The sequence below is a fragment of the Arachis ipaensis genome, chromosome B1 (genome assembly GCF_059453495.1).
Source record: "Arachis ipaensis isolate K30076 ecotype BB chromosome B1, ASM5945349v1, whole genome shotgun sequence".
NCBI classification, from domain to species: Eukaryota; Viridiplantae; Streptophyta; class Magnoliopsida; order Fabales; family Fabaceae; genus Arachis; species Arachis ipaensis.
The window spans coordinates 10,037,507-10,101,897 of record NC_142436.1 but is presented as its reverse complement, the minus strand read 5'-3'; the positions used below and the strand labels follow the sequence as shown (position 1 = coordinate 10,101,897).

Sequence of the window (64,391 nt, the reverse complement as noted above, 5' to 3'; positions counted from 1 at the left end):
CACACGAAGGCACTAAACAAGTCAAAGAAACGAGGATTGATATGCTGCGAAAAGAGATGTTTAGCATGAAGGATGGAGAAAGCATTGATGAAGCATTTGAGAGATTCTCAATCATAATCAACAACCTTGATGCTATGGGTACAAACTATGCAGAACAAACCTTGGTGAGAAAACTCCTTAGAAGCCTCACAAAAGAGTGGGAAAATACTGCCACTGTCCTAACCGAGAGTAACAACATAAGTCCCATAACCTATGATGAGCTGAGAGGAAAACTCCTTGCCTATGAAGCCACACACACAAACACAGACTCAAAGAAAAAGGGAATAGCCCTCAAGTCACAAATAGAACCGAAAGAGAGTGAGTCTAGTGATGGTATTTCAGATGACGAACTTTTGTTTTTTGCTAGGAGATTTAGAAGGATGCTGAAGAACAAAGGCAAACACAAGGGTTCAAGTTCAAAGGAGCACAAGATAGACTTGAGCAAAGTGACGTGCCATCATTGCAAGGAGGCTGGACACTTCAAGTCAAACTGTCCAAAGCTCAAAAAGGAGGACAAAGGCAAGAAGGAAAGGAAGAGAGTACTCATGGCAGCTTGGGAGGATCTTGAGAATGACTCAAATGAAGAAGAAGAATCTGAAGGAGATGACAAAGACTGTTTCATGGCTGGAAACAACAATCTTGATGAGGTAAATTATTATGATTTGACCATTGAGGACTTGCATGTTATTATTGATGATCTCACCTTAAACACCTCAAAACTGCTTGATAAATACAATGGATGCAGATCTGAAAGAGATGTGTTAAGAGCTGAAAATGAATTTTTAAAAGAAAAAGTGAAGGAAACTGAATGTGCTTTGGACATCATTGAAGAAAACAGATTTCTAAAATCTGAACTTGAAAAATTAAAAGGAAAGCACATTGTGGATCCTTCACATGAGTTAATTGCTGAAAACAAAAGATTAAATGATATGATTAAAATGTTGAATGGTGACTTAGCAAAATTTGCTCAAGGTTCTAGCAACTTGGACAAATTACTTGCAAGTCAAAGACCATTGTTTGAAAAATCTGGTTTAGGCTACATAGCCAAGGAAGATGTTGTTTCTAACACATCCTCTATAAAATTTGTGGCTTCTTCATCAAATACCAAATCCATATCAAACAAATCAGGTATCGGATATGTTTCAAAATGTGAAGAAAAATCTGATGAAGAATACACAAATGTAGCTGAGCCTTCACCAAGAACTGGTCCAAGTTCAAACCGGCCAGGTTTGGGTTATATTTCGAAAAATGAGGCTGCTTTCAAGAAACCAACTTTTCACAACAAAACCTCATTCTCGAAAGGCAAAAATATTCAAAAAAATTCTGGTGAAAATGCTTTTGCAAAGAGGAATAACTTTACTAAAAATCAGTTTGTCAAAAGAAATGCATCTCCTCCAAGAACCAGAAAATTTCAAAAATTTAATCATTTCAAGCAATATAACTCACATCAGTTTCAGCAACACACACCAGAAAATCATTGTGCAAATTGCAAGAAATTTGGTCACTCATATGCACAATGCTTCATTGAAAAGAGAGTTGTAGGAAACAAAGTCTACAATGTTATTTGTGATTTCAATGCACTTGGGCAACCAAGATGGATTAACTTCAAAGGATCCAAATTAATTTGGATACCTAAGGCTACTTGAAACTCATCATGCAGATTTGCCTAGCATCCAAGAACAAAAAGGACATGTGGTACATGGATAGTGGATGTTCAAGGCACATGACTGGAAGGTCAACCTACTTCATCAAACTAAATAAGTATGATGGAGGTTTTGTGACCTTTGGAGATGATGGTAAAGGTAAAATCATTGCTGTTGGAAAAGTAGGTAATGAGCAATCTACTTTCATTGATGATGTACTTTTGGTTTGTGGTTTAAAGCACAATCTTTTAAGTATAAGTCAGCTGTGTGATTTGGGATATTTAGTTGTTTTCAAAAGGCTTGAATGCTGTGTTGTCAATGAAAAGACAAATGAAGTGATGTTTGTTGCCAAGCGTTTCAATAATATGTATGGACTTACTCTTGATGAACTAAAGAATCAAAATGTAGCTTGTCTTCACTCTAAAGAATCTGAAAAGTGGTTATGGCACAAGAGATTGGGCCATGCAAGTATGTTTCAAATAAACAAACTTGTAAAGAAAGAATTAGTAAGAGGTCTTCCTTTGATAAAGTTTGACAAAGATATCACCTGTGATGCTTGCCAAATGGGAAAACAAACAAAAAGTTCTTTTAAACCAAAGGAAGACATCTCCACTAAAAGACCACTTGAGTTGCTACACATTGATTTATTTGGTCCAACAAGAACTCAAAGCCTAGGTGGTAAACATTATGGTTTAGTAATTGTGGATGACTACACTAGGTTTGGTTGGGTTTTATTTCTTGCACACAAAAATGAAGCCTTTTCGGCCTTTGAACCTTTTTGCAAGAAAATTCAAAATGAAAAGGATTTGAAAATCTCATCTATAAGGAGCGATCATGGAACTGAATTTGAAAATAATTTGTTTGAATCCTTTTGTGAGGAATTTGGAATATCTCACAACTTCTCTTGTCCAAGAACACCACAACAAAATGGTGTTGTGGAAAGAAGAAATAGAAGCATACAAGAGATGACAAGAGCTATGCTTTGTGAGAGCAATGTTCCAAAATTCCTTTGGGCTGAAGCAGTTAACACAGCTTGCCACATTTTAAATAGAACAATCATAAGGAAATTTTTGAAGAAAACCCCTTATGAACTTTGGAAAGGCTACCCACCAAACTTAGATTACTTGCACATCTTTGGATGCAAATGTTTTGTTTTAAATAACAAAGAAAATTTGGGAAAATTTGATCCAAAGGCTTATGAGTGTTTGTTTGTAGGATATTCCACAACTAGTAAAGCATATAGGGTTTATCATCAAGATGCTAGAATTATTGAAGAGTCCATACATGTTACATTCTGTGATACTAACTTGGTGCAAAGCATTTTGGAAGATGGTGATGCAGGAAATCAAGCTCAAAATGAGGAAGAAACTGCTCAGAATCATGGAAAAGAAAATTCTGGACAATCTGAACCAGAAACAGCAAACGCTGAAAATTCAAGAGACAATTCCATTTTGTCTCATGAATCTGAAGGAAATTCTGCAGACAGCAGCACACAGAATCCCTTGGTGACTGAATCTGCCTCCAAGTCCACCAGACCTCGTGAATGGAGATTCTTGAAGAATTATCCTGAGGAATTTGTCATTGGGGACGTCTCTCATGGAGTGCAAACTAGGTCTTCCACTAGAAAGGCAAATGAAGGTTCAAACATTGCCCTTCTTTCACAAATAGAGCCTCAAAACGTCAAGGAAGCCCTTAGTGACCCCTCTTGGGTTAAGACTATGGAGGATGAGCTTCTTGAGTTTGAAAAGAACCAAGTGTGGACGTTGGTTCCAAGGCCAAATGGAAAGAAAGTGACCGGCACCAAGTGGATATTCCGGAACAAGTTGGGAGAAGATGGTAGCATTGCAAGGAACAAGGCAAGGCTGGTGGCACAAGGATATGACCAAGAAGAAGGAATTGACTTTGATGAATCCTTTGCCCCTGTTGCCCGAATGGAAGCCATAAGACTTCTCTTAGCTTATGCTGCATTTTGTGGTTTTAAACTATACCAAATGGATGTGAAATGTGCATTTTTGAATGGTGTGATAGATAGAGAAGTTTATGTGGAACAGCCTCCTGGTTTTGAAAATAAAGAGCATTCTAATCATGTTTTTAAATTGTCTAAAGCTCTCTATGGTTTAAGACAAGCTCCTAGAGCTTGGTATGAGAGACTTAGCTCTTTTCTTTTAAAACATAGTTTTCAAAGAGGCACCACTGACACAACTCTATTTATTAAGAACTCTAATGATTCTTTTATTCTAGTCCAAATATATGTTGATGACATTATTTTTGGATCAGCAAATGAATCCCTTTGTTCTGAATTTGGAAAACTCATGACAAGTGAATTTGACATGAGTATGATGGGTGAACTTAATTTCTTCCTTGGGCTGCAAATTAAACAAACTGAAAAAGGTATTTTCATTCATCAAGAGAAGTATGCCAAGGAATTAGTTAAGAAATTTGGTATGGAAAATGCCAAACCCATGGGAACTCCCATGCATCCTAATTCTAAATTAGATAAAGGAGAAAATGAGAAAGATGTTGATGAGACTAGGTATAGAGGAATGATTGGTTCTCTTATGTACTTAACTTCCTCTAGACCCGATATTGTGCAAAGTGTTGGATTGTGTTCTAGGTTCCAATCCAAACCAAAAGAGTCACATCTTTCTACAGTTAAAAGGATCATTAGATATGTTCATGGCACATCCAATTTTGGTCTTTGGTATCCTAAGATTGATGATTTTTCTGCAGTTGGTTATTGTGATGCAGATTTTGCTGGTGATAGAGTTGATAGAAGGAGCACTTCTGGTTTATGTTGCTTCCTTGGGAAGTCCTTAAATGTATGGTCAAGTAAGAAGCAACCCACAGTGGCCCTTTCCACTGCAGAGGCTGAGTATATAGCTACTTCTTCTTGTTGTTCTCAGCTTTTATGGTTAAAAACACAGCTTGCTGATTACAAATTAAAGGCTGAAAATATTCCCCTGCTGTGTGATAATATGAGTGCCATTAATATTTCTAAAAATCCAGTTTTGCACTCTAGGACTAAGCATATTGAAGTGAAATTTCACTCAATAAGAGAACATGTCCAAAAAGGGGATATTAGTATTCAATTTGTTAAATCAGAGGAGCAATTAGCAGATATTTTTACAAAACCATTAGCTGAGGATAGATTCTGCATGCTTAGGACTTGTCTAGGAATTTTGAGTTATGATTCCTTGTTTGAAAAATGCTGATGTATTTGCTGGAGCTTTTTGTCTCATAAACAGGCATGAGACAATTCTGAGCAGGTAATGAACGTTTCCATCAAGTCAACGTGTTCTGGGCTTATTTCAAATGAACCTCAATCTGGGCCAACCTCAATATTCAGATCAAGAGTGGTCCAAATGTGTTTCATTAATCTCATATCACTTCAAGGCCCCAACATGAATGTTACAATATTGTTTGTTATTTTTTGATGACCTGTGTTTCATAAAAAGTTTTCAATAAATGTTTTGTGGCCCAAAAGGTTTCAAGTGGATTTATTCTTGGCCCAAAAAGTGTTTCAGGTTAATATTGTTGTTTTTCAAAATTTTAAAATTAATTTTTAAAATCAAATAAAATCTTTCTTGAATGAGGTCATGTCTTTTCAAGTCTTTTCAAATGGTGATGCAGTTGCATGGTTTTGGAAATTTGCTTTTGGGTACGGTTACCAACACTCCCTCTCTTCCCTCCATAACTCCTTCTCCATCACTTCGGTTTTCACCACTACCCTCACTACTCCTTCATCTTCTTAAATTGAAACTAACCAAATGAGGAAGAAAACCATTGCAAAAAGGGCTCCTCGTGAAAAAGTTTTCAAGCTACCCACAAAGCCATCCACTCGCTCTCAAGACCGCACCTTTACCCCTTCTCCTTCTCCTCCTACCTCTCCTCATCGCTGTGACCCCATGGCTCGGACCAAAAACACTCCAAGGTTTCCTGCCTCTGCCAAGCCGACGCCACCACCAAAGGCCACACCTTCCAAGCCTGGCTCCTCAAAACCAAGTTCAGCAAAGCCTGGCTCCTCCAAAGGCAAACGTCAGGCGACTGAGGAACCCATACCCGAACCATCTCAACCAAAATCCAGGTCGGTTCCAATGCGCTCTCAACGAGGTAACACTCGAGTCCTTCTCCAGAATGTTAAAGAACCAGACATTGGACCTTTTGATCACAAAGCTCACTTTTTGACTTCTCATTCAAACTATAACCCTTATAGATTCAAATCTGCCATCTTTGAAAAGAAAAGGTTTTCCTTTTGTTGATAACTTGATTTTTCTGGACTGGAATCACCTTTTTGATATCAAAAAACCTATTTATCCCTTGTTGGTCAAAGAGTTTTATGCAAACATGACTTATCATGAGGGCACTGCTCATTCGTATGTCAAGGGCCGAGATATCATTTTAAACAATGAGACCATCAGTGATGCTTTGAAGTATACTGATGTTGGGCCCTGTGCCTACACGTCAGTTAAGTGGGATGAAGGAGTTGGTGTTTCTTACAATGATGCCCTGGCTAGTATTTGTGAACATATCTCTTTAATAGATGGCATTACACCCACTCACAAAGCCCTAGGATATGAGCGTGCTCAACTGCACCGAATAGTCAATCATATTATTCTGCCTCAAAGCGGCTCATATCAAAGGGTTTCCTACACTGATACTCTTGTTTTATATGCCCTTCTCACCAAAACTGAAATTTCATTTGCATATTTGATGGTTAGATACATGTTTGACTCTGTTAGAAGTGAAAAGGACAAAGCTCTTCCTTATGGCATGTTTCTGACTTGTATTTTTGAGTATTTTGGTGTTGACTTGACCAATGAGAAATATGAAAATAGACATTCATATCTAAAGGGAGGTGGTTCAGTGAAACAGCAAAAAGGACCAACTCGATCTGAGAGAGTGGTTCTAGATGATGATGATGAAGAGTTCATTCCAGATGATTCTACTGCTCCGTCCACTGAGGGTACTTCCATTTCCACTGGAAAGAAATCCACTCTGCTGAATGTGGTCAGGGATGTTGCTCAAGAGTTTGTCTCTCAATCGAACCACTTGATTGAATTGAGCAAAGAGAAAAGGAAGCTGGCTAGCAAGCATGAGAACTTCCTGAAGAAGTCAAGGGATAGGGTGGCTGTACTGATGACCTTCATTGATAACCTTCAAAATGATGAAGATGCTGCCACTGATGTTGAAGAGGATGCTGTTTCGGAAGGGAATGGTTCTGATGCTTAGGATTTGTCTCATAAAAACTGCTGCTGCTCTCTTTTTGTCTCATGATTTCTGCTTCTTTTGCTACTTTTGAACTATTTCTTTTTGGATGACTGTAATAACTCTTACTATTGATGCTCGTTAGACAGCTTAATTAGTACTTTGATCTGTGCTCTAACTCTTTTCTGCAGGATACAAGACTTTGTTTTTGTTGCTCTTCTCCGCCCTTGATGACAAAAGGGGGAGTAAAATAGCAATAGGATAGGATAGTAGATCCTAGTACTAGTACTTGTTACTTATTTTTGCTGCATTAATACTTGTTTCTCACATGCTGAATCTGTTTGCTGATGGTAATAGCTTGATGTTGGGCTGATTATGTGATGTTGCTCATTTGATATCCCTTGTACAAGATATATTGTACATAACTCTTTATTGTGCTTCCTTTAAGTACAATGTGAAACAGGGACAAAGAGGAAAGCATAGATTCAGGGGGAGCAACATAAAATCAAAGGGAGTTTTCTAAACCTAACTCAAACTTACTTCCTTTTGATTATTGCTTAAATCATGTTTGTCATCAAGGGGGAGATTGTTGAGTTAAGAAATTAACTAAATTAATTAATGATGACAAACATTATTTTTGAGCAAAATAAATAATTAGTGTTGATTAATTATATCTACCTATTAACTAATTGTTTATTGTTGCAGACCAAATGTTAATAGCCCAAATGGAATAAAAGGCATTCAGCAAAGAATATTGGGCTGAAAGCAAAATAAAGAGCCCAAGCAAAAGCAAAGGAAGAAACCAAAGAAATTAAATCGGGCCATGCATACTAATACCCGATCCAAGCCCGAACTGATTTCAGAATTGAAATTCCCTCTCTCCTGCTTAACCAAAAGCAACGTTCTTCTTCCTTCTAATCAAGTCACATCAAGATTTCAGAAAAAGCAAGAAAGAGAAAGAGAAGAAAAGCTTCTTCCATAAGCCATTAACCAAAGAAGCAAGAGAGAGAGAGTTGAAGCTTGAAGCACAGAAGCTAAAACAGAAATCCCAAGCTAAATCAAGCTTAAGAAAGGTAATCCATCTCATCTTGCATGCATCAAGATCCTCATCCCTTCTTCCCAACTCTCTGCACTACCCGAAAATGGCTTTGAAGGGAAAGTTGTTTTCTGCCCCATTCTGCTGTGTATCTACGGACTTAATCAAAACTTGGGGACCAAGTTGCATCTCTATGGTTCAGATTTGGTTGACCAGTGGAAAATAATTCCGGTTACTTCTTCATGGCTTTCGGTCAAGTTGGAAAAGTCAGAAGCTAAGGTTCTACTTTGATGCTTGAGAAGAAAAAGTAAGCTTGTGGGTTGGTGAAGCTCAAAGCTCAAGGTGTTGACCTTGGAAGAAGAACTCAGCCACATGCAAGGAGATATAAGAAGTTTGCTGTTCATTCAGAAAAAGGAGAGAAAACTAGTGAATAGAGGTTTTGTTCTGAGAGAGCTCTTTGAAGAAGTTCAACTAACTGGACAGTGTAACCTAAATCAAAGGTGCATTCCGCCAGTATGAAGAACTGAATCAGAGGCTTGCTAATCTGGTTTTTCGCATAGCACAGAGGCTGTTGATGAAGTCAATCTCCTTCATGTTTTACTGATTGTAATGTTCTTTTCAATGTTTATCATTCTGTAATTTCTAGTGAGAAAAGGCATTGTGAGAAAACTCAAGTAAAAGCCATGAGTGAAAAAAGGCTGAGTGAAACACTTGAGAGAAAAGCCTAGAGTTATTTTCAGATTTCTTTAGGTGTGTTCATGTCTTGTATCTTGTACCTGTGAGGTTTCCCTTTCTTAGTTGGGTTAGCACTAAGAGGTATAGTTAGGTATTAGCATAGCCAATGTCAAGTTAGGTTAGAACTTGAGTGTGAAAGGATTGGGTCAATCCTGTGTTATTGGTATATGTAATACTGTTTACTATAGTGAAATTCTTCCATAGTTGTGGAGGAGACTGGATGTAGGTTGCATAGCACAAGGCAACCGAACCAGGATACATGCTGGTGTTAGCTTTTCTCTTCTCTGCTGTGTTCTGTTTTCTAATATTCATGAGACAAAAATAAATTGTCTCATAAATTTCCGCTGCTAAGTTAAAACAGAATCAGAATTGCAAATCTGTTCTAAAAGGGTAACAACAGTAATTAAAAGGAAGGCATAGATTCAACCCCCCTTCTCTAAGCCTACCACAACCTTCAGGTGGTACAGCTATATCATGGAGGTCCACGAAACAGACGATAGCAGCAACCTCCTCTAATCATGCTGAAATACTGGTGATTCATGAAGCTAGTCGCGAGTGTTTTTGGCTAAGGAGTCTGATTCAATATATTCTGTCATCATGTGGACTGATTGATCATAAGATAGCTCCAACTGTCCTGTTTGAAGATAATACAGCATGTATTGCTTAACTTAAAGGCGGATATATCAAAGGTGATAGAACAAAGCATATTTCTCCCAAATTCTTCTTCACTCATGATCTTCAAAATCAGGGGACAATTGATGTCCAACAGATCCGCTCAAGTGACAATCTGGCAAATTTGTTCACAAAGTCACTCCCAAATCCTCCTTTGAAAGATTGGTACATGAGATTGGGATGCGCCGATTTCGAGACATCAACTGATGTCGACAAGAGGGGGAGACTGTACTCTTTTTTCCTTGATCATGTTTTTTCCCATTGAATTTTTCTTGACAAGGTTTTTAATGAGGCAGTCCCCATCACAAAGGATATTGTACTCTTTTTCCTTCACTAAGATTTTTTTCCCACTGGGTTTTTCTTTAGTAAGGTTTTAATGAGACAATAATCCTAAATGGTCATCCAAGGGGGAGTGTTGAGATAAGGATGAAATGGATGACCATGAGCGGATCAGCTTTTCCATACTGAATGGCTATATTACCAAAGTCCTTACATTTAATGATAGTGGAAAATAGTAGCTTCGTTACATGTATAAATAGACAACCTCAATGCATGATATATACACAGCAATAAAAACATTCTTCACTCTCTCTTTCTTATACCATTCTCCCTCTCTTATATTTTTTATTACAATATTAATATATTCATTATATTGTTATAGTAATTGTGGTGAATAGTAATCCTAGAGTTATCTAATTATATTTTCATATTTTATATTTATTAGCTCTTTCTTATTTATTTATTTAGTTATTTTACAACAGAAATTTCTAGAATAATAAAAATTTGTTAAAAATCAAAGTATTTGATTAAAAAAATTTAAAAACCAATATAAGTGTTGACTTTTTATTTATTTATTTCAAAAGCACAATTTTATTCACCATCATTAACATTCTATTAATTGATCATTTTATTACTATCTCTGGTCATTTTAAATCTTAATTTTTTAATTCTAAATTAATTTTGGATAAATTTTTAGATATCTTTATTGGGTTAATTTTTTTAAATTTTGATCAAACATGTGTGTAAAATGTTATTAGACGTTTTGAGTGATGATTTTCAGTGGCTAAGAGAAGGGGGTTAAATCTTAGCCCCCCCTTTTTTTTTGCTTATTAAAACTTGCTGACTTTTGAAACAAATTCTGTAGACTTTTTTATTTTTGTCTCGTATCCAGCCACGAGATTTTTTCTTTTTATCTCGTCATCCGGTACGAGATATTTTTTGATTTTGTCTCCTATGCAGCAGAAACAGAAATGGAGTAGAAAAAGAAGATAGAATTACACCACGATATATCCTAGTTCAGCTGCCCAGTGCAATGCAGCCTACATCCAGTCTCCATCACAATAATGATGGAATTTCACTATAATTTTCATGATTACATACACCAATTCTCCCGAGGAACTACCTTTTCTATTCGGGACAAGTCTAGAATCTAAACCCCAATCCTGAACTTGACTTGGTCACCTGCCAAGCTTTCAACTACTAAGTGCTAACCCAACTTGTAAGGGAATTCCCACAGAATCATGAAACACAACACAGATGTACAAATGAACTCTAAGGACATCTATGGCTTTTTCTTTTAATTTTGTATATTCTGCCTTTTTTCGCTCTATGGCTTTTTCTTACAAACCTCACTGTTTGCCTTTTTCCATGAGACTCAAGACAGACCAAACTAAACAGAAAAATACAAAATAGAAAACATTGAAGGAGAAGAAATTCTGTTAGCTTAGGTAGCTATGAGAACTCTGTGCCTTACATTCTCACTCCTTACCTCAAGCCCTGGCTGTTCTCCCTTATATATATAGGGGGAAGCCTCCACGGTTGAAACCAAAGGAACCAAGCTAAATTTCTTCTTCTTCATGCAAAACCGGTTCGGCCAGAGAGAGAGAAGAGATAACCGAATGCTATAACCAACATGCAATTACCTCTGAGTCTTCCTTTTGCACCAAACTCCACCAATCCGAGCCCTCCATCTTGTCTTGCACTCCAAGAAGGATTTCTAGCCCTTGATGCTTCTTGATGCATGACAGCTCCTCCTGCTCCACTTTTGCTTCCTCCTTCACGTAGCCTTCCTAGCTACCTTCTGTGATGAGTGAACACAAAGCAGAGTCGAGTCATTCCTCTGAGATCTTCTTCCTCTGACCGAAATCTTCTTCATCCATTTTTGGTATGGAGAAGTTGAGATCTCTTCACCAAATCTTACCATTTGTGGTGAAAATCTCAGCCACAACATACTTTTTGTTTTCTTTTTCTTGCCATCATTACAATGGTCTTGTTGCTTGCTTCTTCTTCTCTACGGTAGCTTGCTATAGCTTCCATTCTTTCTCTGTGAAGTGACCGAGTGAAGAAGAGAGATGAGAGAGAAGAGAGAGTAGAAAGAAAAGCAATCAAATGAATTTGAACAAATTAATTAAAGATGAGTTGCTTTTGCTTCCCTTATGCTGAGTAGCGTGCCTTCATTAAGGCCATCAATCTAATCAATTATAATTTCTCTCTAATGGTTCCAAGGACTGCATTAACTCCACTTAATAAAATTTGAATTCCATCACATGATAAAAAAAAAGGAGATCCGTTGGAGGCATGAAGCAAAACATTTGCTTTCTCTCAAAAATTGGTTTCAGACCAAGTCTTGGGTTTCCAACAAAAAATTAAATTGGGCTAATAATAATGTTAATAGAATCTGGCCCATTAACAAAATGTTGATTCAGCCAAACAATTTAACCAAGGCTGAAGGTAAAATTCATATTTGGACTTGCAACAAATTTTCTTTTCTTTTCGGCCCAATAGCAAAATTTGCATCGCAAAATTATATAATTAATACATATGAATCAAAATCAAATTAATAATTTTGTAATTAATCATATTAATAATGTTTAGTCATTACTAATTTAATTTAGAGTTTTCCAAACTCACTGAATATTTCTCATTCATATATAATAATTTTATTTTAAGATTGATATTAAATAAATTTTATTATTTGATTTGTTATTAGTGAAAAATAAATTTAAAATTGGACAGTTTAATTTAAATTTACAATTTTTTATAGAATTCAATTTCCGTATTCCAAAAATTAAAAAGTCTAATTTGTGTACTTTAAATAAAAAATGATACTATATTTAAAATTATAAAAATATTATTTATATATTATAATTAGTCATTAAAATTAATTATTATATATATATATTTATATATAAATATATATAATATTAAATTTATTTTTAATATATATTTTATATTTTAATATATATTTTATATTAATTTTTAATTTTACCCAATGTCAAAAATAATCTCCGATCTTAAGTATTCCTTTTAAATAATTCTTTTTTCAATTATTAACTAGATTTTTTGACGCGGGCACCCTAAACATTTTTCTTTACTTAATTCTATACCAATTGCTGCATCAACGTGCCCTCCGCCCCGCCCCCTTTTACCACCAAAAAGGTATCTTCGCCTCATCTCATACTAATAACACTTAAAATTTGTCAAAATTGTGCTTTACCTAATAATCTTCCTAATCTCAATTTTAATAGTCTCTAACTCTCCTTTGATAATTCTCCATTAAGTACTCCCTCATCTCATGCCACTCTTCACTCCTCTATATGCTTTCAGTTCTCAAATTTGTCCCCATTTGCAAACTCAACCTCGTTTCCAAGGTTCTGCCATTGCGGAGATGGGTTCATCATGCCCCTGCAACTCCCCTACACTTCCACAAGAACAACAAACTTGGCACTTCCACTTCCGGTTTCGATTTCGATTTCGACGTTCTAATCCGAGTTTGCAGGGACATCAACATCGCTAAGCGGCTTCACACTCTTCTCGTTGTGTTGGGAAAAGCTCAAGATGTTGTTTTGTCAACAAAGCTGGTTAATTTGTATGCATCTCTTGGGGACATCACATTCTCTCGCTCCACTTTCAACCACCTTCAGAGAAAGAACCTCTTTGCCTGGAACTCAATGGTGGCTGCTTATGTCCGCAGCTGCCGGCGCCATGAGGCATTGAGCTGTTTCAATGAATTCTTGTTAGAATCTGGTTTGAGGCCTGATTTTTATACCTTTCCGCCTGTGTTGAAAGCCTGTGTGAGTCTAATTGATGGCAAGAAGATACATTGCTACGTTGTGAAGTTGGGTTTTGAACGGGATGTATTTGTGGCTGCCTCATTGATCAATTTGTATTCGCGGTTTGGTGCTTTGGATATTGCATATGAGGTGTTTGATGAAATGCCTGATCGAGATGTGGGTACTTGGAATGCAATGATTTCCGCGTTTTGTCAGAATGGGAATGCTGCTGAGGCATTGGATGTCTTGAATAGGATGAGAAGTGAGGGGCTGAATATGGATCCCGTTACTGTGTCGAGCGTACTTCCTGTTTGTGCGCAGTCGGGTGATATTTTTAATGGGATGTTGATTCATTTGTATGTGATAAAGCATGGTTTGGACATGGACGTGTTTGTATCAAATGCTTTGATAAATGTGTATTCTAAGTTTGGGAGGCTTGGGGATGCCCAGAAGGTTTTCGATCACATGAAAATTAGGGATCTGGTATCTTGGAATTCCATAATTGCTGCATACGAGCAGAATAATGATGCAGCTACTGCACTCAGGTTGTTTAAAGAGATGCAGTTTGTAGGAATTCAGCCTGACTTGTTGACAATTGTAAGTTTGGCTTCAATATTTGGTCAGTTAAGTGATCGAAGGATAAGCAGTTCAATTCATGGATTCATTATTAGGCATGAATGGCTTGAAAAGGATGTTGTGATTGGAAATGCACTTGTGAATATGTATGCGAAATTGGGTGCTATGAATTGTGCTCGAACGGTTTTTGAACAACTACCTGTTAAAGATATAATTTCATGGAACACTTTGATCACAGGTTACACACAGAATGGTCTTGCAAGTGAGGCAGTTGATGCTTTCAACATGATGGAAGAGTGTACAAAGATAATCCCCAACCAAGGGACATGGGTGAGCATTCTCCCAGCATATTCACATGTTGGAGCTTTGCAACAAGGAATGAAAATTCATGGAAGGTTAATTAAGAACTGTCTCTACAAGGATATCTTTGTGGCTACTAGCCTAATTGACATGTACGGAAAATGTGGGAGGTTAGTTGATGGAATATCATTATTCAATGAAATTCCACGGGAAACTTCAGTTCCTTGGAATGCTATAATATCGTCTCTTGGGATTCACGGAGATGGAGAAGTAGCACTCCAACTTTTCAAGGATATGCTAGCTGAAGGGGTAGAGCCAGATCATATCACATTCGTATCTTTGTTGTCGGCATGTAGTCATTCTGGCTTAGTGAATGAGGGCGAACGCTGCTTTGATTTGATGCAGAAAGAGCATGGAATCAAGCCAAATTTGAGACATTATGGTTGCATGGTTGATTTGCTTGGACGTGCTGGGTATTTGGAGAAGGCGTATAATTTAGTGAGCAGCATGCCCATACAGCCTGATGCGTCGATCTGGGGGGCTCTTCTTAGTGCTTGTAGAATACATGGAAATGTAGATTTGGGTACCTTTGCTTCAAGTCGTTTGTTGGAAGTTGATTCTGAAAATGTTGGCTATTATGTTTTGTTATCAAATATGTATGCAAACATTGGCAAATGGGAAGGAGTGACTAAAGTAAGATCATTGGCCAGAGATCGTGGTCTGAGGAAGACTCCAGGATGGAGCTCTGTTGTAGTGGGCAATATAGTTGAAGTCTTCTACACTGGGAACCAAAGCCATCCTAAATGCACTGAGATATACGAGGAATTAAGGGTTTTGACTGCCAAAATGAAGAACCTTGGTTATGTTCCGGACTACAGTTTTGTCCTGCAAGATGTTGAGGATGACGAAAAAGAGCAGATTTTGATGAGTCATAGCGAGAGATTGGCAATGGCGTTTGGTATTATCAGCACCTCACCAAGAAGTCCCATTAGGATATTCAAGAACTTGCGTGTCTGCGGTGATTGCCATAATGCTGCTAAGTTCATATCCAGAATTACTGAGAGGGACATTATTATGAGGGATTCAAATCGCTTCCATCACTTCAAATGTGGGATTTGCTCATGTGGTGATTACTGGTAGTATTGCTAAATTTTGGGAGTTTGAGAAGGTTAATCTTAAATGAAGACCTTGATTAGAAAGATATGACAAAACTTTGATTTAAGAGTATGGTCTTTTGGGATTGAACGAGGAGAATTGAAGCTGTGGTGTTAAGCCTTATTTTTTAAGATGGTTTTGTGTTGGATGGCATGAAATTTTAACAAAGATATATACGTATCTTACACTTTTGGTTGGGCATTTTCTTCATGAATTTATATTAAATATTTAGATGGATCTTGAGGCTTATCGACAGAGTGATGAACTTGATGTTGGCCATGGTGTAACTGGTATAGGTATCGGACATAAGTGCTCTTCTTTTGCTAGGTTGATAACTCTGATCTTTGCAATTCAAATATGTACATTCACACACTTATTATCTATGATTCCATGCTAACTTTTTTGTGCTTTCGAATTCTTAATGGGTATTTGTATCAGTTATCTTGGAAATAAAAGCATGCGGAAAGTCTTTATACTTCAAATTTTTGTAATGCTTTTAATATAGACAATGTTGTTGAGTATTTGTCAAGATTTTTTTGAATGGGACGATTGTGCACAAGGGGCCAATGGTTCAGTGGCAAGGGAACAGTAGAGTTGATTGTCGCTGTCCAAGGGTGATGGTAGTGCGGTCAAGTGGTGGCTGCAGTTTGTGTGTGATCCCAGTGTTTTCTGTAGACCTTTCACGTAGGTACCATTTTGGCCTTGCATAAATTTAATATTAAAGCAATCAGATGGACATACTTTGAAAAAGAATTGTGATCAACATATAGCAGTTAAAGTGACCCAGCCAGCCACATTATATTTACGTGTTTGTTAAAAAAAAGGCCACATCTCCGGTAGTCCGGTAGCTAAGCAAATGATAAATAATAAATAATTATATTAAAAGTAGTTGATAAGTAAATTATTTTGTATTTAGTTTTTTAATCTTAAAAATATTTATTTAAAAAAAAATAATAAAAAAATTGTATTATAAGAGAAATTTTTTTTTAATTTTTTTATAAGTACTTAAATAATTCTTTAAAAAGTTATAATTTAATTTTAAAAATTGTACTAAATATTAATATTATATTTTTTTATAAGTTAAAAATAAAAAAAAGTTACTTATAGATCTATCTAAACAGATCTTATATTGCCCCCCAAATTTTCTAGACCAAGTCGCATGCAAAAAATACACGATGAACTGTTTTTTCCTTTAACTCAGCACAATACGCAGTTCACCAATGCCTGTGGAATAAGGCCACACTTGCTCAATCTTTTTTTAGCGTTTTTCAGCTTTTGAGTAAAAATTTGTCTTTCCATCTTTTTAGTCTCTCCTCTAATTTTTTAATCATTCGATGGCAAGTTACTACACGTTTTAGATTTGTTCTCAATGGTGTCTGCAAATATTTAATCGGTAATTTTATCTCCTTACATCCTAGAGTTTCGCACGCCTCTTCAACCGTGGCAGCATTACAATTTAATCCAATCACCGTTAATTTTTTGTAATTGATCTTTAACCCAGACATCAATTAAGAATCCAAACTATTGTTTATCTGTAATAATTCTTAACAGGTGGGTATATTATATTATTATATATTAAGAAAAGAGCAACATAATATTTATATCGTTGCCAATGAAGACTTACGACCTATGCCTCTTACATACACACTTGAGGGGATGTATTATTGCATGCATGCTGATATGGACACAACTACCAGAATATCTTAAACAAATGTATTATTGCAATATTATTGTTTTAAAAGCATTGTTTTATTAGAAAAATGTTAGTTAGACGATAAGTTATCAATTTTTAATTAGTCTTTAAATTTAATAAATTAATTACATTAATTTTTATAAACTCACTTTTCAATTTTTTTTTACAAACTAACACTCTGTTAGATTTAATTTAACTTATATTTCTAAAATCCCTCTTTTTTTCAAAATTCTCTATTTTCACCAAGTCTGATTCTTTACTCTTCTTGTACTGCTTCCCCCCCCCCCCCCTTAATTTATACTTTATTATAAAATATCTATCTAATAATAAATATAAAACAAAATAGTTAATTATGTTATTATTTAATTTGGTCAAGCATGACTAATTAATTAAGACCATTATGGTGGTAGACTCCATTGTTATCCACCAACCTCCTCACACCCCCAGTCAAACTACATGTTCACTTTGAATAATGAAATTTATATAAAAATGATAAGATCATAAATATACAATAAGTACCACTAGTTAATTAATAAATAACACATGAACATTTTTGCTTCGAAGAGATTTCAACATGACATGGACAAATGGTACTAATGAAGCACGTGATGCCCAGCTACCTCTATTAAAGGTAATTATTATAGTGTTTAAAAAATAGTATTTAATTTATCAAAAAGAAATTTAAAAATTAATATTTAATTTAAAAATTAAAAAATAAATAATTTTTAAATATTGAAAATTTATTATAAAAAATTATACAAAAATTAGACACATACTATAAAATTGATCCTATTCAAAATTTGAAATAGCCGTCACATATAAAATCTTATCTTCTCCTAATAACAATTCTGCGTGCTAAAAGTTGCTATAGTATGATTCGATGCATTAGAACGATCAAATTAAAAGAAAGGAAAATTTTCGCAAACAAATAAAAATAAAACACACATTAAATTAACAAATACTATATTCTACGATGAACAAAAAAATAACAAATTCTATATTCTGGGCAAGCACAAAACATAGATACATAAATCACTAAGAAGTCAGAATATCTGAGCCGCCATCCATAATAATAATATCATGAATTAATACTAAAACTACACGAATATATATGCAGTTATGCACAATCAAAGTCAAAGTAAAACAATAAAACAACCAAGAAGTCAGAATACATCAGCTGATCGCTTGAATCCAGGAACATTATTACGAGTAGTTTACTATACTGAGTTGAGTACGTTTCCTACATATGTTCCAATTTGTCCATTTAATTCCACATATGCCCCTACTCTCATGGGTATAAATATCCCCCCTCCCCCTGCCTAAGTCTTCACCAAAATACCAAAGAACATAGCTAATAAGCTTTGCTATCCCAAAGAACATAGCTAAGCGTTGCTATACCAAAAAACACAGCTAGGAAAAGATGGTGTCTGTGAGTGAGATCCGCAAAGTTCAAAGGGCAGAAGGCCCTGCAACTGTATTGGCGATAGGCACAGCAAATCCACCAAATTGTATTGATCAGAGCACATATGCTGATTATTATTTTAGAGTAACTAACAGTGAACACATGACTGATCTCAAGAAGAAGTTTCAGCGCATTTGTACGTATTTTTATTAAGTGTTTTAGTTTCGTTTTATTTAATATTTATCAAGAAAATATTTATTGTTTTACTTTTATATTAATTAAAACACAAAATTAACATATTATACAACATATCATATTCACTATTTAATATTAATAAAAATAACTACTTAATAATACTTTTATAACTACAAATTTTGATAAACTATATATTAAAATGGTACTTATTAAAAATTCAAGTCACTATAAAAATAACTCAAGACTAATATTATTGCTATATATATCATTTTCTAAACCACATCAAAAGTAATGATGGATGTGAATTATACATTATTATTTCAGGTGAGAGAACACAAATCAAGAACAGACATATGTACTTAACAGAAGAGATACTGAAAGAGAATCCTAACATGTGCGCATACAAAGCACCGTCGTTGGATGCAAGGGAAGACATGATGATCAGGGAGGTACCAAGGGTTGGAAAAGAGGCTGCAACCAAGGCCATCAAGGAATGGGGTCAGCCAATGTCTAAGATCACACATTTGATCTTCTGCACCACCAGCGGTGTTGCATTGCCTGGCGTTGATTACGAACTCATCGTACTCTTAGGACTCGACCCATCCGTCAAGAGGTACATGATGTACCACCAAGGCTGCTTCGCCGGTGGCACTGTCCTTCGTTTGGCTAAGGACTTGGCTGAAAACAACAAGGATGCTCGTGTGCTTATCGTTTGTTCTGAGAATACCGCAGTCACTTTCCGTGGTCCTAGTGAGACAGACATGGATAGTCTTGTAGGGCAAGCCTTGTTTGCTGATGGAGCTGCTGCGATTATCATTGGTTCTGATCCTGTGCCAGAGGTTGAAAAGCCTATCTTTGAAATTGTTTCGACTGATCAAAAACTTGTCCCTAACAGCCATGGAGCCATCGGTGGTCTCCTTCGTGAAGTTGGGCTTACATTCTATCTTAATAAGAGTGTTCCTGATATTATTTCACAAAACATCAATGATGCGCTCAGTAAAGCTTTTGATCCATTGGGTATATCTGATTATAACTCAATATTTTGGATTGCACACCCTGGTGGACGTGCAATTTTGGATCAGGTTGAACAGAAAGTGAACTTGAAACCAGAGAAGATGAATGCCACTAGAGACGTGCTTAGCAATTACGGTAACATGTCAAGTGCGTGTGTGTTCTTCATCATGGATTTAATGAGGAAGAAGTCCCTTGAAGAAGGACTTAAAACTACCGGTGAAGGACTTGATTGGGGCGTACTTTTTGGCTTTGGTCCTGGTCTCACTATTGAAACTGTTGTTCTCCGCAGCGTGGCCATATGATACACTTAATTAGATATCCCTCCATATATGCGATTTTGTTATTTTTTAATAATTTTATTTTGTTCCGAAATAAGGTCCTAATTGGCCTATATATTATTAGATGAGTGAAAACTTATACAAAAATGTCTAAAGTCATTTCTTTATGTGAAGATTTAATTTCAAAGTTTGTAATTGTTAGTAAAAAATAAATAAAATTCTTTTCGATTGAGCAATATGACACATACTAATATTTGGGTTGCATTTTCATTTTAGGACAACTACAAACACCTTCATATGAAGTTCCATTTAAGATAAACTAAAAAGAATTAGGTACAACAGTGCAAGGCTTGATAGTATTATGTTTGTAATTTTTATATTATTGTGTGGTATCCCATAACTATATAATAATGTTACTTTCTTGTCTAATTTTTAATTTATTATACAAGGTTGAATATAATAAAATTAATTTTATATAAAAAAAATATTCATGTCATCTTAATTCGCAATGCCGCTACCACTTCCTCCACACTTTCTTCTTGTTGCTGCCAGTGGTTATGGTGGAGTGGTGGCAACGACACTAATGATAAAGAGGCAAAGACGGGCAATGAGACTAGCATATGAAAAGAAATATATATATAAAAAAAAGGAATTTTTTTCATTTTATAAAATATGAATATTATTTCGTAATTCAATTTAGAGAGACTAATGATGCAATGACCTGATTTGGATCGCAATCTGCACTTTTAATAAGAAGCATCTCTAGCAAGCATATTAACAATTCATTTACTTCTTTTTATAAAATAACACAAGAAGCAGAATAAGGTTATGTATATTCAAAATGATAAGGAGGTAATAGAAAATTAGTCTAAATCAATTTAAAATTATTTTATTTTATATTTATTAATTATTAATTATCTTATTCTTATTTTTAATTATTGTTAAAATAATTGAATAATATTAGATATAATAAATATATAATTTATTACTTAAATTAAGCCTAGCTGAGCTAGTTAGTTGTAGATATAAATAGGAAGCCATATTTAGAATTCTAATTGATTTGTTCATTTCTGTTTTTCTATCATATATGAGAATAGAAAAAAATCTAGGTAACTGATACTTCTTTAGCCAACTTTTTAATAAACTAGTTAATTTTATAATAAAAAATTCAAAATCTAATAAAAATAATCTAAAATCATTAAAAAGTTTCAAAATTTAACAAAAACAAATATCTAAATCCTAACAAAAGAAACGTTTTTTTTAACGTTTAAAATTATTGAAAAAGAACATAAAAAAATAATTAAAAAATATTTAGAAACATTAAAAAGAAAATCCAAAATTATTTTAAAATAAAACATCCAAAACCTAAAAAAAATCCAAAACATAAAAAAAAAAAACATCCACAAATATAAAGACAAACTTGGAAAAAAGTCTCGCCAAATCAAAATGGAAACCTATAGTCCATTACCTTCATACCAACCTGCAATACAACATGGAAGTGCAGGAATGAACTTATTTTTAGAGAGAACACACAGAGCAATCAAGCTTTACAAATGATCAAAGCTCTAACAGAGAATTATGATCTGGTTCTTAATCTAACAGCGAAAAGTAAGAAGCTTCTAAGCTTACACAAGAAGGAACAAGTAGGTTGGGAACCACCGGAAGAAGGATGGATCAAACTTAATGTGGATGGATCAGTTCTTCAACTAGGAAGCAGAGGAGCATGTGGCGGGTTGTTAAGGAACTTCAGGGGTAGAATGCTTGTGGGCTTCAGTATGAATATTGGAACCTGTACCATAACGATGGCTAAGCTTTGGGCCATATATATTGGAATTAAAATGGCTGTGAAGTTGGGAATCAACAAGCTGAATGTGGAATCGCACCGCAAGGCTTGGTCGAGTGGCAATTATGTTTGCCTTGCTAGGAGGTGCACCAGGTTCAAATTCCAACTGAGGCTGGTTGTTGTTTAAGAACCCATAGTACTCATGGTAGTGTGTGTGAGTGTGTTGTGTGAGTGTGTGAAACATGGGTGTAATGCCTAGGATTGGGGGCTGTCCAATCCGCTTGACCAAAAAAAAAAAAGCTGAATGTGGAATCTGATTCAAGGGTAGCGCTCTCCCGCCAATAAACCTTAGCTCACATGGCATATCTCCCCCTTCCCACTTCAAATGTCTAGGGTTCAAATCCTAGAAATTGCAATTGAAGAGAAAATTTGGTAAATGTGTGGAGTGTGTGGGTGTGTTATGTATCTAGGATTGAGAGTTGTCCAATCCATTGGGATACCTAGGATTGGAGGTTATCCAAAACACTGACAAAAAAAAAAGGGTAGCGCTCTCCCTAATCCAGAAGAACTCGATTGAACTTCACAGTTCACACAAATACCTCCCTAATTCTTTCTATTCAAGAGCTGCTAGTGAAGATTCAGACAATCACAATCAAGCATATCTATAGAGAAGCTATTTTAGTGCAGATTCTCTTCCAAAGCATGGCCAAGACCATCAAACAGGGCTCACTTGCTTCGATGAAGTGCCCTTTGTGCTTCTTCCTCATATTCTGGCTGATAGTAGAAGAGTAGTGTTTCCTAAGATTATTCTTTAGTTTTGTTTCTTTTGGGCCTTTTGGCACCCCCCAACTGATTAAAAAAAAAAAACCAAGAAGACGACAATTGCTAACAGCAACACTTTGAAGTAGGCCACTGCAGCGATGTTCTTCTGGCATGATATGACAGATGACGCAGATGAGTCATGGTGGACAGCATAGACTTTCGACGAGGCAGCAAACAGCGACGGTAGAGAACCGATTGTAGTGTGGTAGCAAAGGCAGCCACGCGGAGGAGTGTTGCTGTTGGGGAAGAAGCCGTGAGAGAAAAAAAGGGAAGGATGAGAACTTCAGTTGTTCTTTTTTTAGTGTGAGAAGGAGAGTGAAATGAGTTTTAAAGTAATAATTAACTGTAGATGACAGTAGTTGGCTGATATCCTAATTGGTAACTAGCCCGATTGATGAGAATGTGCTCTTCTTCCATTCACTCGGAGTTTCTCTCCCTCTTTTCTTTCCAAAACTCGATCTAGACCACAGTTTCATCATGGTGCGATGAGCGTGGTAGATTGATAGAATTCGAGAGGAGTGACAGACCTTGACGCTTGCGGTGTTGTGAATCAGCAACAATGGAAAAAGCTTCCGATCTAGAATTAGAAATGAATTGAGATCCAAATCAAAATCAAGAGTTCTCAGCTGATGAGCTTCAGAACTTAGCTCGCTTACTAAATTGGCTTTCAAATCTACAGTTGAATGCAACAAGATCCAATATGAATATACGTGTAGATCCGTCGAGTGTCTACTATCTACATCCAGGTGAGAATCCTGGAGTTTCTGTTGCGTCGATTGTCTTGAATACTTAAAATTATAATTCTTGGTCAAAGTCCATGAAGTTAGCATTAAAATCAAAGAACAAATTAGGATTCATTGATGGAACAATTCTAAAACCGGATAAAAATGATCCCGAATACATAGCTTGAGATAAATGTAACTCATATGTGGTGTCTTAGCTGAATCTGTCAACTGAGTAAAATTGAACAAAGTGTTTCTTAGAATGAAATTGATATGGATTTATGGCCTGATTTAAGGCACAGGTACTATCATGGCGATCCTTGGAATTGCAGAATTGGAAGAGGAATTGTATAAAGCAAGAAAAATCTAAGCATTATCGATTACTTCACAAAATTGAAGGCAATATGGGAAGTTAGAGATATTGATAGTTTTAAACCAGGTCCAAGGTAGACACCAAATATAAAAAAAAAGGTTCCAAGGTGCAAGGATGTGACTGAAGATTAGAAAATATGAGAGACTAGAATAAAATATATGCAATAAAATTTTTGAGAGGATTGAATATACAGTTTGGAAATGTTAGATCCCAAATAATATTGATGAAATCTGTCCCAATCATCAATGAAATTTTTCTTTACGCACTCAACAAGAAAGACAACTTAATGGACTAGACCTAGAGGCAAGAAACTTTACAGCTTTGGCAAACTCAGTGCATAATTTTGCCAGCAGTGTCAATAGTGTCCCCAGAGGCAGAGGACGAAGAATACGAGGAGGTCGAGTTGACAAAGGATGAAAACACACCTCCAAAACTTGTTCTTATTGCTACAAAGCTAAACATCTTGTGGATACTTGTTACCACAAGCATGGACTCCTACCTCACCTACAGAGGATTCTTACTGCCAAACAAAAAAGACTTCTGATAGGACTAGCAATAGCAGAATGATCAAGCTTTATTGATACACCGGGAGGGCCAATTAGCTCACCCTAGAAAGTTCTACACAGCTGGAACTACCAGCTCAGAGAGAAAGAGATTCTCTCCAACTTCTAACAGAAAAACTATATTCTCTCAACTAACTATAACCTAGCTATTTATAACAACCTATTAGCTAGCTGGATATCCTAACAACTCCTAAAACACTTCTACTTGACCTCTACTTACCTCTCCTTTTGTAACATAGTCCAAACCTGTTAGTAGTAGGCGCCTCTCTATCAATACTCCCTCCTCGGACAACCACCTTGTCCTCAAGGTGGAGCTCCGGAAAGGTGGCCCGCAATGTCGCCGTTCGCTCCCAGCTGTCCTCACAAGGAGATAGGCCCACCCAGCGCACCAAATACTCCAAGGCCCCATCCTCTGCGGTTCGTGATGCCACAATCTGGGATGGCTGCATCACCAGCTCACCATCCTCAACTAGCCCTGGTGGAAGCGTCTCTACCTGCTGCGGCGGCGGGACAGCCTTTTTCAACTTGCTAACATGGAAGACCGGGTGAAGTCTGCACCCTTGAGGATGGGTTGAACTCGACATCCCTTCGATGCCTATCCGCTGCTTGTTTCATCCGCTGCTGAGCCTACACCAAGTGCATCTTTAACTCTGCCAACACCGCATCCCTGGTTGCGGTCAATGCTGCTACCTCCTCAACATGTGATGGAAACGTCTCTCCCCGAAAAAGAATAGGTGCCGGCACCCTATAAAGTGCTTGAAATGGAGTTGTTTGGGCTGAGGCATTGTAGGAGGTATTAAACCAAAACTCCGCCCATGGTAGCCACTCCAACCATTTCTTCGGGTAGCCCCCCACAAAGCACCGCAAATAAGTCTCCAAACAGCGATTCACCACCTCGGTTTGGCCATCGGTTTGTGGATGAAATGTCGTGCTGTACTTCAATTTTGTCCCTGCTGCTTGGAACAGTTCAGACCAAAACTTACTCATGAACACCCTATCCCTATCCAATATGATTGACTTGGGGAACCGTGTAGTTTAACTACCTCTTTAATAAAGGCTAGTGCCACCTCCTTGGCTGAAAATGGATGGGCTAAGGGGATAAAGTGAGCATATTTAGTTAACCGATCGACCACTACTAGGATAGTGTCCATGCCTTTGGATTTTGGCAATGCCGCCACAAAATTCATCGTAACGTGCTCCCAAACTCGCTACGGAACTGGTAGTGGCTGCAACAGCCCTGCCGGTTTCATCGCTGCATGCTTGTTTTGCTGGCAAGTGTGGCAACCCGCAACGTAATCCCTGATCTGTTGCCTCACGCCGCGCCAATGAACCGCTGCTGCCAGCCGCTTATAGGTTCGAAAGAAGCCTGAATGTCCACCCGCCCCGCTATCATGGGACTCAGCCAGCAAAAGTGGGATATGAGAAGAATTTGCACGCAATACTACTCTCCCTTGATAAAACAGCCGACCCTTGTGTAGGGAATACCCCGGATAATCATCCAGCCCTTGCTGCAGGGTGACCACAATATTTTGTAGCTCTTGGTCGTGAGCCACCTCCTCTTCCACCGTTTCCCAGAGGTTCATATGTACTACTGAAATCGCCCTTGCCATCATTTGCCGTGGCAACGCATCTGCTGCCTTATTCTCAAGGCCTGGCCGGTATTGGATCTCAAAATCCAAGCCTAACAATTTAGTGGTCCACTTCAAGTAAGTTGGGTCCATGAGTTGCTGGTCCATGAGGAACTTCAGACTTCGCTGATCTGTGAGAACAATAAAATGGCGACCCAACAAGTAATGCCGCCACTTTTGGACAGCGAAGACAATGGCCATCAACTCCCTTTCATATGCAGATTTTTGTCGGGCCCTTGGAGATAGTGCTTGGCTTAGGAATGCTATTGGTCTGCCTTGCTGGGACAGCACCGCACCCAACCCCTCACTCGATGCATCTGTTTCCAAACGAAGTCTTGATTGAAATCCGGAACTGCTAGAGTCGGTAGGTCTGCCATCAGCCTCTTCAATCTCTTGAAAGTCTCTTGTGCCTTGTCATTCCATTCAAACGCATTTCGCTTTGTCAACTCCGTTAACAGCTTGGCGATTACCCCATATCCTTGCACAAACCGCCTATAGTAGCCGGTAAGGCCCAAGAATCCCCGTAAAGCTCGTTGGTCCGTAGGCACCGGCCACTCTAGCATTGCTGTGGTTTTGTTAGGATCCGCCAAGACCCCTTGTGCTGAGATAATGTGGCCCAAGTACTCCACCGAGCTCACTGCGAATGTGCATTTCTTCTCATTTAACACCAGCTGGTTCTCCACTAAAATCTGGAAAACTTGTTGGAGATGAAGGGCATGGCTAGCCATATCCTGACTGTAGATGAGGATATCATTGAAAAAGACTAGGACAAATTTTCACAATAGAGGCTTAAGAATGTCATTCATCAAGGCTTGGAAGGAGCTAAGGGCGTTGGTCAAGCCGAAGGGCATGACTAGAAACTCATAATGGCCCTCATGAGTGCGGAAGGCGGTCTTGTGGATGTCTTGGTCCCTCATCCGAATTTGGTGGTACCCCGATTTTAAATCCAGCTTAGAGAAAACTGCAGGTCCCGCTAATTCATCGAGTAGCTCATCAATGACGGGAATAGAAAATTTATCCGGCACCAAAATACCATTTAACGCCCTATAATCGACACAAAATCTCCAGCTAACATCCTTTTTCTTCACCAACAATATTGGACTCGCGTAAGGGCTGGAGCTTGGCCGAATTATCCCTGAGGCCAGCATTTCTCGTACCATTAGTTCTGCTTTCTGATGGTGCGGGTAACGATAAGGTCTTATATTCGGAACTGAAGCTCCTTCTATAAGTGGAATGGCATGATCATGGCAACGATGTGGTGGCAGCCCTGGTAGTGTCTGAAACACCTTAGAATGGGAAGCTAACACCGATTTGATTACCTGCGGCACCTGCGATACTGTAGCCGCTTGCAAGGCCATGGGCCATAGTTGGACCATAAATCCTTCTCCCCCTTCCTGAATGGACAAAACTGCAGATTGAAGGTGCATACCTCCATAGCACAGCTCCGGGTCCCCCTGCAATATAACCATGCTGTCCCCATTCCGAAATCGAAGGCGTGGTTTTTTGAAGTTTGTGAGAACGTCTCCCAACTTATCTAGCCACGCCAGTCCCAGGACAAATTCCGCTTCGTCAGTTGGGAAGATGAAGAAGTCTTCCTTGATTGCCACTTCCTTGAATTGGAGCGTGACACCCAAACACCTTCCCTGTCCCCCTTTATTGGTACTGTCCGCTACCCTGACCTGGAACTTAGGGGTGTTGTCAATTCTCAGGCCCAACTCGGTGATAATCTCTGGTGTCGCGAAGTTGTCCGAAGCTCCACAATCTATGAGAACGCATACACGGCGGTCATTTATCTCTGCCCAGGCTTTGATTGACTTGTGATGTCCACTCAAGCTCATGAATTTGAGCTCCAATTGTCCCTGTTCCCCTGTTTCTGGGACTGCCTCATGCTGTAACCAATCCGCTTCAAAGTCTGGCTCCATGATGAAAAGCTTGAACTCTTTATTCTTGCAGTTGTGATCTGCAGTGTATGGTTCGTCACAGAGGAAGCATTCCCCCTTGGCCCGCTTAGCTCTATATTCCTCGTTGCTGAGATGTCTTAATCCGCGCCGTCGCAAGGGATCCGTCGTTGACTCCACGCTGTTGCTTGCTGCAGAGTTAGACGCTGTAGTGGGGTGCACCATTTTGGTGGCGGTTGAATTGGCAACGGCGAAGTTGGGAGCCAGTGATTTACCGCGTCCCGATACCCCTCGCAAGGCAGCGTTGCGGTTTTCGACCTTCTGAGCCAGTTCTATTAACTCGTCTACTGACTGGTATGGGAAAAGTTTACATTCTTCCCCCACTTCTGGTTTCAGCCCGTTCAAGAAGAGATCCATCAGAAATTCTGGCACAATTCCGCGGAAGGACCGCGCGTGAAGCACGAACTGGTCAACGTAGTCCCGCACTGAGTTCGTCTGTTTCATCTTCAGCAGCGCTTGATAAGGGCTCTGTAGCCGTTCCGGTTGAAAATGTCGTAGCAGCGCCGCACTGAAAAACCGCCACTGCAGCACCGGCGCCGTCGCCTCCCACCACCTGAACCACGTGAATGCCCTTCCTTCCATTGCAAAGGTGGCGACTGTGAGCCATTCCTCCTCTGGCACTGTGCACAGCAAGAAGAATTGCTCCATACGTTCAACCCAAACCACCGCGTCGTCTCCGCGGAAGATCGGAAGTTCCAGCTTTCGCCATTGCTCCGGCGCGCCGCGGCTTCCGGCCGATGAGCCTGCGGCCAGGTGCGATCCCAGTGAACCACGCTCATTCCGATTAGGCGCGCGATTTTCGAACGCATCTATTCGGGAATCGAAGCGCTGTAGCGTCTCCTACATCGATCGGAACATCTCCTCCATGCACGATTCAATTGTGTCAAATCGTGTCTCCATTTTCCTCGATCTCGATTGCACCATTCAGCGTCGGGATCCTCAAGCTCCTGATACCAGTTGATAGGACTAGCAATAGCAGAATGATCAAGCTTTATTGATACACCGGGAGGGCCAATTAGCTCACCCTAAAAGGTTTTACACAGCTGGAACTACTAGCTCAGAGAGAGAGAGATTCTCTCCAACTTCTAACAGAATTCACAACAGAAAAACTATATTCTCTCAACTAACTATAACCTAGCTATTTATAACAACCTATCAGCCAGCTGGATATCCTAACAACTCTTAAAACACTTCTACTTGACCTCTACTTGCCTCTCCTTTTGTAACATAGTCCAAACCTGTTAGTAGTAGGCGCCTCTCTATCAACTTCTTTTTCCACTCAGTGAATCTAAGAGTTTGAACAGTTTCAATTTGGTGCATACCATATGGTGATCTCATTACAAAGTTTTAAATATTTTTTAACAATAATAGATAATAAAACCATATTTGTTTGGGTTTATTTTATGAAACTGAAATCAGAGGCAAATAATTTGGTTCAAAATTTTGTTGCATATGTAAAAGCCCAATTTCAAACTCAAATTAAAGTTACTGGATCCAATAATGAGCTTGAGTTTGAGATTACTTCATATTATAATTCACAAGGCATATTGCACTAAACATCTTGTGTTGACACCCTATGATAAAATGGAATTGTTAAGAGAAAATATCAACACATTTTTAATGTTACAAGAGCTCTAATGTTTCAATCTTGTTTACCAAAAACCTTATGAAGCTTTGCAGTTGGACAAGCTGTTCATATAATAGATAGGTTGCCCAGTCCTATTTTGAAAAATCAGACACCCTTTGCTTTACTATTTGGTAAAGATGCAGATATTAGTGTTCGGTTGTTTGGCATATGCATTGACATTGGCTCATGATAGAAAGAAGTTTGATAAAAGAGCTAAGAAAAATATTTTTCTTTCTAGGCTATCCATTGAACTATATCATGTATTATGTCTATAATGAGATTGTTTAAGCATAAGGGACAATAAGGAATCTATCACTAACCGGACAGATTTATCCCTCACCATACCCTTACTAGACACATTATTAGGGCTGGGCAAAAAAATTCAAATATTGGATTTTAAACCAAATCCAAACCAAACCATTTAAAAAAATCCAAACCAAATTGGATCTCTTTTATAGTTTGGATTTTTAATCCAAATCATTTACACGGTTTAAATTCATATCCAAATCCATATCCAAATTAAAATCCAAATTGAAAAAATCCTAATCTAAGACTGAATTGGTGAAAAAAAAATTCCTAATCCAAATTTAAACGGTTTTTTTTTTCTTTTGGGGGGCAATTTTGTTCAAAACCGAAACTTTGGGTGGTCAAAATGCTGATTTTCTCAAAATATTAATTGTATTGTATGTGTTTATTCTTATTTGATCAATTCGACATATATTTGACCGAGTTTGAACTATTTTTGCTGTTTTGGCATCTCTTTTTCGACTTAGTTCTTTTTTCTTGTCTTCTAATTTTGTTGTGTTTAATATGATGTTAAATGTCTATTTTCTGGTTGCATGATTATCTCCTTTGCCTTCATTCTATGAACTTTTTCTGATATTATTTATTAACAATTTTTTTTTGCCTTGACCAATTGCATGCACAACTAATGATATTTGGTATTATTTAAGAGGAGATTATTGTTTTTGGTACCTGTATCACTAAAAAGAATTTAAAAAATAATCGTGTATGTGAAGTTGAAAATGAGTGACATTGTTTTCATGGTTATAGTAGCATGCTTGTCCATTAATAAGATTAAATGTTATATATATTAGCTATTGTCATTAGATTTATAAAGAACCAAATTCTAGTTGTAATGAACCTATATACTTTAAAATGACTTTAGTATTAATTTTACTTTTAAAAAAATTATGGTTTGAAAATTGAATTTCTAAAAACTGGTTTTAAAAGTGAATTTTTTGTTAAAATATTTGGTTTGAAAATTGGATTTTTAAAAACTAGTTTTAAAATTGGATTTTTGGTTGAAGAAACTGGTTTTAAAACTGGATTTTCAAAAATTGGTTTTAAAACTGAATTTTTGGTTAAAAAATCTGGTTTTAAAACTGAATTTTATAAAAAAAAAAAACGAATTTTGAATTTGGATTTAAAAAAACCAGATTTTAGATTTGGATTAAAAAAAAACCAAATTTAAAACCGGTTTTATACATAAAACTGAATTTAAAATCGGTTTGTAAATAAAACCGAATTTAAATTCTAAAACCGGTTTAAATTTGGTTTTTGTTTTTTCAAATCGGTTTAGAACCGATTTCTCTCTTCAATCCAGTTTTGATTTGGTTTCATGAACCATAAAACTGGTTCTGAAATGGTTCTGAAATGTATAATGTGACATGTATATATTTTGAATAGAAGGACTAATTTGTCAACTCTTTTTTTCGAATAGTGAAGAACGAATTTGTAAAATTATAAACTAACCTCATGGAGTGGTTCTCCATCCACAACTACCCATGGGACATACTCATGAGGTGGGTGCAGCTTATTGGTTTCAGCTGCATACTGTAGCTCAAGCTGCATACGGATAGGTAAATGCTAAAATTGTGAGAAAAATCAAAGCCACACAATTGCATAGACTCAAGTTAAGGCACATTTATCATCTCTGATAAAGTACAAAGGGGTTATACATTATTTGATCTCAATACAAGGGAATTATATTTGTCTAGAAATGTTGAATTTTATGAGCATTGTTTGTCTTATAAATTAATTGCTACATGCAAAGGGTACTTTGCCATCTTTTACACCGACTATTGGTTCTAATTTTGATGACTTTGATCCCTTTTCTTTATGATTCTTCATATCTTCGTACTCACCTAATCATTGCATGCTGCTTCGGACAGGGAGTTCCAGCTACCAATCATGTTGAGAGAGATGCGGTTTGCATCACCTTGTGGATTATGGGAAGCTGTCTCCCACCCGTAGAGCCTTTTCCCTGGCAATAATCACAACCTCGAAGCCAAGGACGTATCAACAAGATGTTGTGCATGAGTGTTGGAGAAATGCAATCAGTGTGGAGTTACTCACCCTTGAGAAGAACAGGACTTGGACTATTACTTCACTGACTCATGGTAAACATACTATCGGTTGCAAGTGGGTGTTCAAGGTGAAATTTAATCTGGATGGCAGCGGTGAGTGCCACAAGACGAGACTTGAGGCTCAAGATTTTAATCAGAAAGCAGGCTATGATTATTTGGACTCTCAGGGATGATAATCATTTTTCTTCCATTCTTTGAAGTCCATCACTAGGGTGTGTCAATGATAATTATTTTGCAGTATTTCTTTAAGTGTTGTAGGCCTCTTCCTAATTCACCAGCATTAGCATGCATATTCTAAAGGATCCCATAGGGAGCAGCCTTATAAGGTTCCTGCTGTAGGAATTCATTGGATGCTTTGGTTGCACCAACCAACACATGTGTATGAACATATATGAAGGTTATGTTTTTAGAGAAAATATCATTTTGCAGCGTCAGTTTGAGAAGCTGTCGCAGTTCAGCTTCAAGACCATCTTGTGTACAACCTGCAATCATCAAATTCAGTGACCAAGCTTTATGATGAATGCTTAGTGCAAGTTATCAAAGAAAAAACCATAATATGCTTTGATATTACTAATAAGATTTCAGAGTTGTGCTTTGTTAAACCAAGGCAATGTTTTTCTTTTTTCTTTTTAATCTTATATTCTTCTGGCAGAATTTGTGTTTGAAGACTCTATATCTAAGGTGTGCACACAGTATCTGAAAACGAAGGGGGTGAAATATTTAAGACAAAAAATGGCTTAATAAAACAAGAGTTCAAAATTGAGATAGCTCTAAATTGACAAGAGAACTTGGTTCAAACTAACTCTTTAGTAGGATTCTGCAAGTAAGCTCTGCAAACATTCAGTTTAGCTTGGCTGCTTAGTAGATCTATAAGTCATGGTAGAACAACTCAAATTCCCGGTAAAGTAGCAGTGTAGCACCTTTGATTATATTATCACCAATAATCTCTGCATGAACATTGTCCTTCTTTAAAGCAATGAAACCTGTGAGTATCTCTAACAGTGATTTCCCTACCAGAAATGGCTGAAATAATTTTTATGGCGTTGTGGCAATCACCACAAATTCTTAGGTTCTTCACAACCAGTATTGGCACCCCTTCTTCAGTACAGATCAAGCCGAATGCAACAGCCAGTTTCTCACTATGATACAATAACTTTCTTTCCTTCTCTTCTGCCGTCACTGCTTCTTCATCTTTCATCAATGCCCATCTTATATCAGGAACATAACCTGCTTGTTTCAACTTCTTTAACATCTCTCCCATATACTCATGAATCTTTTTTATCATTGGATGTGAAGTATCTTCGGCCACGAAGACATGCACTTTCTTATCTATCTCAATCCAGCTACAACCAGGTGTCTTCTTCACTCCTCTTTCACGCATCATCTTCTTAAGTGTCGCAGCCTCTTCCCATCTGCCAGCACTGGCATACATATTAGAAAGTACCACGTATGGAACAGCACTATAAGGTTCAATCCGGACAAACTCACTGGCTGCTTTCACTGCAAGATCCACATTTCCATGTTTCTTACATGCTCCAAGTAAAGCAGCCCATTCAATAGAGCCAGGATTAAATGGCATCGTCTCAATAATCCTCTCGGCTTCCTTGAGTTTGCCCGCACGACCCAAAAGATCTATCATGCATGAATAATGTTCTGCCTCTGGTTCAAACCCAAACTTCTCCTTCATCATATTGAAATATTTCTGACCTTCCTCAACTTTCCCCGTGTGTGCGCATGCAGAAAGAACAGATATGAAGGTTATGTTATTTGGGGCAATATCCTTTTGCAGCATCAGTTCAAAAAGCCATAGTGACTCAGCCTCAAGGCCATGTTGTGCGTAACCTGCTATCATCGAATTCAGTGATACCGTGTTGTGTTCTGGCATAGTATCAAAAATCTTTCTCGCATCCTGAAGATTCCCACATTTAGAATACATTGCAACAAGAGCATTATTCACCGAAACACGATTATAAAGGATGTCGGATTTGATTGTCAACGCGTGAACTTGATTTCCTACTGAGGGAGGTAAATTAGAGCAAGCACTAACCACACACACGAAACTACAATCATCTGGACAAAAGCCAAGACGCTGCATCTTGCGAAAACAACAGAGGGCATCCTCAGACAAGTCCTCATTCTGGGAATATCCAGAAATCATTGTGTTCCATAGAACCAAATCTGGTGCAATAATCTCTTCAAACACCTTCCTGCACTCTAACATGCCCCCTGCACACTTAGAGTACAAGTCAATCAAACCACTCCCTACATGAGTATTCCTGTGGAATCCACTCTTAATCATCTTAGCATGAAACTGCATCCCCCCTGCCAAATCCTTGAGGGAAGTAAAGGCAGTCAACACACTAGCCATAGTGAACATGTCAACCTCCAATCCCATCATAACCATCTCACAGAACAGTGCCAGCGCATCCGATCCCTCACGGTGTTGCCCGCAAGCCACTATCATCGAGTTCCAAGAAACCTCATCCCTCCCACCAACCCCCATCTCATGAAACACCCGTTTCGCCTCACCCAAGAATCCCTCCTTGCTATAACTCGTGAGGATGGCATTGTTAACAGAAGCATAAGAATGAAACCCACCCATCACCACGAAGCAATGTAGCTGCCTGATCAACCCCACGCCACGGCCGCAGCAAGCATCTATGACGCCGGAGAGGGTGAACCCGTCGATGGCAATGCACTTCTCTCTGACCACCCGGAGCAAGCCCAGTGCCTCCTCACAGTCGCCGCGCTCAGCATACGCACTAATGAGGGTGTTGTAGGAAACAAGGTCCGGTTGAGGAATTTGGTCGAACAGCTGGCGGGCAATGTGGGGAAGGGAGTGTTTGGCATAGGCATTGATGATGGCATTGTAGGAGAACACATTGGGGTGTTCAGTGAGGTCAAATGCAGTTCTGGCATTGCGTAGAGTGCCGCATTTGGAATAGAGAATGGTGAAATGGTTAGAGAGGTAGGTGGTAATGTTATCATTGTTGTTGTTGTGGGATTTGAAGAAGAGTGCGTGAAGGGCTTTCCCTGCTAAAAGGTTTCTTTCCGATATGCATGCTTTGAGAAGGTTCCGGAAGGTGTGAGGGTTTAGTAGTTGCCATGAGTGGTAGTTGAAGACAAGCATCAGTGTCCAGCTTCCCTTCTTCACACATATTTATAGAAAATTTTCACTTACGGCACCACCAACATTAACAAATTTATATCAACAATAAAAATTACAATATAAGTATTCCTATTCCTGAGAATGCTATATCGTCAGTGTGTTTGGCGTGAAAGCATTCCAGCATTGTAGAAACCTGAACTTTTGCAGTATTTTCTGGTCATTTTTTTATTAACCATATTAGTAGAGACAAATTTAAAAGCAATTCAACTAGATATTTTTTAAAAGTTGTATAATATTCAGCTCTTTATTATAAAAATTTAAAAAAAATTAAAACAAATTTATCTAAAAATTATAAATAGATTTAGTGTCTTTTAAAATTAAATACACATTTAAAATACAAATTAAATAAAACTGAAATTTAAAATTTTAATTTTAATTTTAAATTTTTGTTTCAGATTTAATATATTTAATTATTAATATATTACCATTTAAATATACATCCAAAAATCAAATTAGTTAGAATTCAAAATTTCGAATTTAAAATTCTAAAATAAATCTTAAACCATCTTAAATCACTAGTAAAATCTTCACTCCGTAAAGATCCAGAGCTGCAGCGCCTCCTCCTCTTCATCTGTGGCTGCTTTCATCTTCTCCCGCGCTGTGCACTCTTTTGCGACGATTTTCTCATTCGACGACGCGCTCCTCCCCGCGACGCGCACTTTTCCTGCGCACACCCCCGCGCCTCCTCCATCGATGGGCTCCTCCCCGTCCCTGGTCTCCTCCCTCGCGCCATGCACAACCGCCCCCTTCTCCCGCGCCTCCCCCTATCTCCTCCCCCACGTCGCACTCCTTCTGTCTCTGGTAGTTCTGCTTGCAAAATTCTAAAAAAATTTGGTTGAGTTCATTCATGAAGATATGTTATCCCTTTTTTTTCGCTTAATAAAAAGTTCTATTTTTTTAAATTTATGTATAATATTGGAAGTGTCTGTATTTTTTTTTTCCTTTTTTTAAATGTATTTGTGATTATAATTTTTTTTTGCACTCATATGTTTGATTTGAGAGTTGTAATGTTAACCTAATTTGGATGTGTCAATACTTAATTTTGGATGTGTTTATGTTGTTAATTATGTTCTTATGTACATATATAAATTTTTTTTATATGAGTTTTGGATGTGTTGATAAAATATTTAGAATGCATTCTTATAATTTTGGATGTGTATTTGAGTTTAATTTTTTCTGTATTCAATATGTAATTTAGAACTACAATGACAATAATTTAGATGTGTTAATACATAATTTTGAATGTGTTTATATTGTTTATTTAATTTTAAATGTGTTTTTGACATGAGTTTTGAATGTTTTGAATAAAAAAAATAATTAAAGTGAGTTTAACTGATTTTGAAACTTCACTGATTTTTTAAAAGTTAGTATACGAAAAGTTATTACGAGTTTTATGATTTGGTTTGCAAAAAATTAATGTATTGCAAGTGGTTACAAATTTTACGGTGATAAGTATTCAAAATAAAAATAGTTCCTTAAAAATAGGAAATATGATTAATTAAAAAATTAAAATAATAAAATATTAAATTTAAAGGCTGAATTTTGTTGTACAAGTAGCATTTTTCTATTCAATATTATATTCACGATTCTGTTCCTTTTAAATGGAAAATGCTACTTGTACAACAAAATTCAGCCTTTATTCAGCCTTTAAATTTAATATTTTATTATTTTAATTTTTTAATTAATCATATTTCCTATTTTTAAGGAACTACTTTTATTTTGAATACTTATCACCGTACAATTTGTAACCACTTGCAATACATTAATTTTTTTCAAACCAAATCATAAAACTCGTAACAACTTTTCGTGTACTAACTTTTAAAAAATCAGTGAAGTTTTCAAAATCAATTAAACTCACTTCAATTATTTTTTTTATTCAAAACATTCAAAACTCATGTCAAAAACACATCTAAAATTAAATAAACAACATAAACACATTCAAAATTATGTATTAACACATCTAAATTATTGTCATTGTAGTTCTAAATTACATATTAAACACAGAAAAAATTAAACTCAAATACACATCCAAAACTCATATAAAAAAACTTATATATGTACATAAGAACATAATGAACAACATAAACACATCCAAATTAGGTTAACATTACAACTCCCAAATCAAACATATGAGTGCAAAAAGAAAAAATTATAATCACAAATACATTTAAAAAAAAAAATACAGACACTTCCAATATTATACATAAATTTAAAAAAATAGAACTTTTTATTAAGCGGAAAAAAAAAGGGATAACATATCTTCATGAATGAACTCAACCAATTTTTTTTAGAATTTTGCAAACAGAACTACCAGAGACAGAAGGAGTGCGACGTGGGGAGGAGATAAGGGGAGGCGCGGGAGAAGGGGGCGGTTGTGCATGGCGCGAGGGAGGAGACCAGGGACGGGGAGGAGCCCATCGATGGAGGAGGTGCGGGGGTGTGCGCAGGGGAAGTGCGCATCGCGGGGAGGAGCGCGTCGCCGAAGGAAGAGATCGTCGCAGAAGAGTGCGCAACGCGGGAGAAGATGAAAGCGGCCACAGATGAGGAGGAGGAGGCGCTGCAGCTCTGGATCTTTACGAAGTGAAGATTTTACTAGTGATTTAAGATGATTTAAGATTTATTTTAGAATCTTAAATTCGAAATTTTGAATTCTAACTAATTTGATTTTTAGATGTATATTTAAATTGTAATATATTAATAATTAAATATATTAAATCTGAAACAGAAATTTAAAATTAAAATTTTAAATTTCAGTTTTATTTAGTTTGTATTTTAAATGTGTATTTAATTTTAAAAAGACACTAAATCTATTTATAATTTTTAGATGAATTTGTTTTAATTTTTGTTAAATTATTGTAATAAAAGGCTGAATATTGTACAACTTTTAAAGGATACCTAGTTGAATTGTATTGAATAAAACTTAGGTTTAATTACTCTGCAGGTCTTTATAGTTTCACCGAATTTTTAATTAGGTCCTTATACTTTTTTTTTTCAATTGGGTCCTTAGACGTTAATTTTTTTTCAATTTAATCCCTGCCGTGACAAAACCGTTTGAGATAACAGAATATTCTATTAAAAAATAGAATATTTTCATAATTAATTTAGAATAACAGTAACTAATTAAACACCTCTCTATTTTTTTAAAATACCAAAACAGCCCTTGGTCCCCCAAATGAGAGATCCCTTGCCAGCCCTAACTTTCTCTGTCTTTGTTAGACTTGTGCACAAAGATACTGTGAACCGCCGACGTGTCCGCCACCACGATCGTGAACCTGTTACCCACCAAGCCAAATACACACTCCATCTTCTTTCTTTCTTTGTTCTTCTTTTTTCCTTTTTCTTCCTCACTTCCCGAATATCTTTTTCTTCTTTTCCCTTCTCACGGCGAAATAGGAAACAGTATGTTCTTGGCGTTTCTCCTCCATTCGTTGGGTTCATCATTCATTTGCATCGTCGTTCGTGGTGGTGTGAGCGTACGTCGGTTGGTGGTCTTCCATCGCTTCTGATATGCTATGTACTGTTCGTCTGTCTGCTCCGCTCTGCTCCACGTTGTTCGTCCGTGGGTTTCGTGGCGTTCCCTCACCGGGCCGCGCCTCGCTGCCTGAAGTCAATATGCCAAAACAGGTAACGAGTCAAATTTTTTGTTTCTTTTTCAAAGTTGATGAAACATATTTAAGCATATGTAATTTTTTTGAGATAATGGTTTTTGAGTTGATTACGAAAAATATAGCAGTGGTTGAATACCTATTTTTTGAATTGATTTCTGAATTTTTTTTTGTAATGGTTTAAGGTTTATAATATATATATATATATATATATATATATATATATATATTAGTGAGGAAGAGATTGAGCTGAGGAAACTCTGAATAAGGAGATTAAGGATGATCTTTTTGTTTGACCAGGAACCACTCTTGGGGGGAGATTAAGGATGATCTTTTTGTTTGACCAGGAACCACTCTTGGGGGAAGCTATATGGAGGAAGTCTAAGGATAATGCGTCAAAGATGGATGCTCAGATTGCTAAGGATGTTGTGCCATTCAATTTCTTAACACCAACGAGGATCATAAGAGATGCAATTTTTGGAGTCGGAAGTCCAGCTCCGGTAGTGGTGTCCGAGGGTGCAAACACCATGGATGTAGGTAGGGCTGTGTTGGTTCAGACAGAGCACAGGACTAGGTTGGATGCAGGGACTTGGGAGACCATAGGGGTTGTCCTCGGTTATTGCATTGCTACTGCAGTGGCTTGTCCCGATTGACTTATTGTTACAGTTAAAGGAGATTTTGGATTCAGATTTAGTACCATTAAAGTTGAAGTTGAGGTATATACTGCTAAACCCATACTTATTGATGCCCTTATCTTTAGTTATATTTTCATTTGTCATATAGTGGAATGGTTCTTATTTTAGTCTCAACATTGTTAAGTAACAACCAGTATGAGAAAGTGTATGAAATTGAGAATATGATGATTGATTCTATTGATTCACGCATGTCTCAAATACATGTTTATAGAAACAACTTAAGGTCTAACCACAAATCATAAAACGCTAGCAGAAATTTTTACTGCAATTGTTTTGAACTAGGATCTTCCATGAACTCTTTTATGTTTTTATCCATAACTAGTAGTTCTGTGATAGATAAGATTACATAAGCTGGTGTAATTACTATGCGACAACCCAAAATTCCAAGTTCTAGGAGATTTTTTTTACTAGTTACTAGTGAGTACTGAGTACTGAACAGTGGTAAAGGTAAATTATGATTGTTTGCAAGAGTCCTTTTTTTGGAAACTAAATTATAAAAGAGTCGGTGACTATTGATGCTATTTGTAATGGTTTAATCCAGGGATGTGGAGTGAAAATTCTGGACTGTTACTTTATATGTCTTATCTTTTTTCGATACTTGAGAAAATATGTATTGCCTTATATGTCTTATCTTCTTTTCAATCAAGATACCAGTTACCTGTGGTAGTGATTGTTTTCAACCATGGAGGTGTATATGGTGGTGACCGGAGAACTCCCGAAGAGTTGAATAGACCTCACAAAGATGATCTTGCTCCGACTTTCTTTGTTTCAAAAGCAGGCTACAGGCTACCATGCTTTGATTGAAGCTTTTGGTAGACTATCTTGTTGGGACACTTGATAAACTCAAGTATGCTTTTATTGAAGCTTTTGGTGGACTATCTTGTTGGGACACTTAATGAACTCAAGTCTACTCTTTATTGTTGATCCTATGCTGGTTCAGAGAGTGGGAGTAGGAGGCTGCAACACAAGAACTGATTTATAGATTATCTGTATTACACTGAAATTATGTTTTTTATGGTTTTCATTTTTAGATTTTAAATTTCAATAAAACAAATTACATAACCTTGTGATTTTCTATGGTGTACCATGATATGATAAAGATACAAACTATATTTCATGAATCCACACAAATGTAAAATATTATACGATCATAATAAATACTTGAATAATGGAAATTGAATTTTATATATACTTATTACTACTATTTCTGTTTCATTTTATCCATTCTTTTTTTTTTCTATATGTTCTTTAAAAATAAGGTATTTTGAAAGTAAAAAAATACGAAAGAAAAACTATTTTTGGTACAATTTGTATATAAATAAGCATAAGAATGATAGTGACAAAATTAAAAGGATTATAGGAATATCTTTCATTGAATATTTATAGTTTCATCGAATTTTCAATTAGGTCTCTATACTTTTTTTCTTTTCAATTGGGTCCCTAAGGGTATATAAGTAATTTCACAATTCACTAACATTTTTTTGACGTTTAACGTTAACAGGGACTAAATTGAAAAAAAATAATGTATAGGGACCCAATTAAAAAGAAAAAAAGTATAGGGACCTAATTAAAAATCGTTAAAACTATAGGAATCTAATTAAACCTAAAACTTACCACATATTAAAAATATATAATTCTCTTACCTGAGAAAAGGTTGATTAAGAAAAACCTTTTATTAAACTTCAGCCTTTTGTTTGTTTGATCCTTTTCAGCTTTCATGATTTCCATATTTACAGGTTTTGTTTTGTTTTTTTTTTTTTTTGCTATTTTGTTGGAATTTTCTTTATGCCTTTTCTTTTTGTGGTGGGGTGCTCAATATTATAAGTTTGTTTTCTATTTGGTGGTAAAATCACAGTTTGTTAGTGTTTTTGCCTTTTTGGTTAATAATCTAATGACAGTAAATTCCATAATTATACACGGTAAATATGGATTCTTTGGATCAGAATAAAAATTATGAAGATTTGAGCAAAAAATAGAGGTAAATACCAAATCGATATCCGAAAAATTTTGGCGCTGACAAAATGGTATTTTACTTTTGTTATTACAAAATTGTCCCTGAAAGATTTTAAAATTTGACAAAATTATCCAACCATGAAAAGATGACGTCACAGTAAACGGAAAAACGCTGATGTGGCCGTCGGCAGAGAGCTCCAGCAACATTTCCAATGTTCTTCTTCTTTGCCATGGCGGACGGGGACGCAGCAGTGCTATGACAGAGGGGACGCATTCTTCTTCTTCTTCTTTGCCATCGCGGAAGGGGACGCAGCGTCGAGGTGCTGCCATGGCGGAGGGGATGCAGAAGGGACGCAACGACGTGTTGAAGAGAAGAAGCAGCGAAGACAAGAATGCGACGACGTACTGTCATGGCGGAAGGGGACGCGAAAGGGGACGTAGCGATATGTTGAAGAAGAAGAAGCGGCAAACACGAAGAGCGCCATGAGGTGCAGCGGCGTGCCATGGCGGTCTTCTTCTTCAGCTGTCATGGTGGAAGGGGAACGCAGCAACGTGTTGAAGAAGAAGAAGAAGAAGAAGAAGAAGAAGAAGAAGAAGGTCGTTGGAAACATCGTGGAGCTCTTTGCCATTATCGAAGCTCTCTTCCGACGGCCACATCAGCATTTTCCGTTCACTGTGATGTCATTCTTTCACAGACTCACATTTGGGTGACTTTGTCAAATTTTAAAATTTTCAGGGACATTTTTGTCAATAACAAAAATTAAGCACCATTTTATCAGCGCCAAAATCTTTCGAGTACTGATTTGGTATTTACCTCGCAAAAAATATAAATTAAGAGGAAACAAAAATTTGAGTGAATTGAAATCCAAAATCCTTTAACGATCCTTAAAATGAGAGTTATTGGGTAGTGGAATTCCGACGTAGCATTAAGGAGAATTATTCCGAGTTTGGATTCAAGTATACCAAATTATGCGTTATCAACATTATGCAGAGAACACCGACAACACAAGTTACACCAAATCGGCAAAACGGTTATTAAGTAATATAAAGCGGGGGCTCCAAAATAGGTAAAGAGATACAATCCCTAACAACTACAACAATAAGAGTTTTTACAACGGTTGAAAACTATTACTATAGATCAAAAAATCATTTCTAAAATTTTAGACAACGCTTTGGCAATAGTTTTTTACTTGTGGTATATGCGGCTGTTGCTAATGCTCATAAACAACGATTTTTTACCTAAAGCAACGGCAACAAAAAACGGTTTAAAATCGTTCTCTTTCATGACGTAACGGTTTAAAACCATAACTGAATAGGCAACGGTTTTAAACTGTTGTAATTTTGTTATTCACAAAGACAATAGTTTAAAAGTGTTGCCTTTGGTTTTTTTTTTTTTTTTTGTAACAGTTTTAATACTATTGTCATTTTGTAGCTGTCTTTGACAACAGTTTTAACACTATTGTCTTTTAAAACTTTTGATAACAGTATTTTGTAGTTATATATTTTTTTATTTACAATAGTTTTTTCATGTTGCATTGAAATTAATATTCCAACTATTTTTTAGTGTTAATAGATTAATATTCCAACTATTTGAATCAAATCACTAAAGAAAACTAATTAAACATTTGATTTATAACATATTCTATAAAATTTATACATGTTTATAACTTATAAAAAGAAAATTTAGAAGTCAACTAAACTAAGATACTTTAAAAACATATAATAAGAATCTAAGTCATAATAATATCTAATTATAAACAAAAGAGATTTAATATATTACAATAGTAAATAGATTCTCCATTATCTTCACAAATTAGTGATTTTTATTCTCTAGTGTTTCATGTTCATAATGTATGATTAAGTTCTTCCTCACTTTCATAATTTTTTTTTGTGAAAAAAATAACAAATTAAATATAATACTAAACCTAATGATAATAATACTTACTAATAGAGAGAGGGGACAAAGGAAAGAAAAATAACTATTAGTGAATTTTTTTATGCATTTCCTTATTAGGTCATAATAGCTAATATTAATTTGGTCAAGCAAATTAATAATCTCATGTAAATATAATACAAGAATTATTAAGAATTGTTAGAATAACCAGTTTTTAATAGAAATTTAGGATAATTATAATATAATAAAATTATTTTAAAAATATATCAAATATTTATTTATTAATGAGTTGAAATAAATATTTTAATTTAAAATATATAATTATTTAATTAATTTATTTTATTCATAAAATTAAATTTAAAATTTTAATTATTTAAATTATATTTTTTAATTTTATTACAATTACTTACATTTTAATTTTAATTAGGGTTAAGTACTTTTTTTGTCCCTAAAGTTTAAGGTGAAAATTAAAATCATCTCCAACTTTTTTTTCTTATTAAAATCATCCCCAACATTACAAAACGTTATAAAATCGTCCTTTTCTTCTTCAATTATATTTTTTTGACCATATTACCCTTAATTATTAATAAAAATAATATTAAAAAAAAAAAAAACAAAACCCCACCTGATCCCTCTCCCCTCCACCCACTCCAATCTTCTTCTTCCTACTCTCTGAGTCTCTTCGAACTTCCCCACCCCCACCCACCCACCCCAAACCCCATCTCCACCACCATCATCAGTTCCCAATTTCCACTATTATTGTCCTTCACCTCCATTTCATCTTCATTTTTTCATCATCTTCATCATTCACTACCGTTCAACTTCATTCATTCACCAGTGAACCACTAAACCTCACTCACCTACCATCACATGCACCCAGTGACTTATACCTCTACCTTCAACCCATAAACTCCTTCTCACAATCCACTAACACTACCAACAGCAACAATAAAAAAAAGACAGAAAAACAATAATTAATTTATTCACAATGAGATCCACTTCCAACAACCTCTCCAGAGCTTCCCTCAGTGAAAGCCACAATGAGATTTCTCAGGATGCTGGCCAGCTCGATCACCACCAGCTCCTCCTCTGAGTCGCCGCCTTTGCCAAAGACGCCGATGATGCCTTGCTCATGATCGCACAGAGCTCTTCAAGAAATGGAGGCGGCATCGTTTCCGCTGACGATTCTTCCACCATCATCTCCGCCACGCTTCAGCGGAACAATTTCGAGCTTGCGTTGTCCATTTTCTACGCCATGCGCGCAAGTCTCGATTCAGGTCATGAATGGATCTTTGGTTGAGAGATGGAAGTGGTCGAGGCCAAATGCACATGTATATACGATCTTGATTCTGGGTTTGGCGGCATCTCTGAGGGTTTCTGATGCCCTTATGGTGCTCAAATATATCTGTGAAGAGGAGGGGGAAGAGATGTGTTGAGTGGGCTAGGGTGGGGTTTTATTTTTTTAATATTATTTTTATTAATAGTTAAGGATAATAAGGTCAAAAAAATATAATTGAAGTAGAAAACGACAGATTTTATAATATTTTGTAATATTTGGGATGATTTTAATAAAAAGGGTTGGGGACGATTTTGATTTTCACCTCAAATTTTAGGGACGAAAAAAGTACTTAATTCTTTTAATTATGTATAATGATTAATTATTAAAAAATTATATAAAAGTCCTAATTAAATAAGGTTCATTTAAAAGAAATTTAATTTAGTTTATTTTAATATTTTAAAAGTAAAATTTTTAAATAAATAAAATAATTTTTAAATAATTTATCAAAAATAAAAAATGACAAGAACAGTGGAAGAAAGAAATTACCTAGAACATCCTATATAAGAAACTGAAGTTAATATATAGTGTACGTGTTTAGTATAAAAAGTAGTGAAAATTTTTATTAGGGAAGAGGTTTTAACAATAATAATATATTAAATAATACAATATTATATTTAGATTTTTTATTAGATAATTATTTTAAATATTAATATAATTTAGATACTCTTATAATTATATTTTTAACGGTTGGGAATAAATATTATATAATTAGATTTTTAGATTATTATTTTGAATAATAATATAATTTAGATTTTTTTCATAATTATTTTGTCAAAAATTGAAAATAAATATTATATTTGGAAGGAATAACTTTTATGTGTATTATATATTAAGTATTTTTAGGGAACGGTTTTTATGTGTATTTTTTGTATAATTATTTAAACAACATTAAAAAATCCTTGCTTGATAAAAAAATCGTTGTAACGGTTATAAAAGTGTTTTCTAAAATAGTCAAAGAGAATTGTTTTATTTTGTTGATATAAAATAATAAAAAATTAAACATCAACAGCAATAATTTAAAAATTGTTGTCTAAGACTATCTAATAGAATAGTTTTAAAATGTAGTAAATTTTGGCAACAATTTTTATGTGTACTATAAATTAAGTATTCTTAGGAACGATTTTTTTGGGTAGCTTTTGTATAATTATTTAAACATTAGAAAAGTGTTGCTTGATAAAAAAAATTGTTGTAATGGTTATAAAACATTCTTTAAAATAGTCAAAAGAGAACGGTTTTATTTTATTGTCATAACATAATGAAAAATTAAACTTCAATAACAACACTGTAAAAATCGTTGTCTAAGACCATCCAATAGAATAATTTTAAAATAGTGTAGCAAATTGTGACAATGGTTTTTATGTGTACTATAAATTAAGTATTCTTAGGCAATGATTTTTATGCGTTTCTTATTGTATAATTATTTAAACAATAAAACAATATTAAAAATTCATTGCCTAAAAATAAATCGTTGTAACCGTTATAAAACTATTCTCTAAAATAGTCAAAATGAACAGTTTTATTTTATTACTATAAAATAATAAAATATTGAACTTCAATAGTAACACCATAAAAAATTGTTGTCTAAAATCATATAAAAAAACGGTTTTAAAACGTTAATTCTAACGTTACTAAAACCCATATTTATTGTAGCACACTACTAACTTAAAAGTTCGAAATGACTTCAAAAATTGTCCTCTCAGGTTGGTTTGAAAACAAACCGTCTTGGAATCTCAATTTTTCTCAAATACGTATCGTTAACCCGATACGAACAAATACAATAATAATCTTTAATTTATTTATTTTTTATTCATTGGGATTTGTCCCCATACAATAAAACCCCCTTGATCATATGAAAATGATTTATTTCCTCAACTATGGATGATAGCAACAGACACAAGTGTCTCTGCCAACGCAACGAGGTTGTTCAGTTTGTGTAGGATGTTCAATTTTGCATCTTTTCTGGCATACTTCATTTTTGCAAAACCAAATTCGGATAATTGGAGGTTTCTCCGGATTACATGTTCCTGATAATAAGTTTGTACCTGTCGCCATCCCTCCAAAAAATTAAATTAAATTAAATTAAATACCATAATCTTCAATATGGCCTAGGTAGTTTTGATTTATATGTAGTGCAATAAAGGTCTAAAATTTGTATATAGATTTACTACAAGAACTTTAATATGATTTATCTACATAATAATATAAATAAGTGTGAATTATAATATATCCATGCTGCAAGTTGTTAATTCATAGTTAATACAAAAAAAGCAAAAAGCAATAATAATATGGCAGAGAAGAGAAGAAACTTACTGGTTGATGAGCAAATCAAGAGAGATGCAAACAAAAGGATTAAAGGGGAGAAGAATTTCATCATTAAAATGCTAATTTAACTTTTACTAAATGGTTGTGTTACACTCGCACCAAAACCTTCTAGTTTGGCCATTATATATACGGCAGTCGTGCATGATTTCATAATAAAATAAAAATTACTCCAACATAACGACGGTGAAAATTTAGTATTTAAATTAATTATTATATATTTGTATATATTTATATATTTTTAATAAAATAATTAAATACTAAAATTAATCAAATTTGATATTATAAAATAATCACGTATATTGTAATAAAATAGGTATTTTTTTAGAAATATTAGATAGTCAAGTATTTTTTAAACTAAGTCCAATTAAATACATTATACACATGCATTTCTTTTTCGTAAGCGATTTTATGGGTCACAGTTAAGAGATTTATGTGTTATCTTTATTTTTATTAATTTTTAATTAGTTAAAAAATTTTATATGTAACGGTTAAAAAAATTTAATTTTTTTAATAACTTCTAATTGGATAAGAAATTTTTTGTGTTACAATTAAGAAATTTAAGTATTATTTTTTATTAAGAAATTTGATGGGTCATAGTTAGGAAATTTATGTGTTATTTTTATTTCTGTTAACTTCTAATTAGTTAATAATTAAGAAATTATGTATCACGGTTGAGAAATTTCGATACTATTTTTGTTTTTGATAACTTTTTATTGGATAAGAAATTTTTTGAGTCACAATTAAAAAATTTCAGTACTTTTTTTAATAAATTTTGTACAATTCAAAACTTTACATTTTTAAAAAGAATAAAAATAAGAAAAGAGAAGAAAAATTAAATAAAAAATATTGCAATAACAGCAAAACAGGAGGAGGAGGAGAAAAAATAATAAAAAAAGAACGCAACAACAAAAGAAGAATAAGAAGGACAAGGAAGGAATACACTTGCGAAGATAAAGGAATAAAAAGAAGTGTATGATTCACGCGCACATTGTGTGAGTAATTTTTACTGGATTTAGCTATGAAGAATGGACACTTTACTAAGTTGCCATGTCTGCGTGTCGGACATATTTCAGACACGATACTCGTTCGACACGCGTGTCTGTTTTGTCCAAACGTGTCTTAATAAAAAATAAAAAATCTTTTTCGGACACATTTGGACACACCTAAATACCATCACGTGTCAGCGTGTACAACCTTATTCTTAACATGTATTCTTGAAATAAATTTAGAAATAATATATATTATTATTTATTAAAATAAAAATATTTTAAATACTTTATATAATTAAAAAAAGACATTAAAACAATTAAAACAATTACTTTGTATTTTAATATCAATAAAATATTAAAATATCATTGTAATTTATCTAAAAAATACTTTATATTTTATATATATGCCATGTGCCCGTGTCTTATAAGATTTTAAAATTCGTGTGTTCGCATGTCGTGCGTCGTGTCGTGTGTCCGTGTATCATAAGAATTTAGACTAATTTGGTTGGACTTAATTACTAAAACGGTAATATTAGAGAGAAAAAAAGTCCAAACTTATTTTATTTAGCATTAGACAATTAATAAATACTAAATAAGATAAGTTTATGTTATTTTAACTAAATTTTTATTGTCTTCTGAATATTATTTTTATAAAAAATAATTAAATGTGCAGCATGATTTTTTTTATAATTTATAGCAACATAATTAATTTTTTAATAAACACTAAATATGCATCATTAAATAGGAATTTATTGATAAATAAGTTTTTGTGTAACACTTGTTTCGTAATATTTATTTGGATTTATCTAGATAATGCTCATTAATTGGCTGGTAAAAGATTCCGAAGACGAAAACTTATCTTTTGGAAATAATTAAGTAAACGATTAGATTTTCATTACCTTAAATATTCAAAGATTTTAATTTCTTTCCATCTCTTTTTGGCAAGTTGATTATAAAAATTAAAATGCTTTGTGAATGTAATATGAATTACTCATTATAAATTTGTCTATATTTATACATTAGAAATATTTGTTAACAAAAAAAAAAATTAGCCAAAAACAGTTATAACTTGCCTTATTTAGTATTTATTAATTGTTGCGACAATTAATGCAAAAATATTTGGTAACAAAAAAAAATAACCAAAATCAACCAGAATTTTGTCTTATTTAGTACAGCAATTAATAAATGTTAAATAAAGACAGTAATTAATGAATATTAAATAAAGTAAGTTTTAACTGTTTTCTTTTCTCTTTAGTATTACCGTAATTAATAAATATTAAATAAGATAAATTCTGATTTTTTTTGTCTCTCTACATCGTTTATACATATTTTATATATTTTTTATAAAATAATTAACTATTAAAATAATAAAATCTTTTATAAAATAGTAATTAATCAGACTTTTTCATAATAAAATAATTATTTTTTTTATGAAAACAAAACTAATTCACTATGTTTTGGTAATCTAGTTTGATTATATATATAAATCTAGTTTAATTATAGTTATGAATATAATTTGTTTATAAATGTTTTTAAATTTTGATTATTAAGTAAAGACTAAATTCGATTTCTATTTATTTTTTTAAAGGATAATAAGGTATTTTTGTCCCAAAAAAAACACGTTGGTTCTTAACAATATTATTTTGGGACAATATAAAATTATCTGTTGAAAAATTTATTAAATAATAATCAAAATTAGTTTTGTAGAAAATTTTATTTATAATTTATAGGAGTTTTAAACCCTACAAATTATTAATAAATTTATTTTTGAAATAAATTTATATATACACACATTCCAAAAATCAAATTACAAAAAGAAAATCAACAAATAATACAATTCAAACAATCACATCTATGGTTATAAATAAAAATATATTATGTATTTTTTATATACATTTATATACATACAACATATAATATAATTTTTTGTCCTTTGTAAAAGAACGAATTCTGAAATATATAACACATCAAAGGAAAAATAACTAAATAACATTTATATTCTAAAAGTATATCAGTGCACATCTAAAATTCAATAAACTCTTCAAAGGATTTTTCATATCTTCACTGAAAAATATTAGAATATAAAAGAGTGAGAATCAAACTATACGATTTTGATTTTAATAAATAATAATATAACTATAAGACGGAACTCACGTTCTTGCTACAAGAGATACGTTGAATAGTGGCGGTTTTGTTATGGATTTGCGGCGGTTTAAAACCGCCACGAAACGAAATTCCAGCGATTCTACAAGTGTTGCCTATTAAGGGGTGGAGATTTAATTTTGCGGCGATTTTGAGAAACCGCGGGTACAAACGCAACAAATCAGATATTCAATTTTGTGGCGGTTGCAGAACCGCCGCTATTTTGCTCAGTGGATTAAAAAAACCTGCGACGGTTTTGAAACCGCCGCAAATTTATGTGTCTTTTTAAAAAAATGCGACGGTTTTGAACCGCTGCAATTTCATACATGAACTTTTAAAAAAAACAACCGCATTTATAAACTCATACCAAAGTAGTAGTTCAAATGGGAAGAAGCACCAAATCATTCAACCCTTTATAGTAGTTAAATAAATAACTCAACACTTTATATTTACCACAAAACCGCCTCTAATGTAAATGATAAGTGAAAAATACTGTTGGAAAAAAAAAAACTTTTCTAGTGTAATCCTTTCTCAAGGTAATACTGCTCAATCTTAGAAAAAAAATATAATATATAAATCAAATTAAAACTTAATTGCACTACTTACAATGAAACATGGTTCAATTGATCAAAAAGAACAAGCAATTTACTTGATATATAAATGACCAATCAGATCATGGGTCATGACTCATCTCTTCACATAATTTATAGAACTACTGCCAAATCTGAAAAGAAATAAAAAATAACTTGTTGAACGAATAAGTGAAACACAAAACTCCTAAAAACACAAAAGGATGAGGATAAAATATATGGAAATAAAATGGAATCTAACCACGCAAGTACACCAACTTTGTGAGCAGTAACTACGTTATTAAATCTAACCAAATAAGTACACTAACTTAGTGAGAATTTTTCTAAATGAAAAAATGAAAGAAAATTGAAAGACAATCCTTACCTATCTCCATGCTTTTTTGTTGGGCTAATTCAATAAACTCTTCAACTTTTCTTGATCTAGTGAGTAGCTTATCTCAAGGTTCTGGAATCATCTATACAAACCTTAAGCCTCTGGATACAAGAAAAATATCTTTGGTCCTAAATATGACATGCAAGAATACCATAAACATTAATTAAAATATAGTACAATATAAAATATTATGTCCCTTACAAATAGTTCAAAAAATGGCATAAGAACAAGTTAAGCATATATGTATAAATTTCAACTATCACTTTATAAATATACAATTAGACAGACATGTAGGTCTGTGTTGGCCAAGATATATATATAGCATATGGATTATAATTATCATGTAATGGTGGCAAAATTTTAAAGAACTAACATGTAACGGTGGTAACCTTTTGATAAACTTTACCACATAGTGATTTGCTTTGATAACAATAAATGAGGATAGTTTGCCTAAAATGGTTTGGGCATTTTGACCCACTAACACATTATTGACAAGAAGAATGCTTATGAAAATTAAAACCCAAAAAGCATGAACCAAAGTTAAGAATAATTATGCTAAAGTAAAGATGATACTCCAAAAATTGTCTACCATACTTGGATCCGATCCACTTCAGATACTGTATGCATGCACCGGTATCACAACTTTAATTTTTCAAATTATTGGCCAGAAATTCTCCTAATTGGTTTTCAATTGTTTACAAATTAAAACGGACTAAATCACATTTAAACCATTCAAAACAGTTAAAGCTTCTTGAGATAAAAATGTACTGTTTATCTAATTGAACCCTGAAAAGCACTAATAGCGGCTTCTCTCAAATCTGCCACGAAAATCGCCGCTAAACTGCAGATAGTGGCTGTTTTTAAAACCGACTCTAATAAAGCACTGCTATCTGCCGTGTGTCTTGTAGTGTATTTAGAATCATGCAAGTGGGAAGAAACTCCTTGCAACACAATCATATTCCAATAATGCAAGCAGAACAATAGCTATGTCCTTGCGAGATAAAAATAATTTTTGAAAATAAAACAAATCATTGAAAAGTGACTCACACTACGAGAAAACACCTCTATTGCCACGCTTTTAAAGTGTGGCGAAAAGTTGAAAAAAGTGCGGCGATAGCATTTCGCCACGCTTTTTGAGCTACCGCCACGCTTTTGAAAAGGTCACATCTGCAAGCATAACGGTTACTCTATCGCCACGCTTTTTTTTGCCATGTTTTTTACAGATTACCATGCTTAAAAGCATGGCTGTATGTGGGCGATATGGCAAAAGCTTATTCATCGAGCATGAATATAAACTACACACATTTTCATGGAGAAAACATCAATAGTTTACATCTGAAAATGATTTCAACTCAAGTAAGCACCACAAGGGCATGTTCTAGAATAAAACTCACATAAAGGTCGTGCCCGGCGTAATCAAAAGCAAGATACAGAGACATGTTCGTGTGATTGATGTGTACTTTTAAAAGCTTCACAACATTCTCGCGAGTTTTCTCCCTCAGCAGCTGCACCAATCAACAATTTGAAGCTGCTAAAAATCAACCCAAAGCATCCCATGGGATCCAAAAATTACAACTACACACAGATACAATTCAATTTCCACATCCCAACAACTGCATTACCTATTTAACTTCACCAACAATCCAACATCATAAAAAAATGAAATATACAAATAAAACAAAATTTGAAACTAAAAGAAAAACAAAACACAACAAGTTTAGCTACTTGAGGTCCAAAATTTCACCACTTCTTTTAGCTAGAAACAAAGCAGAAAATGTATTGAAGACTTTGAAAATAGAGTGAACAGTTCAATTTCCATGTTCTAACAACTGCATTACCTTAATCACCATCACGATTACCGTCAATTCATCATAAAAAACACATAGCAATAATCCATAAACAAAATTCACTATCAGTCAATAATTTTATTAGTAAAAAATTTTATTAAGCACAACAATAAACCATCAACAAAATTCACTATCCTATCTTGCAGCACCATCACGATCCTCATCACGGTGCCTACGGCTCAAACAATGAGCCCTATGGGCCATCCCACAGTCCCAAAAGAGCATTGACCACGATAGCCATGGGGTGCCACCTCAGACGATCCGGCCCAGTCACCTTCAAGCCAATACCTCTTCCTCTTCTTCGTCCTCAACGACGCTTGACACGTTCTTCTTGTTCATCCGCTTCCTGGCATCTTCAACCATTTTTAGCGAAAAAAGATTCATGTCGATTGAAAGAGGGGTCTTGAGAGTGACGTAAGCCTTCTTGTAATCGGGTTTTGCAAAGAGGATGCCACCACGCTTCTTCTTCTTCCCTTTCATGTTTAGGGTTTGAACCCTCTCGACTAGGAAGCCATAGAGGGACTCAAGGATGTGCTTGATCTTGATCTTGGTGGCGGATGGGATTGTCTTGAGTGCGATTCCTTGGATGTTGGTGAAGCTCGTTGGCATTAGCAGTTTTATCAGAAGTTTCGCAAACTGCTCCTGCGTGAGAAGGATCGAGGAGGAGGAGAAGAGAGTTGTAGCTGGGACTCGCGAAGGCTCCATGAGAGTGACGACAAACCCATCACCGCTGCTGCCGTCTTGCGTGTCTGCGTAAGAAGGATAGAGGAGGACTGCTCGAATGAGGGAGAGAGGGAGGCGCCGCTGCTGCGCGAATTAGGGGTAGGAGAATGGGGAACAAGGATTTTGTTACTGCATTCTCATTCTCAGATGCAAAAAATTAAAATTTTTTTGGAATCTTTTGGCCATGCTTTTGAAGCGTGCAAAAAAAGTTACAAGAAACAGCCACGCTTTTAAAACGCCACTATAACAAAATTTTGTCGCCACGCTTTAAAAGCGTGCTTGTTTCTCTCTATGTCACACTTTTTAAGCGTGGCAAAGAAAACGTGGCTAAATCTCGAATCAATTGCCACCCTCATAAAAGTGTGGCCATAGACCCTTTTGCCACGCTTTTTAAGCGTCTCAAGAAAAAACGTGACCAAATCTGTAATCAATTCCCACCCTCATAAAAGTGTGGCCATTGACCACACTTTTAAAGCGTAGCAAGAAAAAAGCGTGGCCGTAGGCCTTTTTCTTGTAGTTTCATACCAAAATTTTCAAAGATTCAAAATCTTACAAATAACGGTAAAAGTTATAATGATAATGATGAGGAAGATAGTAGTAGTTAGTTCTATCATTGAAAAAAATTTTGTGAAAATTTTAAACCCACATAAATTATAAGTAAAACTTTCACAAAATTAATTTTTACTATTATTTAATAAATTTTTTAACAAAAAATTATACTGTCCCAAAAAAATATTATTAAAGACTAAAGTGTCTTTTATTTGTTTTAAGTTGGTTCTGCTTTTTTTTTTCCTTGTCTTTTAATACTTCATTTGTTGTGTTGAACCTTTTTTTTTCAAAAAAAATAATAAAAATAAAAATAAAAGATATTACAAAACTATAAAAAAAACTAACCACTTTATTCATCCAAGACTTCACTTATACACTTATTTTGGACATTAAAGAGTATTGGAAAAAATTATTAAGGACAAATTGCATAAATAAATTAAATAGAGATCAAATAATCCAAATGTAGCTTTTGTAGAAATATTACCTGCCTTCGGTCCTCTTTTATTTCTATTTAAGGTTAAAGTATATTTTTTGTAACAACTCTAATTTTTTACTAAGACGAGATTTTCTTAAAATAAAATTTTAAAGCGATTAGTTTTATTTTAACGAGTCGATTTCAAATTCTGAAATAAAATAGATGGTAATATAATCTTATTATTATCTTTTTTATCTATTTTACTTGTTCTAATTATAATAAAGCTTAGATAATAACATTAATATTATTATCAAATCTGACTTTTACCAATAAAATTAATTATTGATATTTTTTTATGAGTTTAAAATTACTAATGCTTCGTCAAACATTTTTTAATTTATAAATTACTAATATCATTTATATTAGTAACTCAAATACATTTAACCTTATATATATATTATTATTATTATAATTATATTAGCTTTGTTATAATAATAATAATAATAATAATAATAATAATAATAATAATAATAATAATTATTATTATTATTATTATTATTATTATTATTATTGTTATTAATATTATCCTTATTATCATTATTATTATATTACTATAATTCTTAGTTCCTTCATGGTTTCACTAAGGAAACAAAGAAAATCCAAAAAGGCAAAGGCTTATGCATGCATATACATATATATATCTGACCGAAGATCAAATGGGTGACACATAAGCATCCATTTCCTATCAAACTATAACCTTCAGTTTCAATATCCATTGCATGCAAAGAGAAAGAGTGACCGAGAGAGAAAGAGAGAACCGTAACCATTACTAAACTTTTGGCTTTGATTTCTTGCAATTCGTAACTCCAATTAAAAATTTAATTCAATAAAAATATTTGTATCTTCTTTCTCTACGTATTGGTATCGTTTTTGTCCGGTGAAAGTAGACGGTGACGTAACTCCCTTAGCCATTAAAATTGACCAACTGGAGTTCTAGGAGACACAGACAATTCTCGACATTTTCATCTTTGGCAACTTAGTTCGGTCAGAAAATTTTTCCAGAGCTTCGAGTATTTCGATTTCGTACGAAGGTAAGATTTTGGTAAATTTTCACCGACTAAATGATATTTGATAAGTGAACTGATGTTTGGATTGAGTGTTATTGAATTTTGATTGCATTTTATGTTGAATTTTGTTGATAAACTGATATTTTGATGAGGTTGTGTTTCAGTCAGCTCGAAAATGAATAAAGTTTCTAGTTAATATTTTGATAACAAATAAAATAGGATTTCGGTCTCGTTGGAGGACAAGAAATTAGTTTGAAAATTTTATTTTGAAGGGTGTAGTTTTATTTTTATAAAAAGAATGAGGTTAAGTTTAAAATTATATCAAGTTCTTCGGGTATCTTGGACACTAAATAAAGAACAGAAGTAAAGTGGATATTTTATTTAAAATTAGGATTATTTTTATAAATATAAAAAAAAAAATACGTGAAGGTTCAGATATAATTTTATAAAAATATTGAGGATAGAAATAGAATATTAAAAAGTTTGTGATCTAGAAAGGAATTAGTAAAAGTCTTAGAAATAAGGTTTTATAAACTAAGTTTTAAAAGAAAAATGTAAATGTTATTTTGAGTTTTTATTAAAAATTACTCTTTATATTAAAATAAATTATTTTTTATCAAAGATAATTTATATTGTGGAATGATACAAAGGAAAAGAAGAAGAAGGAAAAGTAAAGGAAAAAAAGATAATTTAAGGGATCTCTATCGCAGGAGAGCAAAGGACAAAGATAAAGAAAAAGCTTTAAAAGACTGTCTGCCACAGGAGAGCAGATCTGGCATTGTTGGGTCTTAGTGCCAAATGTAAAGTGGGGACGCCCACACACTGAGAACTGTTTTACAGATGTACGCTTATTGATTTGGAAAGTCACACTTTATGCGGCCTAGCCGTACGACTTATAAGCACACTATATGTATCTGGAAAGCCATATCTGGGACTCGTGCCCGGATAATGTCGGGAGCGGGTAGGCAACCGACACATGAGCTCATGGCCTGCGTTAGGAATAGACATGCATCATCCTTGTTGTGCATTTGTATTTTATGCGATACTATGAAATCATTTGTGATTGTCTTTTTGTGTTTGTACATTCCTTAGTAGTGTTATGAATTGTTGTGATTCTTATATATATCTGGCTGTGAATTAGTTGAACTATAACAATCCTGACTAAACTAACTATCCCCAACCCTACTAAGAACCCCCCCAATTCTTACCCCTTCTTTCCTTCCCCATCAGATGTATTCGAGATTTCCTGTTCTGATGACAGTTGATGCTGGAGAGTTGAGTATGAGACTTTTTGGGAGTTTTTGCGATGGCCTAGCTTTTGCGTTAGTCTCTCACTTTGATTAGACTCATTGAGAGAGTAGGGTGTACATAGTTGACTAGGCTAGTTCGGGCGCCATCTTAGGGGTTTTCTGTATGAACCAAGGCATGGAGTGTTGATTTGTACATAGTAGTAGGATGTGAAGGGTTGTATGCTAACTTATGAAATATATATATAAGACAGTACCTTTATGTGTATGCATGATCTATGCTCTGTGTTATGGTTATATATAATGCTGGCTTGTGTATGATTTATTTAATTCCCTATTATGGCTTGTGTATGTTTAATTAGCTGTTCTCGCAAATCTTTTTATAAAGTAAAAGTTTTTTCCAAAAACTCGATAGTGCGCTAACCCGATTACAGGCTTAATAATAAATAGCAAAATTTTTAGGTGAACAAGTTAGTGACACTTGATTTCTAGTATGATCATGACTTACTGGGAATTGGGTCGTTACAACTTGGTATCAGAGTAGTTCGTTCCTATTAAAGCCTGGGGATATGGACTGAATCATGCTTCATTGCATTCTCTGAGTTGTGTTTCATGCACATAGGATATCCTCGGGATATGGATTGCATGACTGTCACTGTGTTTTCATTTTAGAGACTATTCACACTTTGCCTGAAATATTAAGACTGATCACCTTAATATTGCATGTTGGGTGTGAACAGGATCTTGATGGCTGCACGGGGACGAAGACGTGGTAGGCGTGGTGCGGACCATGTAGAGGAACCGACGAGGGGTGCGGATGCTTTTATAGCTACGATGAACACTATGGGTGAGGCTGTGCATGAAACGGCAACTGCTACTTTGCGAGCATTTGACCGTTTAGGAGAGAGGAACGGAGATCGTAACGGAGGATGCAATGGTGAGCGTGGTGGAGACGGTAATGATAATGAAGGCGCTGGAAACCACGATAACCCTATGACATTGACAACCTTTCTGAAGGTGAATCCGTCCAAGTTTAAGGGGACGCTTGTTGCAGCTGAAGTTGACAATTGGTTCCGTGGTATTGAGAAGTCACTGCGAGCGTAACATGTACCAGAAAGACAACACATGGAGTTTGCGACCTATATGCTAGAGGGAGAAGCTGAACATTAGTGGCATACAGTGCAACGCTTGTTGAGGCAGGAGGTGGAGGAGATTGACTGGGACACTTTTAAGGAGGAATTTTACAAAAAGTATTTCTCTAGATCTATTCGTGATGCTAAAGAAATAAAACTGATGCAGTTGAAACAAGAAAATATGTCAGTGGCAGAGTATACCCAGAAATTTGAGGATTTGTGCCGATTCTCTAAGATCTGTCAAGGAAACCTAGATGATTTTGAGGAATGGAAATGTTTGAAGTACGAAGGAGGACTACGCGAAGAGCTAATGCATTCGTTAGTACCATTGGAAATACGAAATTTTGCAGAGCTTGTCAATAAGAGTCAGTTGGTAGAAGACTGTACCAAGAAGGTGGCGGCAGCAAAGATGAGTCGTCAAGAATTACCTCCAAAAAATTTTAATTGGTATATAGCCCCACAAGGAAGGAACTTTAAAACGAGTAGGACACTTTCATATGGGAATCATCAAGTTAGTAATCTTCCTGCTCGTGACAATATTGATAGGCAAGGACGAGATACTAAAAAGCGACCACAGCCAGCACTAGCAAACCTTGTTTGTAATCAGTGTGGGAAGGACCATGGTAGGAATCCTTGTCAATCGGGTTCGAACGTTTGTTACTTTTGTGGTATGCCTGGACACATGGCGAGGAATTGTGAGAAGAAGATTACTCAAGATTTAGCTAAATCTCAGCAGCCAGGAAGAGTATTTGCAATCATGACTGAAGATGCTCGTACTCGGACTCCCTGACCCAAGGTCAGTATTGTGTCAAGATTCGCTTCCTAACTGCACTTTACGATTCTGGTGCATTGAATTCTTTTATTTCTTTAACTGTTGTACATGAGTTGGGACGAAATGAGAAAACAGACCACACTTGAGAATTAGAAAATGAGATAAGGACCGATTACTCGTACCTGTTTACAGGTGAAGGAAATTTTGAAGAAAAAATTTTCTTTTAGGAGGGTAGAATGTAACAACTCTAATTTTTGCACTAACGCGACTTTTTCTTAAAATAAAATTTTAAAGCGATTAGTTTTATTTTGACGAGCCGATTTCGAACCCTAAAGTAAAATAGATGGTAATATAATCTTATTATTATCTTCTTTATCTATTTTACTTGCTATAATTATAATGAAGCTTAGATAATAATATTAATATTATTATCAAGTCCGACTTTTACCGATAAAATTAATTATTGGTATTTTTTGATGAGCTTAGAATTGCTAATGTTTCGTCAAACATCTTTTAATTCCTAAGTTATTAATGTTATTTATATTAGTAACTCATATATATTTAACCTTATATATATTATTATTATAATTATATTAGCTTTGTTATTATAATAATAATAATTATTATTAGTATTATTATTATTATTATCATTATTACGGTATTATCTATACTATTGTTATTAATATTATCCTTACTATCATTATTATTATATTACTATAATTCTTAGTTCCTTCATGGTTTCACTAAGGAAACAAAGAAAAACAAAAAAGGCAAAGGCATATGCATGCATATACATATATATGACCGAAGATCAAATGGGTGACACATAAGCATCCATTTCCTATCAAACTATAACCTTCAGTTTCAATATCCATTGCATGCAAAGAGAAAGAGGGACAGAGAGAGAAAGAGAGAACCGTAACCCTTACTGAATTTTTGGCTTTGATTTTTTGCAATTCGTAATCCTAATTAAAAATTTAATTCAATAAATGTGTTTGTATTCTTTTTTTCTACGTATTGACATCGCTTTTGTTCGGTAGAAGTCGACAGTGACGTAACTCCCTTATCCATTGAAATTGACCAACTAAACCTCTAGGAGGTATAGACGATTCTAGACATTTTCTTCTTCAGCAACTCGGTCAAAAAGTTTCTCCGGAGTTTCGAGTATTTCGATTTCGTACGAATGTAGGATTTTGGTAAATTTTTACTGACTAAATGATATTTGATAAGTGAACTGATGTTTGGATTGAGTGTTATTAAATTTTTACTGCATTTTATGTTGAATTTTGTTGATAAATTGATATTTTGATGAGGTTGTGTTTCAATCAGCTCGAAAATGAATAAAGTTTCTAGTTAATATTTTGATAACAAATAAAATAGGATTTCGGTCTTGTTGGAGGACAAGAAATTAGTTTGAAAATTTTATTTTGAAGGGTGTAGTTTTATTTTTATAAAAAGACTGAGGTTAGGTTTATTATTATATCAAGTTTTTTGGGTATTTTGGACACTAAATAAAGAACAGGGGTAAAGTAGATATTTTATTTAAAATTAGGATTATTTTTATAAATATAAAAAAATACGTGAGGGTTCAGATATAATTTTATAAAATATTAAGATTAGAAATAGAATATTAAAAAGTTTGTGATCTAGAAAGGAATTAGTAAAAGTCTTAGAAATAAGGTTTTATAAACTAAGTTTTAAAAGAAAAATGTAAATGTTATTTTGAGTTTTTATTAAAAATTACTCTTTATATTAAAATAAATTATTTTTTATCAAAGATAATTTATATTGTGGAATGATATAAAGGAAAAAAAGAAGAACGAAAAGTAAAGGAAAGAAAGACAATTAAAGGGATCTCTGCCGCAGGAGAGCAGAGGACAAAGATAAAGAAAAAGCTTTAAAAGACTGTCTGCCACAGGAGAGCAGATGTAGTATTGTTGGGCCTTAGTGCCAAATATAAAGTGGGGATGCCCACATACTGGGAACTGTTTTCCAGATGTACGCTTATTGATTTGGAAAGTCACACTGTATGCGGCCTAGCCGTATGACTTATAAGTACACTGTATGCATCTGGAAAGCCATATTTGAGACTCGTGCCCGGGTAATGTCGGGAGCGGGTAGGCAACCGACACATGAGTTCATGGCCTGCGTTAGGAATAGACATGCATCATCCTTGTTGTGCATTTGCATTTTATGCGATACTATGAAATCATTTGTGATTGTCTTCTTGTATTTGTACATTCCTTAGTAGTGTTCTGAATTGTTGTGACTCTTATATATATCTGGCTGTGAATTAGTTGAACTGAAACAATCCTGACTAAACTAACTATCACCGACCCTACTAAGAACCCCCAGTTCTTACCCCTTCCTTCCTTCCCCATCAGATGTGTTCGAGATTTCCTGCTCTGACGACAGTTGATGCTGGAGAGCTGAGTATGAGACTTTTTGGAAGTTTTTGCGATAGCCTAGCTTTTGCGTTAGTCTCTCACTTTTGATTAGACTCACTGGAGAGTAGGGTGTACATAGTTGACTAGACTAGTTCGGGCACCAGCTTAGGAGTTTTCTGTATGAACCAGGACCTGGAGTGTTGATTTGTACATAGTAGTAGGATGTGAAGGGTTGTATGCTAACTTATCTCACACACACATATGTACGACAGTACCTTTATGTGTATGTATGATCTATGCTCTGTGTTATTGTTATATATTATGCTGGCTTGTGTATGATTTATTTAATTCCCTATTATGGCTTGTGTATGTTTAATTAGCTGTTCTCGCAAATCTTTTTATAATGTAAAAGTTTTTTTTCCAAAAACTCGATAGTGCACTAACTCGATTACAGGCTTAATAATAAATAGCAGAAGTTTTAGGTGAACAAGTTGGTGACACTTGATTTCTAGTATGATCATAACTTACTGGGAATTGGGTCCTTAAATTTTTTGTTTCTGAAGTTTGGCAAATGTTTCAAAAATATCTCTAAATTTTATTTTGTTTCAGTTTTATCCCAAAAAATTTTTATTTGCATCAAATATACCATGCTTTCCTGACAACAAGCTTTGCCGATAGAAGAAAGCAAGAAACTTAGGACACCTCCAAGCTAAAAAATACATGAATTTCTTTTTCTTATCCATTTGTCCCAGGCTCTTCGTCTCTCTTCCCTTGAACCCCATGACACAATGAGACCTTTAACTAATTAACATTAGAATTTGGTTTATGTTCAAAATTACCATTAAATGCATAATTCATCATGGGGAGACTGATAAACCACTATTTTATGATTTATCTTGTGCTCAATTGAATGTTTTTATCAATTCTTCACCCACATATTCATATAAATTGCATGGTTTTACAATTCCTCCCTTATTCTATGATATATGTGAAAACATGTTTCCTATGCCTTAAAAATATTAATTACCCTTTATTACCATTTGATGCTGTGATCTGTGTGCTAAGCATTTTTAGGCTTCATATGGCAGGAATGGCTTAAAGGACAGAAAGGAAACATGCAAAAATGGAAGGAACGCACAAAATGGAGTTTTGAAGAAAACGCAAGTGACGCGCACGCATGGACGACGCGGACTGATAAACCCCGTTTTCAGGGTTTATCTTATGTTGGATTTAGAGTATTTTGCTAACCTTTTCTCACATTTAGCCAATGATTTAGCATGATTTTGTGATCTCTCCCTTATTTGTGCCTAAGTGTAAAAAGCATGCTTTTTGGCCTTTGATTAAATAACTTTACTTTCTCTTTGATTCCATAAGATGCCTTGATGTGTTTGTTAGTAATCTTAGGTTGAAAAAGGCTAGGAATGGATCAAGGGAGCAAAGAATGAAGCATACAAGTGGAGAAGATCATGAAAAGCCAAAGAGTTGAACTCGGCCATGGACGCGTGCGCGCACCAGGCGCTTACGCGCACCTTGCGAGATCGACCATGGACGCGTACGCGTGATGTGCGCGTACGCGTCGGTGTTGATTTATGATTTTTTTTAATGAAAACGTGGCCAGCAAATTCTCAAAGCCTGTGGGGCCCAATCCAAGCCAGCTTTGGTGCCAAAACACTCAAAAGGACCAAGGATTAAAGGGGGAGGATCATCTTGAATCATAACACACATTAGGATTAGTTTTAGTCTTAGTTTTAGAGAGAGAAGCTCTCACTTCTCTCTAGGATTAGAATTAGGATTAGGTTTATTTCAATAATTTAGATCTAGGTTTCAATTCATGCTTTCTTCTTCTTCTACCTATCAATTCTATGTTGTTACATTCATCACTTTTCTATTGTTGTTATTACTTTCTTCTATTTTGTTTGTAGATCTACTCTTGTTTATTCTATTTTCTTTTAATACAATTTGAGGTAATTCATGTAGATCTTATGTTCTTGATTGTTGTTATTAATTCCTTACAATAAGTAGTTGTTAGATTTTATTGTTGTTATCAATTTACCTTGCTTCCCTTTTATGCCTTCCAAGTGTTTGATGAAATGCTTGGTTGGACTTTAGTGTAGATTTTGTACCTCTTGGCTTTGGTAGAGTAATTAGTGACGCTTGAGTTATCTAATTCCTTTGTCGATTGATAATTAGAAGTTGCTAATTGATTTGGATACCACTAAAGCTAGTCTTTCCCTTGGGAGTCGGCTAGGACTTGTGGAATCAAGTTAATTCATCCACTTGACTTTCCTCCATGGTTAGAGGTTAACTAAGTGGTAGCAATGGACAATTTATGATCACAATTGAGGAGAATAACTAGGATAGGACTTCTAGTTCTCATAACCTTGCCAAGAGCTTTTCATAGTTGTTAGTGTATTTTCATTGCCATTTACATTTCTTGTCTAAAATCTCAAAAACCCCAAATATAACTCATAACCAATAACAAGAACACTTTATTGTAATTCCTAGGGAGAACGACCCGAGGTTCAATACTTCGGTTTATAGATTTAGGGGTTTGTACTAGTGACAAACAAATTTTTGTATGAAAGGACTATTGCTTGGTTTAGGAACTATATTACAACGAGCTTTCAATTGTGAATTCTAAACCACACAAAAGTTCTTCTCATCAAAATGGCGCCGTTGCCGGGGACTTGCAATGGTGTTATGTTATTGGTTATTGTATATATATGAATAGTGTGAATAAGTTTGTATTTTGCTTGTTTCTAGTTTTTCTTAGTGTTATTTTGTTTTTCTACTATGAATTCTCACTTTGGCTATGAGTTTGGTTCTGATTGTGCTGTAGGAAATGTGAACTTCAATGATGACACTCATTGCGGATGGAACCAACAAAGATGGGAGGAGCCTCAAGGAATTGATCACTCCTATTGGCAACAACCTCCGGAAACTTATAGGTATAATCACCATCCTAATGCATGTCAATTCAATGGCTATGGTAAAACTTTATGTGAAAATCAACTACCACCATCATACGCGTACACTAGACCAAATGGCCAAGCACGCGGACGCACGCACTACGCGTACGCATCCCTAAGCGGCTGGCACCAGCCCATACATTTGTCTAGAGAGTTATGTTGGCGCTGGGCCAACACTAGGCCTTCGGCCCAACTCATAGCACGCGCACGCGTATAGTACACGTGCTCGTCCTTGCTAATTCCTCCAGTCACGCATGGGCGCACATGACGCTCCCGCGTCCATCCCATAATTCTTCAATGCACGCGAACGCGCACTGTGCGCGCCCACGTCGGTTCTAAAATTAGGATAACCCTAAGGCGCGACGAACACT

General features: G+C 35.0%; 3 protein-coding genes and 2 pseudogenes across 7 annotated transcripts; 3 read left to right on the top strand and 2 right to left on the bottom strand.

Moving 5' to 3' along the window:
- The first annotated feature begins 12,688 nt into the window (after positions 1–12,688).
- On the top strand, positions 12,689–15,895 carry LOC107622963 (pentatricopeptide repeat-containing protein At4g33990-like). Its single transcript, XM_016325083.3, has 2 exons — positions 12,689–12,732; positions 12,769–15,895. Exon 2 carries the CDS (start codon positions 12,927–12,929, stop codon positions 15,396–15,398), a length of 2,472 nt encoding a protein of 823 aa, XP_016180569.1. The 5' UTR covers positions 12,689–12,732; positions 12,769–12,926; the 3' UTR covers positions 15,399–15,895.
- Positions 15,896–18,427: 2,532 nt separating this feature from the next.
- Positions 18,428–20,231, top strand: LOC107623037 (stilbene synthase 3). Its single transcript, XM_016325206.3, has 2 exons — positions 18,428–18,704; positions 19,028–20,231. Exons 1-2 carry the CDS (start codon positions 18,527–18,529, stop codon positions 20,017–20,019), a joined length of 1,170 nt encoding a protein of 389 aa, XP_016180692.1. The 5' UTR covers positions 18,428–18,526; the 3' UTR covers positions 20,020–20,231.
- A 9,440-nt stretch (positions 20,232–29,671) lies between these two features.
- Positions 29,672–35,110, bottom strand: LOC107623123 (pentatricopeptide repeat-containing protein At3g49710). Of its 5 annotated transcripts, XR_015902227.1 has the most exons (5): positions 32,644–35,098; positions 31,830–32,322; positions 31,619–31,754; positions 31,142–31,319; positions 29,672–29,839 (listed from the first exon to the last, which is right to left on the bottom strand). XR_015902227.1 is itself a non-coding variant. In XM_016325349.3 (2 exons), exon 1 carries the CDS (start codon positions 34,968–34,970, stop codon positions 32,775–32,777), a length of 2,196 nt encoding a protein of 731 aa, XP_016180835.1. In that variant the 5' UTR covers positions 34,971–35,110; the 3' UTR covers positions 31,380–32,322; positions 32,761–32,774. The 5 variants fall into 5 exon arrangements, 1 of the variants encoding a protein (XP_016180835.1); XR_002358308.2 differs by having other exon boundaries at positions 31,619–32,322; XR_015902226.1 differs by having other exon boundaries at positions 31,619–32,322; positions 32,761–35,098.
- A 3,406-nt stretch (positions 35,111–38,516) lies between these two features.
- Positions 38,517–40,233, top strand: LOC148575686 (2-hydroxyacyl-CoA lyase-like; annotated as a pseudogene).
- A 12,660-nt stretch (positions 40,234–52,893) lies between these two features.
- On the bottom strand, positions 52,894–53,463 carry LOC148575685 (uncharacterized; annotated as a pseudogene).
- Between the last annotated feature and the right edge of the window lie 10,928 nt (positions 53,464–64,391).

What these genes read in the sequence shown, in the direction of transcription:
- LOC107622963 (XM_016325083.3), top strand. Translation starts at nt 12,927, where the DNA reads ATGCTTTCAGTTCTCAAATTTGTCCCCATTTGCAAACTCAACCTCGTT.
- LOC107623037 (XM_016325206.3), top strand. Translation starts at nt 18,527, where the DNA reads ATGGTGTCTGTGAGTGAGATCCGCAAAGTTCAAAGGGCAGAAGGCCCT. An exon ending in GAAGAAGTTTCAGCGCATTT is followed by an intron (nt 18,705 to 19,027) that starts GTACGTATTTTT and finishes TTATTATTTCAG; the next exon opens with GTGAGAGAACACAAATCAAG.
- LOC107623123 (XM_016325349.3), bottom strand. Translation starts at nt 34,970, where the DNA reads ATGCTTGTCTTCAACTACCACTCATGGCAACTACTAAACCCTCACACC.